We start from the raw sequence: 72,089 nt of genomic DNA, 5'->3' as shown, positions 1-72,089 counted from the left end.
CAAGCAACAAAGACATACACTGACACCAAGTAACAAAGACAGACACTGATACCCAGTAACACAGACACACACTTACACCAAGTAACACAGACATACACTGACAACAATTAACAAAGACATACACTGATACCCAGGAACACAGACACACACTAACACCAAGTAACACAGACACACACTTACACCAAGTAAAAAAAAACATACACTGACACCAAGTAGCACAGACATACACTGACACCAAGTAACAAAGACATGCAATTACACCAAGTAACAAAGACACACACTTACACCAAGTAACACAGATATACACTGACACCAAGTAACAAAGACATGCACTGACACCCAGTAACACAGACACACACGGACACCAGGTAACAAACACACACACTTACACCAAATAACACAGACACACACTGACACCAAGTTACACAGACATACACTGACACCAAGTAACAAAGACATACAATGATACCCAGGAACACAGGCACACACTTACACCAGGTAACAAAGACACACACTTACACCAAGTAACAAAGACATACACTTACACCAAGCAACACAGACATACTCTGACACCAAGTAACAAAGACATACAATTACACCAAGTAACAAAGACACACACTTACACCAAGTAACAAAGACAGACACTGATGCCAAGTCACAAAGACACACACTGACACCCAGTAACACAGACATACACTGACACCCAGTAACAAAGACATACACTGATAACAAGTCACACAGACATACACTGATACCAAGTCACAAAGACATACACTGATACCCAGTAACACAGACACACACTGACACCCAGTAACAAAGACATACACCGATACCAAGTCACAAAGACATACACTGATACCCAGTAACACAGACACACACTGACACCAAGTAACAAAGAAATACACAGACACCAAGTAACAAAGACATACACTTACACCAAGTAACAAAGACACACACTTACACCAAGTAACAAAGACATACACTGACACCAAGTAACAAAGACATACACTGACACCAAGTTACAAAGACATACACTTACACCAAGTAACAAAGACAGACAATTACACAAAGTAACACAGACACACACTTACACCAAGTAACAAAGACAGACACTGACACCAAGTCACAAAGACACACACTTACACCAAGTAATACTGACACACACTGACACACAGTAACACAGACACACACTTACACCAAGCAACAAAGACATACACTGACACCAAGTAACAAAGACAGACACTGATATCCAGCAACACAGACACACACTTACACCAAGTAACACAGACATACACTGACAACAATTAACAAAGACATACACTGATACCCAGGAACACAGACACACACTTACACCAAGTAACACAGACACACACTTACACCAAGTAAAAAAAAACATACACTGACACCAAGTAGCACAGACATACACTGACACCAAGTAACAAAGACATGCAATTACACCAAGTAACAAAGACACACACTTACACCAAGTAACACAGATATACACTGACACCAAGTAACAAAGACATGCACTGACACCCAGTAACACAGACACACACGGACACCAGGTAACAAAGACACACACTTACACCAAATAACACAGACACACACTGACACCCAGTAACACAGACACACACTTACAGCAAGTAACACAGACATAGACTGACACCAAGTAACAAAGACATACACTGATACCCAGTAACACAGACACACACTTACACCAAGTAACACAGACATCCACTGTCACCAAGTAACAAAGACATACAATGATACCCAGGAACACAGACACACACTTACACCAGGTAACGCAGACACACACTTACACCAAGTAACACAGACATACACTGACACCAAGTAACAAAGACATACAATTACACAAAGTAACAAAGACAAACACTTACACCAAGTCACAAAGACAGTCACTGATACCAGGTCACAAAGACACACACAGACACCCAGTAACACAGACACACACTGACACCCAGTAACAAAGACATACACTGTTACCAAGTCACAAAGACATACACTGATACCCAGTAACAAAGACACACACTGACACCCAGTAAAAAGTCATACATAGACACCAAGTAACAAAGACATGCACTTACACAAAGTAACAAAAACGCCCACTGACACCAAGTAACAAAGACATACACTGACACCAAGTAACAAAGACATGCACTGACACCAAGTTACAAAGACATACACTTACACCAAGTAACAAAGACAGACAATTACACAAAGTAACACAGACACACACTTACACCAAGTATCAAAGACATACACTGACACCAAGTCACAAAGACACACACTGACACCCAGGAACAAAGACATACACTGACTCCAAGTCACAAAGACATACACTGATACCCAGTAACACAGACACACACTTACACCAAGTAACACAGACATACACTGACACCAGGCAACAAAGACATACCCTGATACCCAGTAACACAGACACACACTTACACCAAGTAACAAACACTGACACTGATACCCAGTAACACAGACACACACTTACAACAATTAACAAAGACTTACACTGACACCCAGTAACAAAGGCATACACTGACACCCAGTAACACAGACACACACGGACACCAAGTAACAAAGACACACACTTACACCAAGTAACACAGACACACACTGACACCCATTAACACAGACACACACTTACACCAAGCAACACAGACATACACTGACACTCAGTAACAAAGACATACACTGATACCCAGTAACACAGACACACACTTACACCAAGTAACACAGACATACACTGACACCAAGTAACAAAGACATACACTGATACCCAGGAACACAGACACACACTTACACCAAGTAACACAGACACACTCTTACACCAAGTAACAAAAACATACACTGACACCAATTAACACAGACATACACTGACACCAAGCAACAAAGACATACAATTACACCAAGTAACAACGACACACACTTACACCAAGTAACACAGATATACACTTACACCAAGTAACAAAGACATTCACTGACACCCAGTAACACAGACACACACGGACACCGAGTAACAAGGACACACACTTACACCAAGTAACACAGACACACACTGACACCCAGTAACACAGACAAACACTTACACCAAGTAACACAGACATACACTGACACCAAGTAACAAAGACATACACTGATACCCAGTAACACAGACAAACTCTTACACCAACTAACACAGACATACACTGACAAAAAGTAACAAAGACATACATTGATACCCAGGAACACAGACACACATTTACACCAAGTAACATAGAATCACACTTACACCAAGTAACAAAGACATACACTTACACCAAGTAACACAGACATACACTGACACCAAGAAACAAAGACATACAATTACACCAAGTAAGAAAGACACGCACTTACACAAAGTAACAAAGACAGACACTGATACCCAGTAACACAGACACACACTTACATCAAGTAACAAAGAAATACATTGACACCAAGTCACAAAGACACACACTGACACCCAGGAACAAAGACATACACTGATACCAAGTCACAAAGACATACACTGATACCCAGTAACACAGACACACACTTACACCAAGTAACACAGACTAACACTGCCACCAGGAAACAAAGACATACACTGATACCCAGTAACAAAGACACACACTTACACCAAGTAACACAGACACACACTGACACCAAGTAACATAGACACACACTTACACCAAGCAACACAGACATACACTGACACCAAGTAACAAAGACATACACTGATACCCAGTAACACAGACACACACTGACACCAAGTAACACAGACACACTCTGACACCCAGTAACACAGACACACACTTACACCAAGTAACACAGACATACAGTGACACCAAGTAACAAAGACATACACTGATACCCAGTAACACAGACACACACTTACACCAAGTAACACAGACATACACTGACACCAAGTAACAAAGACATACACTGATACCCAGGAACACAGACACACACTAACACCAGGTAACACAGACACACCCTTACACCAAGTAACACAGACATACACTGACACCAAGTAACAAAGACATACAATTAAACCAAGTAACAAAGACACACACTTACACCAAGTAACACAGATATACACTGACACCCAGTAACACAGACACACACGGACACCAGGTAACAAAGACACACACTTACACCAAGTGACACAGACACACACTTACACCAAGCAACACAGACATACACTGACACCAAGTAACAAAGACATACACTGATACCCAGTAACACAGACACACAGTTACACCAAGTAACAAAGACATAAACTTACACCAAGTAACACAGACATACACTGACACCAAGTAACAAAGACATAGAATTACACCAAGTAACAAAGACACACACTTACACCAAGTAACACAGATATACACTGACACCAAGTAACAAAGACATGCACTGACACCCAGTAACACAGACACACACGGACACCAAGTAACAAAGACGCACACTTACACCAAGTATCACAGACACACACTGACACCCAGTAAAACAGACACACACTAACACCAAGTAACACAGACATACACTGATACCCAGTAACACAGACACACACTTACACCAAGTAACATAGACATACACTGACACCAAGTAACAAAGACATACACTGATACCCATTAACACAGACACACACTTACACCAAGGAACAAAGACAGACACTGATACCCAGTAACACAGACATACACTTACACCAAGTAACAAAGGCATACACTGACACCCAGTAACAAAGACATACAATGACATCCAGTAACACAGACACACACTGACACCAAGTTACAAAGACACACACTTACACCAAGTAACACAGACACACACTGACACCCAGTAACACAGACACACACTTACACCAAGTAACACAGACAGACACTGACACCAAGTAACAAAGACATGCACTGATACCCAGTAACACAGACACACACTTACACCATGTAACACAGAAATAAACTGACACCAAGTAACAAAGACATACACTGATACCCAGGAACACAGACACACACTTACACCAAGTAACACAAACACACACTTACACCAAGTAACAAAGACATCCACATACACCAAGTAACACAGACATACACTGACAGCAAGTAACAAAGACATACAATTACACCAAGTTACAAAGACACACACTTACACCAAGTAACAGAGATATACACTGACACCAAGTAACTAAGACATGCACTGACACCCAGTAACACAGACACACACGGACACCAGGTAACAAAGACACACTCTTACACCAAGTAACACAAACACACACTTACACCAAGTAACAAAGACATACACTTACACCAAGTAACACAGACATACACCGCACCAAGTAACAAAGACATACAATTACACCAAGTAACAAAGACACACACTTACACCAAGTAACACAGTTATACACTGACACCAAGTAACAAAGACATACCATTACACCAAGTAACAAAGACACACACTGACACCCAGTAACAAAGACATACACTGACACCAAGTAACAAAGACATACACTGACACCAAGTAACACAGACATACACTGATACCCATTAACACAGACACACACTGACACCAAGTAACATAGACATACACTGACACCAAGGAACAAAGACAGACACTGATACCCAGTAACACAGACATACACTTACACCAAGTAACAAAGGCATACACTGACACCCAGTAACAAAGACATACAATGACTTCCAGTAACACAGACACACACTGACACCAAGTTACAAAGACACACACTTACACCAAGTAACACAGACACACACTGACACCCAGTAACACAGACAGACACTTACACCAAGTAACACAGACAGACACTGACACCAAGTAACAAAGACATGCACTGATACCCAGTAACACAGACACACACTTACACCATGTAACACAGAAATAAACTGACACCAAGTAACAAAGACATACACTGATACCCCGGAACACAGACACACACTTACACCAAGTAACACAAACACACACTTACACCAAGTAACAAAGACATCCACATACACCAAGTAACACAGACATACACTGACACCAAGTAACAAAGACATACAATTACACCAAGTTACAAAGACACACACTTGCACCAAGTAACACAGATATACACTGACACCAAGTAACTAAGACATGCACTGACACCCAGTAACACAGACACACACGGACACCAGGTAACAAAGACACACTCTTACACCAAGTAACACAAACACACACTTACACCAAGTAACAAAGACATACACTTACACCAAGTAACACAGACATACACTGACACCAAGTAACAAAGACATACAATTACTCCAAGTAACAAAGACACACACTTACGCCAAGTAACACAGATATACACTGACACCAAGTAACAAAGACATACCATTACACCAAGTAACAAAGACACACACTGACACCCAGTAACAAAGACATATACTGACACCAAGTAACAAAGACATACACTGACACCAAGTAACAAAGACATACCATTCCACCAGGTAACAAAGACACACACTGACACCCAGTAACAAAGACATACACTGACACCAAGTGACAAGTACATACACTGACAGCGAGTAACACAGGCACACACTGGGGGCGGTGGGGGGGGGGGGGGGGGTGGCACATTGGCGCAGTGGTTAGCACCGCCGCCTCACAGCTCGAGTGACCCAGGTTCGATTCTGGGTACTGCCTGTGCGGAGTTTGCAAGTTCTCCCGATGTCTGCGTGGGTTTCCTCCGGGTGCTCTGGTTTCCTCTACATGCCAAAGACTTGCAGGTTGATAGGTTAATTGGCCATCATAAATTGCCACTAGTATTGGTAGTTGGTAGGGAAATATATAGGGACAGGTGGGGATGTGATAGGAATACGGGATTAGTGTAGGATTAGTATATATGGGTGGATGATGGTCGGCACAGACTCCGTGGACCGAAGGTCCTGTCAAAGTGCTGTATCTCGAAACAAAACTAAATACTGACACCTAGTGTCACAGATACACACTGACACCCAGTAACACAAACAAAAACACACTGACACCCAGCAACAAAGAGAAACACTAATAAACAGTAACAAAGACAGACACTGATACCCAGTAACACAGACACACACTGACACCCAGTAACAAAGACAGACACTGACACCAAGTCACAAACACATACACTGACACCAAGTAACAAAGACATACGCTTACACCAAGTAACAAAGACATACCATTACACCAAGTAACAAAGACACACACTGACACCCAGTAACAAAGACATATACTGACACCAAGTAACAAAGACATACACTGACACCAAGTAACAAAGACATACCATTCCACCAGGTAACAAAGACACACACTGACACCCAGTAACAAAGACATACACTGACACCAAGTAACAAGTACAGACACTGACAGCGAGTAACACAGGCACACACTGGGGGCGGTGGGGGGGGGGGGGTGGCACATTGGCGCAGTGGTTAGCACCGCCGCCTCACAGCTCGAGTGACCCAGGTTCGATTCTGGGTACTGCCTGTGCGGAGTTTGCAAGTTCTCCCGATGTCTGCGTGGGTTTCCTCCGGGTGCTCTGGTTTCCTCTACATGCCAAAGACTTGCAGGTTGATAGGTTAATTGGCCATCATAAATTGCCACTAGTATTGGTAGTTGGTAGGGAAATATATAGGGACAGGTGGGGATGTGATAGGAATACGGGATTAGTGTAGGATTAGTATATATGGGTGGATGATGGTCGGCACAGACTCCGTGGACCGAAGGTCCTGTCAAAGTGCTGTATCTCGAAACAAAACTAAATACTGACACCTAGTGTCACAGATACACACTGACACCCAGTAACACAAACAAAAACACACTGACACCCAGCAACAAAGAGAAACACTAATAAACAGTAACAAAGACAGACACTGATACCGAGTAACACAGACACACACTGACACCCAGTAACAAAGACAGACACTGACACCAAGTCACAAACACATACACTGACACCAAGTAACAAAGACATACGCTTACACCAAGTAACAAAGACATACACTGATACCCAGTAACACAGACACACACTGACACACAGTTAGAAACACACACTGACCCCCAGTAACACAGACACACACTGACCCCCAGTAACACAGACATACATTGACACCAAGTCACAAAGACATACACTGATACACAGACACACACTGACACCAAGTATCACAGACATACACTGACACCCAGTCACAAAGACATACACTGATACCCAGGAACACAGACACACACTGACACCCAGTGACAAAGACATACACTGATACCAAGTCACAAAGACATCCAGTGATACCCAGTAACACAGACACACACTGACACCCAGTAACAAAGACATACACTGATACCAAGTCACAAAGACATATACTGATACCCAGTAACACAGACACACACTGACACCCAGTAACAAAGACATACACTGATACCAAGTCACAAAGACATACACTGATACCCAGTAACACAGACACACACTGACACCAAGTAACAAAGACATGCACTGACACCAACTAACAAAGACATACACTTACACCAAGTAACAAAGACGCACACTTACACCAAGTAACACAGACATACACTGACACAAAGTAACAAAGACATACACTGACACCAAGTAACATAGACAGACACTTACACCAAGTAACAAAGACATACACTTACACCAAGTATTTTGACATACACTGACACCAAGCAACAAAGACATACACTGATACCCAGTAACACAGACACACACTTACACCATGAAACAAAGACATACACTGACACCAAGTCACAAAGGCACACACTGACACCCAGTAACAAAGACATACACTAACACCAAGTCACAAAGACATACACTGATACCCAGTAACACAGACACACACTTACACCAAGTAACACAGACATACACTGACACCAAGTAACAAAGACACACACTTACACCAAGTATCACAGACACACACTGACACCCAGTAAAACAGACACACACTTACACCAAGTAACACAGAAATACACTAACACCAAGTAACAAAGACATACACTGATACCCAGTAACACAGACACACACCTACACCAAGTAACATAGACATACAGTGACACCAAGTAACAAAGACATACACTGATACCCAGTAACACAGACACACACTTACACCAAGTAACAAAGACAGACACTGATACCCAGTAACACAGACATACACTTGCACCAAGTAACAAAGGCATACACTGACACCCAGTAACAAAGACATACACTGACACCCAGTAACACTTACACACACGGACACCAAGTAACAAAGACACACACTTACACCAAGTAACACAGTCACACACTGAAACCCAGTAACACAGACACACTCTTACACCAAGTAACACAGACAGACACTGATACCAAGTAACAAAGACATACACTGTGACCCAGTAACACAGACACACACTTTCACCATGTAACACAAACATAAACTGACACCAAGTAACAAAGACATACACTGATACCCAGGAACACAGACACACACTTACACCAAGTAACACAAACACACACTTACACCAAGTAACAAAGACACACACTTAAACCAGGTAACAAAGACACACACTTACACCAAGTAACAAAGACATACCATTACACCAAGTAACAAAGACACACACTGACACCCAGTAACAAAGACATACACTGACACCAAGCAACAAAGACAGACACTGATACCCAGGAACACAGACACACACTTGCACCAAGTAACAAAGACATACACTGACACCCAGTAACAAAGACATACACTGACACCCAGTAACACAGACACACACGGACACCAAGTAACAAAGACACACACTTACACCAAGTAACACAGACACACTCTGACACCCAGTAACACAGACACACACTTACACCAAGTAACAAAGACATAGACTGACACCAAGTAACAAAGACATACACTGATACCCAGTAACACAGACACACACTTACACCAAGTAACACAGACAGACACTGACACCAAGTAACAAAGACATACACTGATACCCAGTAACACAGACGCACACTTTCACCATGTAACACAAACATAAACTGACACCAAGTAACAAAGACATACACTGATACCCAGGAACACAGACACACACTTACACCAAGTAACACAAACACACACTTACATCAAGTAACAAAGACACACACTTACACCAAGTAACACAGATATACACTGACACCAAGTAGCAAAGACATACACTGATGCCCAGTAACACAGACACACACTTACACCATGTAACACAGACATAAACTGACACCAAGTAACAAGGACATACACTGATACCCAGGAACACAGACACACACTTACACCAAGTAACACAAACACACACTTACACCAAGTAACAAAGACACACACTTAAACCAGGTAACAAAGACACACACTTACACCAAGTAACAAAGACATACCATTACACCAAGTAACAAAGACACACACTGACACCCAGTAACAAAGACATACACTGACACCAAGTGACAAAGACATACACTGATACCCAGTAACACAGACACACACTTACACCAAGCAACAAAGACAGACACTGATACCCAGGAACACAGACACACACTTGCACCAAGTAACAAAGACATACACTGACACCCAGTAACAAAGACGTACACTGACACCCAGTAACACAGACACACACGGACACCAAGTAACAAAGACACACACTTACACCAAGTAACACAGACACACTCTGACACCCAGTAACACAGACACACACTTACACCAAGTAACACAGACATAGACTGACACCAAGTAACAAAGACATACACTGATACCCAGGAACACAGACACACACTTACACCAAGTAACACAGACATACACTGACACCAAGTAACAAAGACATACACTGATACCCAGGAACACAGACACACACTAACACCAGGTGACACAGACACACACTTACACCAAGAAACACAGACGTACAATGACACCAAGTAAGAAAGACATACAATTACACCAAGTAACAAAGACACACACTTACACCAAGTAACACAGATATACACTGACACCCAGTAACACAGACACACACGGACACCAGGTAACAAAGACACACACTTACACCAAGTAACACAGACACACACTGATACCCAGTAACACAGACACACACTGACACCAAGTAACACAGACATACACTGACACCAAGTAACAAAGACATACAATGATACCCAGGAACACAGACACACACTTACACCAGGTAACACAGACACACACTTACACCAAGTAACAAAGACAGACACTTACACCAAGTAACACAGACATACACTGACACCAAGTATCAAAGACATACAATTACACCAAGTAACAAAGACACACACTTACAACAAGTAACAAAGACATACACTGATACCAAGTCACAAAGACACACACTGACACCCAGTAACACAGACACACATTGACACCCAGTAACAAAGACATACACTGATTCCAAGTCACAAAGACATACACTTACACCAAGTAACAAAGACACACACTTACACCAAGTAACATAGACATACACTTACACCAAGTAACAAAGACATACACTTACATCAAGTATTTTGACATACACTGACACCAAGTAAGAAAGACATACACTGATACCCAGTAACACAGACACACACTTACACCATGTAACAAAGACAAACACTGACACCCAGTAACAAAGACATACACTAACACCAAGTCACAAAGACATACACTGATACCCAGTAACACAGACACACACTTACACCAAGTAACAAAGACATACACTGACACCAAGTAACAAAGACATGCACTGATGCCCAGTAACACAGACACACACTTACACCAAGCAACAAAGACAGACACTGATACCCAGGAACACAGACACACACTTGCACCAAGTAACAAAGACATACACTGACACCCAGTAACAAAGACATACACTGACACCCAGTAACACAGACACACACGGACACCAAGTAACAAAGACACACATTTACACCAAGTAACACAGACACACTCTGACACCCAGTAACACAGACACACAGTTACACCAAGTAACACAGACATACACTGACACCAAGTAACAAAGACATACACTGATACCCAGTAACACAGACACACACTTACACCAAGTAACACAGACATACACTGACACCAAGTAAAAAAGACATACACTGATACCAAGGAACACAGACACACACTAACACCAGGTAACACAGACACACACTTACAGCAAGTAACACAGACATACACTGACACCAAGTAACAAAGACATACAATTAAACCAAGTAACACAGATACACACACACCAAGTAACACAGATATACACTGACACCCAGTAACACAGACACACACAGACACCAGGTAACAAAGACACACACTTACACCAAGTAATACAGACACACACTGACACCCAGTAACACAGACACACACTTACACCAAGTAACACAGACATACACTGACACCAAGTAACAAAGACATACACTGATACCCAGTAACACAGACACACACTGACACCAAGGAACACAGACATACACTGACACCAAGTAACAAAGACATACAATGATACCCAGGAACACAGACACACACTTACACCAGGTAACACAGACACACACTTACACCAAGTAACAAAGACATACACTTACACCAAGTAACACAGACAGACACTGACACCAAGTAACAAAGACATACAATTACACCAAGTAACAAAGACACACACTTACACCAAGTAACAAAGACATGCACTGATACCAAGTCACAAAGACATACACTGATACCAAGTCACAAAGACATACACTGATACCCAGTAACACAGACACAGACTGACACCCAGTAACAAAGACATACACTGATACCAAGTCACAAAGACAAACACTGATACCCAGTAACAAAGACATACACTGACACCAAGTAACAAAGACGCACACTTACACCAAGTAACACAGACATACACTGACACAAAGTAACAAAGACATACACTGACACCATGTAACATAGACAGACACTTACACCAAGTAACAAAGACTTACACTTACACCAAGTATTTTGACATACACTGACACCAAGTAACAAAGACATACACTGATACCCAGTAACACAGACACACACTTACACCATGAAACAAAGACATACACTGACACCAAGTCACAAAGGCACACACTGACACCCAGTAACAAAGACATACACTAACACCAAGTCACAAAGACATACACTGATACCCAGTAACACAGACACACACTTACACCAAGTAACACAGACATACACTGACACCAAGTAACAAAGACACACACTTACACCAAGTATCACAGACACACACTGACACCCAGTAAAACAGACACACACTTACACCAAGTAACACAGAAATACACTAACACCAAGTAACAAAGACATACACTGATACCCAGTAACACAGACACACACCTACACCAAGTAACATAGACATACAGTGACACCAAGTAACAAAGACATACACTGATACCCAGTAACACAGACATACACTTGCACCAAGTAACAAAGGCATACACTGACACCCAGTAACAAAGACATACACTGACACCCAGTAACACTTACACACACGGACACCAAGTAACAAAAACACACACTTACACCAAGTAAAACAGACACACACTGAAACCCAGTAACACAGACACACTCTTACACCAAGTAACACAGACAGACACTGATACCAAGTAACAAAGACATACAATGTGACCCAGTAACACAGACACACACTTTCACCATGTAACACAAACATAAACTGACACCAAGTAACAAAGACATACACTGATACCCAGGAACACAGACACACACTTACACCAAGTAACACAAACACACACTTACACCAAGTAACAAAGACACACACTTAAACCAGGTAACAAAGACACACACTTACACCAAGTAACAAAGACATACCATTACACCAAGTAACAAAGACACACACTGACACCCAGTAACAAAGACATACACTGACACCAAGTGACAAAGACATACACTGATACCCAGTAACACAGACACACACTTACACCAAGCAACAAAGACAGACACTGATACCCAGGAACACAGACACACACTTGCACCAAGTAACAAAGACATACACTGACACCCAGTAACAAAGACATACACTGACACCCAGTAACACAGACACACACGGACACCAAGTAACAAAGACACACACTTACACCAAGTAACACAGACACACTCTGACACCCAGTAACACAGACACACACTTACACCAAGTAACAAAGACATAGACTGACACCAAGTAACAAAGACATACACTGATACCCAGTAACACAGACACACACTTACACCAAGTAACACAGACAGACACTGACACCAAGTAACAAAGACATACACTGATACCCAGTAACACAGACACACACTTTCACCATGTAACACAAACATAAACTGACACCAAGTAACAAAGACATACACTGATACCCAGGAACACAGACACACACTTACACCAAGTAACACAAACACACACTTACATCAAGTAACAAAGACACACACTTACACCAAGTATCACAGATATACACTGACACCAAGTAGCAAAGACATACACTGATGCCCAGTAACACAGACACACACTTACACCATGTAACACAGACATAAACTGACACCAAGTAACAAGGACATACACTGATACCCAGGAACACAGACACACACTTACACCAAGTAACACAAACACACACTTACACCAAGTAACAAAGACACGCACTTAAACCAGGTAACAAAGACACACACTTACACCAAGTAACAAAGACATACCATTACACCAAGTAACAAAGACACACACTGACACCCAGTAACAAAGACATACACTGACACCAAGTGACAAAGACATACACTGATACCCAGTAACACAGACACACACTTACACCAAGCAACAAAGACAGACACTGATACCCAGGAACACAGACACACACTTGCACCAAGTAACAAAGACATACACTGACACCCAGTAACAAAGACGTACACTGACACCCAGTAACACAGACACACACGGACACCAAGTAACAAAGACACACACTTACACCAAGTAACACAGACACACTCTGACACCCAGTAACACAGACACACACTTACACCAAGTAACACAGACATAGACTGACACCAAGTAACAAAGACATACACTGATACCCAGGAACACAGACACACACTTACACCAAGTAACACAGACATACACTGACACCAAGTAACAAAGACATACACTGATACCCAGGAACACAGACACACACTAACACCAGGTGACACAGACACACACTTACACCAAGAAACACAGACATACAATGACACCAAGTAAGAAAGACATACAATTACACCAAGTAACAAAGACACACACTTACACCAAGTAACACAGATATACACTGACACCCAGTAACACAGACACACACGGACACCAGGTAACAAAGACACACACTTACACCAAGTAACACAGACACACACTGATACCCAGTAACACAGACACACACTGACACCAAGTAACACAGACATACACTGACACCAAGTAACAAAGACATACAATGATACCCAGGAACACAGACACACACTTACACCAGGTAACACAGACACACACTTACACCAAGTAACAAAGACAGACACTTACACCAAGTAACACAGACATACACTGACACCAAGTATCAAAGACATACAATTACACCAAGTAACAAAGACACACACTTACAACAAGTAACAAAGACATACACTGATACCAAGTCACAAAGACACACACTGACACCCAGTAACACAGACACACATGGACACCCAGTAACAAAGACATACACTGATTCCAAGTCACAAAGACATACACTTACACCAAGTAACAAAGACACACACTTACACCAAGAAACATAGACATACACTTACACCAAGTAACAAAGACATACACTTACATCAAGTATTTTGACATACACTGACACCAAGTAAGAAAGACATACACTGATACCCAGTAACACAGACACACACTTACACCATGTAACAAAGACATACACTGACACCCAGTAACACAGACACACACTTACACCAAGTCACAAAGACATACACTGACACCAAGTAACAAAGACATGCACTGATGCCCAGTAACACAGACACACACTTACACCAAGCAACAAAGACAGACACTGATACCCAGGAACACAGACACACACTTGCACCAAGTAACAAAGACATACACTGACACCCAGTAACAAAGACATACACTGACACCCAGTAACACAGACACACACGGACACCAAGTAACAAAGACACACATTTTCAACCAAGTAACACAGACACACTCTGACACCCAGTAACACAGACACACAGTTACACCAAGTAACACAGACATACACTGACACCAAGTAACAAAGACATACACTGATACCCAGTCACACAGACACACACTTACACCAAGTAACACAGACATACACTGACACCAAGTAACAAAGACATACACTGATACCCAGGAACACAGACACACACTAACACCAGGTAACACACACACACACTTACAGCAAGTAACACAGACATACACTGACACCAAGTAAAAAAGACATACAATTAAACCAAGTAACACAGATACACACACACCAAGTAACACAGATATACACTGACACCCAGTAACACAGACACACACAGACACCAGGTAACAAAGACACACACTTACACCAAGTAATACAGACACACACTGACACCCAGTAACACAGACACACACTTACACCAAGTAACACAGACATACACTGACACCAAGTAACAAAGACATACACTGATACCCAGTAACACAGACACACACTGACACCAAGGAACACAGACATACACTGACACCAAGTAACAAAGACATACAATGATAGCCAGGAACACAGACACACACTTACACCAGGTAACACAGACACACACTTACACCAAGTAACAAAGACATACACTTACACCAAGTAACACAGACAGACACTGACACCAAGTAACAAAGACATACAATTACACCAAGTAACAAAGACACACACTTACACCAAGTAACAAAGACATGCACTGATACCAAGTCACAAAGACATACACTGATACCAAGTCACAAAGACATACACTGATACCCAGTAACACAGACACAGACTGACACCCAGTAACAAAGACATACACTGATACCAAGTCACAAAGACAAACACTGATACCCAGTAACACAGACACACACTGACACCAAGTAACAAAGACATACACAGACACCAAGTAACAAAGACACACACTTACACCAAGTAACAAAGACATACACTGACACCAAGTAACAAAGACATACACTGACACCAAGTTACAAAGACATACACTTACACCAAGTAACACAGACATACACTGACACCAAGTAACAAAGACATAAACTGATACCCTGTAACACAGACACACACTTACACCAAGTAACACAGACATACACTGACACCAAGTAACAAAGACATACACTGATACCCAGGAACACAGACACACACTTACACCAGGTAACAAAGACACACACTTACACCAAGTAACAAAGACATACACTTACACCAAGCAACACAGACATACTCTGACACCAAGTAACAAAGACATACAATTACACCAAGTAACAAAGACACACACTTACACCAAGTAACAAAGACATACACTGATACCCAGTAACACAGACACACACTGACACCAAGTAACACAGACATACACTGACACCAAGTAACAAAGACATACAATGATACCCAGGAACACAGACACACACTTACACCAGGTAACAAAGACACACACTTACACCAAGTAACAAAGACATACACTTACACCAAGCAACACAGACATACTCTGACACCAAGTAACAAAGACATACAATTACACCAAGTAACAAAGACGCACACTTACACCAAGTAACAAAGACAGACACTGATGCCAAGTCACAAAGACACACACTGACACCCAGTAACACAGACATACACTGACACCCAGTAACAAAGAAATACACTGATAACAAGTCACACAGACATACACTGATACCAAGTCACAAAGACATACACTGATACCCAGTAACACAGACACACACTGACACCCAGTAACAAAGACATACACCGATACCAAGTCACAAAGACATACACTGATACCCAGTAACACAGACACACACTGACACCAAGTAACAAAGAAATACACAGACACCAAGTAACAAAGACATACACTTACACCAAGTAACAAAGACAAACACTTACACCAAGTAACAAAGACATACACTGACACCAAGTAACAAAGACATACACTGACACCAAGTTACAAAGACATACACTTACACCAAGTAACAAAGACAGACAATTACACAAAGTAACACAGACACACACTTACACCAAGTAACAAGGACAGACACTGACACCATGTCACAAAGACACACACTGACACCTAGGAACAAAGACATACACTGATACCAAGTCACAAAGACATACACTGACACCCAGTAACACAGACACACACGGACACCAAGTAACAAAGACACACACTTACACCAAGTAATACTGACACACACTGACACCCAGTAACACAGACACACACTTACACCAAGCAACAAAGACATACACTGACACCAAGTAACAAAGACAGACACTGATACCCAGTAACACAGACACACGCTTACACCAAGTAACACAGACATACACTGACAACAATTAACAAAGACATACACTGATACCCAGGAACACAGACACACACTTACACCAAGTAACACAGACACACACTTACACCAAGTAACACAGACACACACTTACACCAAGTAAAAAAAAACATACACTGACACCAAGTAGCACGGACATACACTGACACCAAGTAACAAAGACATGCAATTACACCAATTAACAAAGACACACACTTACACCAAGTAACACAGATATACACTGACACCAAGTAACAAAGACATGCACTGACACCCAGTAACACAGACACACACGGACACCAGGTAACAAAGACACACACTTACACCAAATAACACAGACACACACTGACACCCAGTAACACAGACACACACTTACAGCAAGTAACACAGACATACACTGACACCAAGTAACAAAGACATACACTGATACCCAGTAACACAGACACACACTTACACCAAGTAACACAGACATCCACTGACACCAAGTAACAAAGACATACAATGATACCCAGGAACACAGACACACACTTACACCAGGTAACACAGACACACACTTACACCAAGTAACAAAGACATACACTTACACCAAGTAACACAGACATACACTGACACCAAGTAACAAAGACATACAATTACACCAAGTAACAAAGACAAACACTTACACCAAGTCACAAAGACAGTCACTGATACCAGGTCACAAAGACACACACAGACACCCAGTAACACAGACACACACTGACACCCAGTAACAAAGACATACACTGTTACCAAGTCACAAAGACATACACTGATACCCAGTGACAAAGACACACACTGACACCCAGTAAAAAGTCATACATAGACACCAAGTTACAAAGACATGCACTTACACAAAGTAACAAAAACGCCCACTGACACCAAGTAACAAAGACATACACTGACACCAAGTAACAAAGACATGCACTGACACCAAGTTACAAAGACATACACTTACACCAAGTAACAAAGACAGACAATTACACAAAGTAACACAGACACACACTTACACCAAGTATCAAAGACATACACTGACACCAAGTCACAAAGACACACACTGACACCCAGGAACAAAGACATACAATGACTCCAAGTCACAAAGACATACACTGATACCCAGTAACACAGACACACACTTACACCAAGTAACACAGACATACACTGACACCAGGCAACAAAGACATACCCTGATACCCAGTAACACAGACACACACTTACACCAAGTAACAAACACTGACACTGATACCCAGTAACACAGACACACACTTACAACAATTAACAAAGACTTACACTGACACCCAGTAACAAAGGCATACACTGACACCCAGTAACACAGACACACACGGACACCAAGTAACAAAGACACACACTTACACCAAGTAACACAGACACACACTGACACCCATTAACACAGACACACACTTACACCAAGCAACACAGACATACACTGACACTCAGTAACAAAGACATACACTGATACCCAGTAACACAGACACACACTTACACCAAGTAACACAGACATACTCTGACACCAAGTAACAAAGACATACACTGATACCCAGGAACACAGACACACACTTACACCAAGTAACACAGACACACTCTTACACCAAGTAACAAAAACATACACTGACACCAATTAACACAGACATACACTGACACCAAGCAACAAAGACATACAATTACACCAAGTAACACAGACACACACTGACACCCAGTAACACAGACACACACTTACACCAAGTAACACAGACATACACTGACACCAAGTAACAAAGACATACACTGATACCCAGTAACACAGACAAACTCTTACACCAAGTAACACAGACATACACTGACAAAAAGTAACAAAGACATACATTGATACCCAGGAACACAGACACTCATTTACACCAAGTAACAAAGAATCACACTTACACCAATTAACAAAGACATACACTTACACCAAGTAACACAGACATACACTGACACCAAGAAACAAAGACATACAATTACACCAAGTAAGAAAGACACGCAATTACACCAAGTAACAAAGACAGACACTGATACACAGTAACACTGACACACACTTACACTAAGTAACAAAGAAATACATTGACACCAAGTCACAAAGACACACACTGACACCCAGGAACAAAGACATACACTGATACCAAGTCACAAAGACATACACTGATACCCAGTAACACAGACACACACTTACACCAAATAACACAGACTAACACTGCCACCAGGAAACAAAGACATACACTGATACCCAGTAACACAGACACACACTTACACCAAGTAACAAAGACAGTCACTGATACCCAGTAACACAGACACACACTTACACCAAGTAACAAAGACTTACACTGACACACAGTAACAAAGACATACACTGACACCCAGTAACACAGACAGACACGGACACCAAGTAACAAAGACACACACTTACACCAAGTAACACAGACACACACTGACACCAAGTAACATAGACACACATTTACACCAAGCAACACAGACATACACTGACACCAAGTAACAAAGACATACAGTGATACCCAGTAACACAGACACACACTGACACCAAGTAACACAGACACACTCTGACACCCAGTAACACAGACACACACTTACACCAAGTAACACAGACATACAGTGACACCAAGTAACAAAGACATACACTGATACCCAGTAACACAGACACACACTTACACCATGTAACACAGACATACACTGACACCAAGTAACAAAGACATACACTGATACCCAGGAAAACAGACACACACTAACACCAGGTAACACAGACACACCCTTACACCAAGTAACACAGACATACACTGACACCAAGTAACAAAGACATACAATTAAACCAAGTAACAAAGACACACACTTACACCAAGTAACACAGATATACACTGACACCCAGTAACACAGACACACACGGACACCAGGTAACAAAGACACACACTTACACCAAGTAACACAGACACACACTTACACCAAGCAACACAGACATACACTGACACCAAGTAACAAAGACATACACTGATACCCAGTAACACAGACACACACTTACACCAAGTAACACAGACATACACTGACACCAAGTAACAAAGACATACACTGATACCCAGTAACACAGACACACACTGACACCAAGGAACACAGACATACACTGACACCAAGTAACAAAGACATACAATGATACCCAGGAACACAGACACACACTTTCACCAGGTAACACAGACACACACTTACACCAAGTAACAAAGACATACACTTGCACCAAGTAACACAGACATACACTGATAACAAGTCACAAAGACACACAATGGCACCCAGTAACACAGACACACATTGACACCCAGTAACAAAGACATACACTGATACCAAGTCACAAAGACATACACTGATACCAAGTCACAAAGACATACACTGATACCCAGTAACACAGACACAGACTGACACCCAGTAACAAAGACATACACTGATACCAAGTCACAAAGACATACACTGATACCCACTAACACAGACACACACTGACACCAAGTAACAAAGACATACACTGACACCAAGTAACGAAGACATACACTGACACCAAGTTACAAAGACAAACACTTACAACAAGTAACACAGACACACACTTACACCAGGTAACACAGACACACACTTACACCAAGCAACACAGACATACACTGACACCAAGAAACAAAGGCATACAATTACACCAAGTAACAAAGACACACACTTACACCAAGTAACAAAGACATACACTGATACCCAGTAACACAGACACACACTTACACCAAGTAACACAGACATACACTGACACCAAGTAACAAAGACATACACTGATACCCAGTAACACAGACACACACTGACACCAAGGAACACAGACATACACTGACACCAAGTAACAAAGACATACAATGATACCCAGGAACACAGACACACACTTACACCAGGTAACACAGACATACACTTGCACCAAGTAACACAGACATACACTGCTAACAAGTCACAAAGACACACAATGACACCCAGTAACACAGACACACATTGACACCCAGTAACAAAGACATACACTGATACCAAGTCACAAAGACATACACTGATACCAAGTCACAAAGACATACACTGATACCCAGTAACACAGACACAGACTGACACCCAGTAACAAAGACATACACTGATACCAAGTCACAAAGACATACACTGATACCCAGTAACACAGACACACACTGACACCAAGTAACAAAGACATACACAGACACCAAGTAACAAAGACACACACTTACACCAAGTAACAAAGACATGCACTGACACCAAGTAACGAAGACATGCACTGACACCAAGTTACAAAGACAAACGCTTACACCAAGTAACACAGACATACACTGACACCCTGGAACAAAGACAGACACTGATACCCTGTAACACAGACACACACTTACACCAAGTAACACAGACATACACTGACACCAAGTAACAAAGACATACACTGATACCCAGGAACACAGACACACACTTACACCAGGTAACACAGACACACACTTACACCAAGCAACACAGACATACACTGACACCAAGAAGCAAAGGCATACAATTACTCCAAGTAACAAAGACACACACTTACACCAAGTAACAAAGACATACAATGATACGCAGTAACACAGACACACACTGACACCAAGTAACACAGACATACACTGACACCTAGTAACAAAGACATACAATGATACCCAGGAACACAGACACACACTTACACCAGGTAACAAAGACACACACTTACACCAAGTAACAAAGACATACACTTACACCAAGGAACACAGACATACTCTGACACCAAGTAACAAAGACATACAATTACACCAAGTAACAAAGACACACACTTACACCAAGTAACAAAGACAGACACTGATGCCAAGTCACAAAGACACACACTGACACCCAGTAACACAGACACACACTGACACCCAGTAACAAAGACATACACTGATACCAAGTCACACAGACATACACTGATACCAAGTCACAAAGACATACACTGATACCCAGTAACACAGACACACACTGACACCAAGTAACAAAGAAATACACAGACACCAAGTGACAAAGACATACACGTACACCAAGTAACAAAGACACACACTTACACCAAGTAACAAAGACATACACTGACACCAAGTAACAAAGACATACACTGACACCAAGTTACAAAGACATACACATACACCAAGTAACAAAGACAGACAATTACACAAAGTAACACAGACACACACTTACACCAAGCAACAAAGACAGACACTGACACCAAGTCACAAAGACACACACTGACACCCAGGAACAAAGACATACAAATACCAAGTCACAAAGACATACACTGATACCCAGTAACACAGACACACACTTACACCAAGTAACACAGACACACACGTACACTATGTAACAAAGACAGACACTGATACCCAGTAACACAGACACACACTTACACCAAGTAACAAAGACATACACTGACACCCAGTAACAAAGACATACACTGACACCCAGTAACACAGACACACACGGACACCAAGTAACAAAGAAACACACTTTCACCAAGTAACACAGACACACACTGACACCAAGCAACAAAGACATACACTGACACCAAGTAACAAAGACAGACACTGATACCCAGTAACACAGACACACACTTACACCAAGTAACACAGACATACACTGACAACAAGTAACAAAGACATACACTGATACCCAGGAACTGAGACACACACTTACACCAAGTAACACAGACACACACTTACAACAAGTAAAAAAAAGCATACACTGACACCAAGTAACACAGACATACACTGACACCAAGTAACAAAGACATGCAATTACACCAAGTAACAAAGACACACACTTACACCAACTAACACAGATATACACTGACACCAAGTAACAAAGACATGCACTGACACCCAGTAACACAGACACACACGGACACCAGGTAACAAAGACACACACTGACACCAAGTAACAAAGACATACACAGACACCAAGTAACAAAGACACACACTTACACCAAGTAACAAAGACATACACTGACACCAAGTAACGAAGACATGCACTGACACCAAGTTACAAAGACAAACGCTTACACCAAGTAACACAGACATACACTGACACCCAGGAACAAAGACAGACACTGATACCCTGTAACACAGACACACACTTACACCAAGTAACACAGACATACACTGACACCAAGTAACAAAGACATACACTGATACCCAGGAACACAGACACACACTTACACCAGGTAACGCAGACACACACTTACACCAAGCAACACAGACATACACTGACACCAAGAAACAAAGGCATACAATTACACCAAGTAACAAAGACACACACTTACACCAAGTAACAAAGACCTACACTGATACCCAGTAACACAGACACACACTGACACCAAGTAACACAGACATACACTGACACCTAGTAACAAAGACATACAATGATACCCAGGAACACAGACACACACTTACACCAGGTAACAAAGACACACACTTACACCAAGTAACAAAGACATACACTGATACCCAGTAACACAGACACACACTGACACCAAGTAACACAGACATACTCTGACACCAAGTATCAAAGACATACAATTACACCAAGTAACAAAGACACACACTTACACCAAGTAACAAAGACAGACACTGATGCCAAGTCACAAAGACACACACTGACATCCAGTAACACAGACACACACTGACACCCAGTAACAAAGACATACACTGATACCAAGTCACAAAGACATACACTGATACCCAGTAACACAGACACACACTGACACCAAGTAACAAAGAAATACACAGACACCAAGTAACAAAGACATACACGTACACCAAGTAACAAAGACACACACTTACACCAAGTAACAAAGACATACACTGACACCAAGTAACAAAGACATACACTGACACCAAGTTACAAAGACATACACATACACCAAGTAACAAAGACAGACAATTACACAAAGTAACACAGACACACACTTACACCAAGCAACAAAGACAGACACTGACACCAAGTCACAAAGACACACAATGACACCCAGGAACAAAGACATACACTGATACCAAGTCACAAAGACATACACTGATACCCAGTAACACAGACACACACTTACACCAAGTAACACAGACACACACGTACACTAAGTAACAAAGACAGACACTGATACCCAGTAACACAGACACACACTTACACCAAGTAACAAAGACATACACTGACACCCAGTAACAAAGACATACACTGACACCCAGTAACACAGACACACACGGACACCAAGTAACAAAGACACACACTTACACCAAGTAACACAGACACACACTGACACCAAGCAACAAAGACATACACTGACACCAAGTAACAAAGACAGACACTGATACCCAGTAACACAGACACACACTTACACCAAGTAACACAGACATACACTGACAACAAGTAACAAAGACATACACTGATACCCAGGAACACAGACAAACACTTACACCAAGTAACATAGACACACACTTACAACAAGTAAAAAAAGCATACACTGAAACCAAGTAACACAGACATACACTGACACCAAGTAACAAAGACATGCAATTACACCAAGTAACAAAGATACACACTTACACCAACTAACACAGATATACACTGACACCAAGTAACAAAGACATGCACTGACACCCAGTAACACAGACACACACGGACACCAGGTAACAAAGACACACACTTACACCAATTAACACAGACACACACTGACACCCAGTAGCACAGACACACAATTACAGCAAGTAACACAGACATAGACTGACACCAAGTAACAAAGACACACACTTACACCAAGTAACAAAGACAGACACTGATGCCAAGTCACAAAGACACACACTGACACCCAGTAACACAGACACACACTGACACCCAGTAACAAAGACATACACTGATACCAAGTCACACAGACATACACTGATACCAAGTCACAAAGACATACACTGATACCCAGTAACACAGACACACACTGACACCAAGTAACAAAGAAATACACAGACACCAAGTAACAAAGACATACACGTACACCTAGTAACAAAGACACACACTTACACCAAGTAACAAAGACATACACTGACACCAAGTAACAAAGACATACACTGACACCAAGTTACAAAGACATACACATACACCAAGTAACAAAGACAGACAATTACACAAAGTAACACAGACACACACTTACACCAAGCAACAAAGACAGACACTGACACCAAGTCACAAAGACACACACTTACACCCAGGAACAAAGACATACACTGATACCAAGTCACAAAGACATACACTGATACCCAGTAACACAGACACACACTTACACCAAGTAACACAGACACACACGTACACTAAGTAACAAAGACAGACACTGATACCCAGTAACACAGACACACACTTACACCAAGTAACAAAGACATACACTGACACCCAGTAACAAAGACATACACTGACACCCAGTAACACAGACACACACGGACACCAAGTAACAAAGACACACACTTACACCAAGTAACACAGACACACACTGACACCAAGCAACAAAGACACACACGTACACTAAGTAACAAAGACAGACACTGATACCCAGTAACACAGACACACACTTACACCAAGTAACACAGACATACACTGACAACAAGTAACAAAGACATACACTGATACCCAGGAACACAGACACACACTTACACCAAGTAACACAGACACACACTTAAAACAAGTAAAAAAAAGCATACACTGTCACCAAGTAACACAGACATACACTGACACCAAGTAACAAAGACATGCAATTACACCAAGTAACAAAGACACACACTTACACCAACTAACACAGATATACACTGACACCAAGTAACAAAGACATGCACTGACACCCAGTAACACATACACACACGGACACCAGGTAACAAAGACACACACTTACACCAATTAGCACAGACACACACTGACACCCAGTAGCACAGACATACAATTACAGCAAGTAACACAGACATAGACTGACACCAAGTAACAAAGACATACACTGATACCCAGTAACACAGACACACACTTACACCAAGTAACACAGACATACACTGACACCAAGTAACAAAGACATACAATGATACCCAGGATTTTAGACACACACTTACACCAGGTAACACAGACACACACTTACACCAAGTAACAAAGACATACACTTACACCAAGTAACACAGACATACACTGACACCAAGTAACAAAGACATACAATTACACCAAGTAACAAAGACAAACACTTACACCAAGTCACAAAGACAGACACTGATACCCTGTAACACAGACACACACAGACACCAAGTAACACAGACATACACTGACACCAAGTAACAAAGACATACACTGATACCCAGGAACACAGACACACACTTACACCAGGTAACACAGACACACACTTACACCAAGCAACACAGACATACACTGACACCAAGAAACAAAGGCATACAATTACACCAAGTAACAAAGACACACACTTACACCAAGTAACAAAGACATACACTGATACCCAGTAACACAGACACACACTGACACCAAGTAACACAGACATACACTGACACCTAGTAACAAAGACATACAATGATACCCAGGAACACAGACACACACTTACACCAGGTAACAAAGACACACACTTACACCAAGTAACAAAGACATACACTGATACCCAGTAACACAGACACACACTGACACCAAGTAACACAGACATACTCTGACACCAAGTATCAAAGACATACAATTACACCAAGTAACAAAGACACACACTTACACCAAGTAACAAAGACAGACACTGATGCCAAGTCACAAAGACACACACTGACATCCAGTAACACAGACACACACTGACACCCAGTAACAAAGACATACACTGATACCAAGTCACAAAGACATACACTGATACCCAGTAACACAGACACACACTGACACCAAGTAACAAAGAAATACACAGACACCAAGTAACAAAGACATACACGTACACCAAGTAACAAAGACACACACTTACACCAAGTAACAAAGACATACACTGACACCAAGTAACAAAGACATACACTGACACCAAGTTACAAAGACATACACATACACCAAGTAACAAAGACAGACAATTACACAAAGTAACACAGACACACACTTACACCAAGCAACAAAGACAGACACTGACACCAAGTCACAAGGACACACACTGACACCCAGGAACAAAGACATACACTGATACCAAGTCACAAAGACATACACTGATACCCAGTAACACAGACACACACTTACACCAAGTAACACAGACACACACGTACACTAAGTAACAAAGACAGACACTGATACCCAGTAACACAGACACACACTTACACCAAGTAACAAAGACATACACTGACACCCAGTAACAAAGACATACACTGACACCCAGTAACACAGACACACACGGACACCAAGTAACAAAGACACACACTTACACCAAGTAACACAGACACATACTGACACCAAGCAACAAAGACATACACTGACACGAAGTAACAAAGACAGACACTGATACCCAGTAACACAGACACACACTTACACCAAGTAACACAGACATACACTGACAACAAGTAACAAAGACATACACTGATACCCAGGAACACAGACACACACTTACACCAAGTAACACAGACACACACTTACAACAAGTAAAAAAAGCATACACTGACACCAAGTAACACAGACATACACTGACACCAAGTAACAAAGACATGCAATTACACCAAGTAACAAAGACACACACTTACACCAACTAACACAGATATACACTGACACCAAGTAACAAAGACATGCACTGACACCCAGTAACACAGACACACACGGACACCAGGTAACAAAGACACACACTTGCACCAATTAACACAGACACACACTGACACCCAGTAGCACAGACACACAATTACAGCAAGTAACACAGACATAGACTGACACCAAGTAACAAAGACACACACTTACACCAAGTAACAAAGACAGACACTGATGCCAAGTCACAAAGACACACACTGACACCCAGTAACACAGACACACACTGACACCCAGTAACAAAGACATACACTGATACCAAGTCACACAGACATACACTGATACCAAGTCACAAAGACATACACTGATACCCAGTAACACAGACACACACTGACACCAAGTAACAAAGAAATACACAGACACCAAGTAACAAAGACATACACGTACACCTAGTAACAAAGACACACACTTACACCAAGTAACAAAGACATACACTGACACCAAGTAACAAAGACATACACTGACACCAAGTTACAAAGACATACACATACACCAAGTAACAAAGACAGACAATTACACAAAGTAACACAGACACACACTTACACCAAGCAACAAAGACAGACACTGACACCAAGTCACAAAGACACACACTGACACCCAGGAACAAAGACATACACTGATACCAAGTCACAAAGACATACACTGATACCCAGTAACACAGACACACACTTACACCAAGTAACACAGACACACACGTACACTAAGTAACAAAGACAGACACTGATACCCAGTAACACAGACACACACTTACACCAAGTAACAAAGACATACACTGACACCCAGTAACAAAGACATACACTGACACCCAGTAACACAGACACACACGGACACCAAGTAACAAAGACACACACTTACACCAAGTAACACAGACACACACTGACACCAAGCAACAAAGACATACACTGACACCAAGTAACAAAGACAGACACTGATACCCAGTAACACAGACACACACTTACTCCAAGTAACACAGACATACACTGACAACAAGTAACAAAGACATACACTGATACCCAGGAACACAGACACACACTTACACCAAGTAACACAGACACACACTTAAAACAAGTAAAAAAAAGCATACACTGTCACCAAGTAACACAGACATACACTGACACCAAGTAACAAAGACATGCAATTACACCAAGTAACAAAGACACACACTTACACCAACTAACACAGATATACACTGACACCAAGTAACAAAGACATGCACTGACACCCAGTAACACAGACACACACGGACACCAGGTAACAAAGACACACACTTACACCAATTAGCACAGACACACACTGACACCCAGTAGCACAGACACACAATTACAGCAAGTAACACAGACATAGACTGACACCATGTAACAAAGACATACACTGATACCCAGTAACACAGACACACACTTACACCAAGTAACACAGACATACACTGACACCAAGTAACAAAGACATACAATGATACCCAGGATTTTAGACACACACTTACACCAGGTAACACAGACACACTCTTACACCAAGTAACAAAGACATACACTTACACCAAGTAACACAGACATACACTGACACCAAGTAACAAAGACATACAATTACACCAAGTAACAAAGACAAACACTTACACCAAGTCACAAAGACAGACACTGATACCAGGTCACAAAGACACACACAGACACCCAGTAACACAGACACACACTGTCACCCAGTAACAAAGACATACACTGTTACCAAGTCACAAAGACATACACTGATACCCAGTAACAAAGACACACACTGACACCCAGTAACAAACACATACACTGATAGAAAGTCACAAAGACATACACTGATACCCAGGAACACAGACACTCACTGACACCAAGTAAAAAGACATACATAGACACTAAGTAACAAAGACATACACTTACACCAATTAACAAAGACGCACACTTACACCAAGTAACAAAGACAGACAATTACACCAAGTAACAAAGTCATGCACTGACACCAAGTAACAAAGTCATGCACTGACACCAAGTTACAAAGACATACACTTACTCCAAGTAACAAAGACAGACAATTACACAAAGTAACACAGACACACACGTACACCAATTAACAAAGACACACACTGACACCCAGGAACAAAGACATACACTGATACCAAGTCACAAAGACATACACTGATACCCAGTAACACAGACACACACTTACACCAAGTAACACAGACATACACTGACACCAGGCAACAAAGACATACCCTGATACCCAGTAACACAGACACACACTTACACCAAGTAACAAACACTGACACTGATACCCAGTAACACAGACACACACTTACAACAATTAACAAAGACATACACTGACACCCAGTAACAAAGACATACACTGACACCCAGTAACACAGACACACACGGACACCAAGTAACAAAGACACACACTTACACCAAGTAACACAGACACACACTGACACCCATTAACAGAGACACACACTTACACCAAGCAACACAGACATACACTGACACCAAGTAACAAAGACATACACTGATACCCAGTAACACTGACACACACTTACACCAAGTAACACAGACATACACTGACACCAAGTAACAAAGACATACACTGATACCCAGGAACACAGACACAGACTTACACCAAGTAACACAGACACACTCTTACACCAAGTAACAGAAACATACACTGACACCAATTAACACAGACATACACTGACACCAAGCAACAAAGTCATTCAATTACACCAAGTAACAAAGACACACACTTACACCAAGTAACACAGATAGACACTTACACCAAGTAACAAAGACATTCAATGACACCCAGTAACACAGACACACACGGACACCGAGTAACAAGGACACACACATACACCAAGTAACACAGACACACACTGACACCCAGTCACACAGACACACACTTACACCAAGTAACACAGACATACATTGACACCAAGTATCAAAGACATACACTGATACCCAGTAACACAGACAAACTCTTACACCAACTAACACAGACATACACTGACAAAAAGTAACAAAGACATACATTGATACCCAGGAACACAGACACACACTTACACCAAGTAACACAGAATCACACTTACACCAAGTAACAAAGACATACACTTACACCAAGTAACACAGACATACACTGACACCAAGTAACAAAGACATACAATTACACCAAGTAACAAAGACACGCACTTACACCAAGTAACAAAGACAGACACTGATACCCAGTAACACAGACACACACTTACACCAAATAACAAAGAAATACATTGACACCAAGTCACAAAGACACACACTGACACCCAGGAACAAAGACATACACTGATACCAAATCACAAAGACATACACTGATACCCAGTAACACAGACACACACTTACACCAAGTAACACAGACAAACACTGCCACCAGGAAACAAAGACATACACTGATACCCAGTAACACAGACACACACTTACACCAAGCAACACAGACATACACTGACACCAAGTAACGAAGACATACACTGATACCCAGTAACACAGACACACACTGACACCAAGTAACACAGACATACACTGACACCAAGTAACAAAAACATACACTGACACCAAGTAACACAGACCTACACTGACACCAAGTAACAAAGACATACAATTACACCAAGTAACAAAGACACACACTTACACCAAGTAACACAGATATACACTGACACCCAGTAACAAAGACATGCACTGACACCCAGTAACACAGACACACACGGACACCGAGTAACAAAGACACACACTTGCACCAAGTAACACAGACACACACTGACACCCAGTAACACAGACACGCTCTTCCACCAACGAACACAGACATACACTGACACCAAGTAACAAAGACATACACTTATACCCAGGAACACAGACACACACTTACACCAAGTAACACAGACACACATTTACACCAAGTAACAAAGACATACACTGACACCAAGTAACAAAGACATACACGGACACCAAGTAACAAAGACAGACTCTGATACCCAGTAACACAGACACATACTTACACCAAGTAACAAAGACATACACTGACACCCAGTAACACAAACACACACTTACACCAAGTAACAAAGACAGACACTGATACCCAGTAACACAGACACACACTTACACCAAGTAACAAAGACACACACTTACACCAAGTAACAAAGACAGACGCTGATACCCAGTAACACAGACACACACATACACCAAGTAACAAAGACATACACTGACACCCAGTAACACAAACAAACAAACACTGACACCCAGTAACACAGAGAAACACTAATAAACAGTAACACAGGCATACACTGACAACAAGTCACAAACAAACACACACTGACACCCAGTAACAAAGACATACACTGACACCAAGTCACAAAGACATACACTGATACCCAGTAACACAGACACACACAGACACCCAGTAACAAAGACATACACTGATAACAAGTCACAAAGACATACACTGATACCCAGTAACACAGACACACACTGAGACCCAGTAACAAAGACATACACTGATACCAAGTCACAAAGACATACACTGATACCAAGTAACACAGAAACACACTGACACCCGGTAACAAAGACATACACTGACACCAAGTAAAAAAGACATACACTTACACCAAGTAACAAAGACATACACTGACACCCTGTAACACAAACACACACTTACACCAAGTAGCAAAGACAGACACTGATACCCAGTAACACAGACACACACTTACACCAAGTAACAAAGACACACACTTACACCAAGTAACAAAGACAGACACTGATACCCAGTAACACAGACACACAGTTACACCAAGTAACAAAGACATACACTGACACCAAGTAACACAAACAAACAAACACTGACACCCAGTAACACAGAGAAACACTAATAAACAGTAACACAGGCATACACTGACAACAAGTCACAAAGAACGACACTGACACCCAGAAACAAAGACATGCACTGACACCAAGTCACAAAGACATACACTGATACCCAGTAACACAGACACACACAGACACCCAGTAACAAAGACATACACTGATAACAAGTCACAAAGAGATACACTGATACCCAGTAACACAGACACACACTGACACCCAGTAACAAAGACATACACTGATACCAAGTCACAAAGACATACACTGATACCCAGTAACACAGACACACACTGACACCCGGTAACAAAGACGTACACTGACACCAAGTAACAAAGACATACACTTACACCAAGTAACAAAGACACACACTTACACCCAGTAACACAGACACACACGGACACCGAGTAACAAAGACACACACTTACACCAAGTAACACAGACACACACTGACACACAGTAACACAGACACACACTTACACCAAGTAACGCAGACATACACTGACACCAAGAAAAAAAGACATACACTGATACCCAGTAACACAGAAAGGCTCTTACACCAACGAACACAGACATACACTGACACCAAGTAACAAAGACATACACTGACACCAAGTAACAAAGACAGACACTGATACCCAGTAACACAGACACACATTTACACCAAGTAACAAAGAGATACACTGACACCCTGTAACACAAACACACACTTACACCAAGTAGCAAAGACAGACACTGATACCCAGTAACACAGACACACACTTACACCAAGTAACAAAGACACACACTTACACCAAGTAACAAAGACAGACACTGATACCCATAACACAGGCACACACTTACACCAAGTAACAAAGACATACACTGACACCAAGTAACACAAACAAACAAACAGTGACACCCAGTAACACAGAGAAACACTAATAAACAGTAACACAGGCATACACTGACAACAAGTCACAAAGACACACACTGACACCCAGTAACAAAGACATACACTGACACCAAGTCACAAAGACATACACTGATACCCAGTAACACAGACACACACAGACACCCAGTAACAAAGACATACACTGATAACAAGTCACAAAGACATACACTGATACCCAGTAACACAGACACACACTGACACCCAGTAACAAAGACATACACTGATACCAAGTCACAAAGACATACACTGATACCAAGTAACACAGACACACACTGACACCCGGTAACAAAGACATACACTGACACCAAGTAACAAAGACATACACTTACACCAAGTAACAAAGACATACACTGACACCCTGTAACGCAAACACACACTTACACCAAGTAGCAAAGACAGACACTGATACCCAGTAACACAGACACACACTTACACCAAGTAACAAAGACACACACTTACACCAAGTAACAAAGACAGACACTGATACCCAGTAACACAGACACACAGTTACACCAAGTAACAAAGACATACACTGACACCAAGTAACACAAACAAACAAACACTGACACCCAGTAACACAGAGAAACACTAATAAACAGTAACACAGGCATACACTGACAACAAGTCACAAAGACACACACTGACACCCAGAAACAAAGACATGCACTGACACCAAGTCACAAAGACATACACTGATACCCAGTAACACAGACACACACAGACACCCAGTAACAAAGACATACACTGATAACAAGTCACAAAGTCATACACTGATACCCAGTAACACAGGCACACACTGACACCCAGTAACAAAGACATACACTGATACCAAGTCACAAAGACATACACTGATACCCAGTAACACAGACACACACTGACACCCGGTAACAAAGACGTACACTGACACCAAGTAACAAAGACATACACTTACACAAAGTAACAAAGACACACACTTACACCAAGTAACACAGACATACACGGACACAAAGTAACCAAGACATACACTGACACCAAGTGACAAAGACATACACTTACACCAAGTAACAAAGTCATACACTTACACCATGTTTTTTTGACACACACTGACACCAAGTAACAAAGACATGCACTGATACCCAGTAACACAGACACACACTTACACCAAGTAACACAGACACACACTTCCACTATTTAACAAAGACAGACACTGATACCCAGTAACACAGACACACACTTACACCAAGTAACAAAGACAGACACTGACACCCAGTAACAAAGACATACACTGACACCCAGTAACACAGACACACACGGACACCAAGTAACAAAGACACACACTTACACCAAGTAACACAGACACACACTGACACCAAGCAACAAAGACATACACTGACACCAAGTAACAAAGACAGACACTGATACCCAGTAACACAGACACACACTTACACCAAGTAACACAGACATACACTGACAACAAGTAACAAAGACATACACTGATACCCAGGAACACAGACACACACTTACACCAAGTAACACAGACACACACTTACACCAAGTAAAAAAAAACATACACTGACACCAAGTAACAAAGACAGACACTGACACCAAGTAACAAAGACACACACTTACACCAAGTAACAAAGACACACACTTACACCAAGTAACACAGACATACACTGACACCAAGTAACAAAGACATACGCTGATACGCAGTAACACAGACACAAACTGACACCCGGTAACAAAGACATACACTGATACCAAGTCACAAAGACATACACTGATACCCAGTAACACAGAGACACACTGACACCAAGTAACAAAGACACACACTGACACCAAGTAACAAAGACATACACTGATTCCCAGTAACACGGACACACACTTACACCAAGTAACACAGACATACACTGACACCAAGTCACAAGGCCACACACGGACTCACAGTAACAAAGACATACACTGATACCAAGTCACAAAGACATACACTGATACCCAGTAACACAGACACACTCTTACACCAAGTAACACAGACATACACTGTCACCAATTAACAAAGACATACACTGATACCCAGTAACACAGACACACACTAACACCAAGTAACAAAGACAGACACTGATACCCAGTAACACAGACACACACTTACACCAAGTAACAAAGACAGACACTGACACCCAGTAACAAAGACAGACACTTACACCAAGTAACACAGGCACACACTGACATCCAGTAACACAGACACACACTTACACCAAGCAACACGGACATACACTGACACCAAGTAACAAAGACATACACTGATACCCAGTAACACAGACACACACTTACACCAAGTAACACAGACATACACGGACACCAAGTAACAAAGACATACACTGATACCCAGGAACACAGACACACACTTACACCTAGTAACAAAGACACACACTTACACCAAGTAACATATACATACACTTACACCAAGTAACACAGACATACACTGACACGAAGTAACAAAGACATACAATTACACCAAGTAACAAAGACAGATAATTACACCAAGTAACAAAGACAAACACTTACACCAAGTATTTTGACATACACTGACACCAAGTAACAAAGACATACACTGATACCCAGTAACACAGCCACACAATTAGACCAAGTAACACAGACATACACTGACACCCAGTAACAAAGACATACTCTGACACCCAGTAAGACAGACACACACTGACACCCAGTAAGACAGACACACACTTACACCAAGCAACACAGACATACACTGACACCAAGTAACAAAGACATACTCTGACACCAAGTAACAAAGACATACACTTACACCAAGTAACAAAGACAGACAATTACACCAAGTAACAAAGACATACACTTACACCAAATATTTTGCCATACACTGACACCAAGTAACAAAGACATACACTGATACCCAGTAACACTGACAGACACTTACATCAAGTAACAAAGACATACACTGACACCAAGTCACAAAGACACACACTGACACACAGTAACAAAGACATACACTGATACCAAGTCACAAAGACATTCACTGAAACCCAGTAACACAGACACACACTGACACCCAGTAACAAAGACACACACTGACACCAAGTAACAAAGACATACACTGATTCCCAGTAACACAGACACACATTTACACCAAGCAGCACGGACATGCACTGACAACAAGTAACAAAGACATACACTGATACCCAGTAACACAGACACACACTTACACCAAGTAACACAGACATACAGTGACACCAAGTAACAAAGACGTACACTGATACCCAGGACACAGACACACACTTACAACAAGTAACACAGACACACACTTACACCAAGTAACAAGGACATACACTTACACCAAGTAACACAGACATACACTGACACGAAGTAACAAAGACATACACTGATACCAAGTAACAAAGACATACACTGATACCCAGTAACACAGACACACACTTACACCAAGTATCACAGACATGCACTGACACCAAGTAACAAAGACATACACTGATACCCAGGAACACAGACACACACTTACACCTAGTAACAAAGACACACACTTACACCAAGTAACAAAGACATACACTTACATCAAGTAACACAGACATCCACTGACACGAAGTAACAAAGACATACAATTACCCCAATTAACAAAGACAGACAATTACACCAAGTAACAAAGACAAACACTTACACCAAGTATTTTGACATACACTGACACCAAGTAACAAAGACATACACTGATACCCAGTAACAAAGCCACACTATTAGACCAAGTAACACAGACGTACACTGACACCCAGTAACAAAGACACACACTGACACCCAGTAAGACAGACACACACTTACACCAAGCAACCCAGACATACACTGACACCAAGTAACAAAGACATACACTGACACCAAGTAACAAAGACATACAATTACACCAGGTAACAAAGACAGACAATTACACCAAGTAACAAAGACATACACTTACACCAAGTATTTTGCCATACACTGACACCAAGTAACAAAGACATACAATGATACCCAGTAACACAGACAGACACTTACACCAAGTAACAAAGACATACACTGACACCAAGTCACAAAGACACACACTGACACCCAGTAACAAAGACATACACTGATACCAAGTCACAAAGACATACACTGAAACCCAGTAACACGGACACACACTTACACCAAGTAACAAAGACATACACTGACACCCAGTAACAAAGACACAAACTTACACCAAGTAACACAGACACACACTGACACCCAGTAACACAGACACACACTTACACCAAGCAGCACGGACATGCACTGACAACAAGTAACAAAGACATACACTGATACCCAGTAACACAGACACACATTTACACCAAGTAACACAGACATGCACTGACACCAAGTAACAAAGACGTACACTGATACCCAGGAACACAGACACACACTTACACCAAGTAACACAGACACACACTTACACCAAGAAACAAGTACATACACTGATACCAAGAGACAAAGACATACACTGATACCCAGTAACACAGACACACACTGACACCCGGTAACAAAGACATACACTGACACCAAGTAACAAAGACACACACTTACACCAAGTAACACAGACATACACTGACACCAAGTAACAAAGACATACAATTACACCAAGTAACAAAGACATGCACTGACACCCAGTAACACAGACACACACGGACACCCAGAAACAAAGACATACACTGGTACCAAGTCACAAAGACATACACTGATACACAGTAACACAGACACACACTGACACCCGGTAACAAAGACATACACTGATTGAAAGTCACAAATACATACACTGATACCCAGTAACACAGAGACACACTGACACCAAGTAACAAAGACAGACACTGACACCAAGTAACAAAGACATACACTTACACGAAGTAACAAAGACACACACTTACACCAAGTAACACAGACATACACTGACACCAAGTAACAAAGACATACGCTGATACCCAGTAACACAGACACAAACTGACACCCGGTAACAAAGACATACACTGATACCAAGTCACAAGGACATACACTGATACCCAGTAACACAGACACACACTGACACCAAGTAACAAGGACACACACTGACACCAAGTAACAAAGACATACACTGATTCCCAGGAACACAGACACACACTTACACCAAGTAACACAGACATACACTGACACCAAGTCACAAAGCCACACACGGACGCACAGTAACAAAGACATACACTGATACCAAGTCACAAAGACATACACTGATACCCAGTAACACAGACACACTCTTACACCAAGTAACACAGACATACACTGTCACCAATTAACAAAGACATACACTGATACCCAGTAACACAGACACACACTAACACCAAGTGACAAAGACAGACACTGATACCCAGTAACACAGACACAGACTTACACCAAGTAACAAAGACATACTCTGACACCCAGTAACAAAGACATACACTGACACCCTGTAACACAGACACACACTGACACCCAGTAACACAGACACACACTTACACCAAGCAACACAGACATACACTGACACCAAGTAACAAAGTCATACACTTACACCAGGTAACAAAGACATACACTGACACCAAGAAACAAAGAGATACAATTACTCCAAGTAACAAAGACACACACTTGCACCAAGTAACACAGATATACACTGATACCAAGGAACAAAGACATGCACTGACACCCAGTAACACAGACAAACACGGACACCAAGTAAGAAAGACACTCACTTATACCATGTAACACAGACACACGCTGACAACCAGTAACACAGACGCACACTTACACCAAGTTACACAGACATACACTGATACCCAGTAACACAGCCACACAATTAGACCAAGTAACAAAGACATACTCTGACACCCAGCAACACTGACACACACTGACACCCAGTAAGACAGACACACACTTACACCAAGCAACACAGACATACACTGACACCAAGTAACAAAGACATACACTGACACAAAGTAACAAAGACATACACTTACACCAAGTATTTTGCCATACACTGACACCAAGTAACAAAGACATACACTGATACCCAGTTAGACAGACAGACACTTGCACCAAGTAACAAAGACATACACTGACACCAAGTCACAAAGACACACACTGACACCCAGTAACAAAGACATACACTGATACCAAGTCACAAAGACATACACTGAAACACAGTAACACAGACACACACTTACACCAAGTAACAAAGACATACACTGACACCCAGTAACAAAGACACAAACTTACACCAAGTAACACAGACACACACTGACACCCAGTAACACAGACACACACTTACAACAAGCAGCACGGACATGCACTGACAACAAGTAACAAAGACATACGCTGATACCCAGTAACGCAGACACACACTTACACCAAGTAACAAAGACGTGCACTGATACCCAGGAACACAGCCACACACTTACACCAAGTAACACAGACACACACTTACACCAAGTAACAAGGACATACGCTTACACCAAGTAACACAGACATACACTGACACCAAGTAACAAAGACATACAATTACACCAAGTAACAAAGACACACAGTTTCACCAAGTAACACAGATATACACTGACACAAAGTAACAAAGGCATGCACTGACACCCAGTAACACAGACACACACGGACACCCAGTAACAAAGACATACACTGATACCAAGTCACAAAGACATACACTGATACCCAGTAACACAGACACACACTGACACCCGGTAACAAAGACATACACTGATAGAAAGTCACAAAGACATACACTGATACCCAGTAACACAGACACACACTGACACCAAGTAACAAAGACACACACTGACACCAAGTAACAAAGACATACACTTACACCAAGTAACAAAGACACACACTTACACCAAGTAACACAGACATACACTGACACCAAGTAACAAAGACATACACTGATACCCAGTAACACAGACACACACTGACACCCGGTAACAAAGGCATACACTGATACCAAGTCACAAAGACATACACTGATACCCAGTAACACAGACACACACTGACACCAAGTAACAAAGACATACACTGATACCCAGTAACGCAGACACACACTTACACCAAGTAACACAGACATACATTGACACCAAGTCACACAGCCACACACGGTCGCACAGTAAAAAAGTCATACACTGATACCAAGTCACAAAGACATACACTGATACCCAGTAACACAGACACACTCTTACACCAAGAAACACAGACATACACTGTCACCAAGTAACAAACACATACACTGATACCCAGTAACACAGACACACACTAGCACCAAGTAACAAAGACAGACACTGATACCCAGTAACACAGACACACACTTACACCAAGTAACAAAGAAATACTCTGACACCCAGTAACAAAGACATACACTGACACCCAGTAACACAGACACACACTGACACCCAGTAACACAGACACACACTTACACCAAGCAACACAGACATACACTGACACCAAGTAACAAAGACATACACTGACACCCAGTAACACAGACAAACACTTACACTAAGCAACACGGACATACACTGACACCAAGTAACAAAGACATACACTGATACCCAGTAACACAGAAACAAACTTACACCAAGTAACGCAGACACACACTAACACCAATTAACAAAGACAGACACTGATACCCAGTAACACAGACACACACTTACACCAAGTAACAAAGACATGCTCTGACACCCAGTAACAAAGACAGACACTGACACCCAGTAACACAGACACACACTGACACCCAGTAACACAGACACACACTTACACCAAGCAACACAGACATACACTGACACCAAGTAACAAAGACATACACAGACACCCAGTAACACAGACAAACACTGACACCAAGCAACACGGACATACACTGACACCAAGTAACAAAGACATCCACTGATACCCAGTAACACAGACACAAACTTACACCAAGTAACACAGACATACACTGACACCAAGTAACAAAGACATACACTGATACCCAGGAACACAGACACACACTTACAACAAGTAACAAAGACATAAACTTACACCAAGTAAAACAGACATACACTACACCAAGAAACAAAGAGATACAATTACTCCAAGTAACAAAGACACACTCTTGCACCAAGTAACACAGATATACACTGACACCAAGGAACAAAGACATGCACTGACACCCAGTAACGCAGACAAACACGGACACCAAGTAACAAAGACACTCACTTATACCATGTAACACAGACACACGCTGACATCCTGTAACACAGACGCACACTTACACCAAGTAACACAGACATACACTGACACCAAGTAACAAAGACATTCACTGATACCCAGTAACACAGACACACACTTACACCAAGTAACACAGACATGCACTGACACCAAGTCACAAAGACATACACTGATACCCAGGAACACAGACACAAACGTACACCAAGTAACACAGACATACACTTACACCAAGTAACAAAGACAGACACTAACACCAAGTAACACTGAAATACACTGACATCAAGTAACAAAGACATACAATTACACCAAGTAACAAAGACACACACTTACACCAAGTAACAAAGACGGACACTGATACACAGTAACACAGACACACACTTACACCAATTAACAAAGACATACACTGACACCCAGTAACACAAACAAACACAAACAGACACCCAGTAACACAGAGAAACACTAATAAACAGTAACAAAGACATACACTGACACCAAGTAACACAGTCACACACTGACACCCAGTAACAAAGAGATACACTGACACCAAGTAACAAAGACATACACTGATACCAAGTCACAAAGAAATACACTGATACCCAGTAACACAGACACACACTGACACCAAGTAACAAAGACATACACTGATACCCAGTAACACAGACACACACTTACACCAATTAACAAAAACATACACTGACACCAAGTCACAAAGACACACACTGACAACAAGTAACAAAGACATACACTGTCACCAAGTCACAAAGACATACACTGATACCCAGTAACACAGACACACACTTACACCAAGTAACACAGACATACACTAACACCCAGTAACACAGACACACACTTACACCAAGTAACAAAGAAATACACTGACAACCAGTAACACAGACACACACGGACACCAAGTAACAAAGACACAGACTTACACCAAGTAACAAAGACATACACTGACACCCAGTAACACAGACACACACGGACACCAAGTAACAAAGACACAGACTTACACCAAGTAACACAGACACACACTGGCACCCAGTAACACAGACACACACTTACACCAAGTGACACAGACATACACTGACACCAAGTAACAAAGACATACACTGATACCCAGGAACATAGACACACACTTACACCAAGTAACACAGACACACACTTACACCAAGTAACAAAGACATACACTTACACCAAGTAACACAGACATACACTGACACCAATTAACAAAGACATACAATTACACCAAGTAACAAAGACACACACTTACATCAAGTAACACAGATATACACTGACACCAAGTAACAAAGACACACACTTACACCAAGTAACACAGACACACACTGACACCCAGTAACACAGACACACACTTACACCAAGTAACACAGACATACACTGACACCAAGTAACAAAGACATACACTGATACCCAGTAACACAGACACACACTTACACCAAGTAACACAGACATACACTGACACCAAGTAACAAAGACATACACTGATACCCAGGAACACAGACACAAACTTACACCAAGTAACACAGACATACACTGACACCAAGTAACAAAGACATACACTGATACCCAAGAACACAGACACACACATACACCAAGTAACACAGACACACACTTACACCAAGTAACAAAGACATACACTTACACCAAGTAACACAGACATACACTGACACCAATTAACAAAGACATACAATTACACCAAGTAACAAAGACACACACTTACATCAAGTAACACAGATATACACTGACACCAAGTAACAAAGACACACACTTACACCAAGTAACACAGACACACACTGACACCCAGTAACACAGACACACACTTACACCAAGTAACACAGACATACACTGACACCAAGTAACAAAGACATACACTGATACCCAGTAACACAGACACACACTTACACCAAGTAACACAGACATACACTGACACCAAGTAACAAAGACATACACTGATACCCAGGAACACAAACACACACTTACACCAAGTAACAAAGACATACAATTACACCAATTAACAAAGACACACACTTACACCAAGTAACACAGATATACACTGACACCAAGTAACAAAGACATGCACTGACACCCAGTAACACAGACACACACTGACACCCGGTAACAAAGACATACACTGATAGAAAGTCACAAAGACATCCACTGATACCCAGTAACACAGACACACACTGACAGCAAGTAACAAAGACATACACTGACATCAAGTAACAAAGACATACACTTACACCAAGTAACAAAGACACACACTTACACCAAGTAACACAGACATACATTGACACCAAGTAACAAAGACATACGCTGATACCCAGTAACACAGACACACACTGACACCCGGTAACAAAGACATACACTGATACCAAGTCACAAAGACATACTCTGATACCCAGTAACACAGACACACACTGACACCAAGTAACAAAGACACACACTGACACCAAGTAACAAAGACATACACTGATACGCAGTAACACAGACACACACTTACTCCAAGTAACAAAGACATACACTGACACCAAGTCACAAAGCCACACACGGACGCACAGTAACAAAGACATACACTGATACCAAGTCACAAAGACATACACTGATACCCAGTAACACAGACACACTCTTACACCAAATAACAAAGACATACTCTGACACCCAGTAACAAAGACATACACTGACACCCAGTAACACAGACACACACTGACACCATGTAACACAGACACACACTTACACCAAGCAACACAGACATACACTGACACCAAGTAACAAAGACATACACTGGCACCAAGTAACAAAGACATACACATACACCAAGTAACAAAGACAGACAATTACACCAAGTAACAAAGACATACACTGACACCCAGTAACACAGACAAACACTTACACCAAGCAACACGGACATACACTGACACCAAGTAACAAAGACATACACTGATACCCAGTAACACAGACACAAACTTACACCAAGTAACACAGACATACACTGACACCAAGTAACAAAGACATACACTGATACCCAAGAACACAGACACACACATACACCAAGTAACACAGACACACACTTACACCAAATAACAAAGACATACACTTACACCAAGTAACACAGACATACACTGACACCAAGAAACAAAGAGATACAATTACTCCAAGTAACAAAGACTCACACTTACACCAAGTAACACAGATATACACTGACACCAAGGAACAAAGACACTCACTTATACCATGTAACACAGACACACACTGACACCCAGTAAAACAGACGCACACTTACACCAAGTAACACAGACATGCACTGACACCAAGTAACAAAGACATACACTGATACCCAGTAACACAGACACACACGTACACCAAGTAACACAGACATGCACTGACACCAAGTCACAAAGACAAACACTGATACCCAGGAACACAGACACAAACGTACACCAAGTAACACAGACATACACTAACACCAAGTAACACTGACATACAATGACATCAAGTAACAAAGACATACAATTACACCAAGTAACAAAGACACACACTTACACCAAATAACAAAGACGGACACTGATACCCAGTAACACAGACACACACTTACACCAATTAACACAGACATACACTGACACCCAATGAAACAAACAAACACAAACTGACACCCAGTAACACAGAGAAACACTAATAAACAGTAACAAAGACATACATTGACACCAAGTAACACAGTCACACACTGACACCCAGTAACAAAGAGATACACTGACACCAAGTAACAAAGACATACACTGATACCAAGTCACAAAGCATCCACTGATACCCAGTAACACAGACACACACTGAGACCAAGTAACAAAGATATACACTGACACCAAGTAACAAAGACATACACTTACACCAAGTAACAAAGACAGACAATTACACCAAGTAACAAAGACATACACTTACACCAAGTATTTTGACATACACTGACACCAAGTAACAAAGACACAGACTGATACCCAGTAACACAGACACAAACTTACACCAATTAACAAAGAAATACACTGACACCAAGTCACAAAGACACACACTGACACCAAGTAACAAAGACATACACTATCACCAAGTCACAAAGACATACATTGATACCCAGTAACACAGACACACACTTACACCAAGTAACTCAGACACACACTGGCACCCAGTAACACAGACACACACTTACACCAAGTAACACTGACATACACTGACACTAAGTAACAAAGACATAGACTGATACCCAGTAACACAGACACACACTTACACCAAGTGACACAGACATACACAGACACCAAGTAACAAAGACATACACTGATACCCAGTAACACAGACACACACTTACTCCAAGTAACAAAGACATACACTGACACCAAGTCACAAAGCCACACACGGACGCACAGTAACAAAGACATACACTGATACCAAGTCACAAAGACATACACTGATACCCAGTAACACAGACACACTCTTACACCAAGTAACAAAGACATACTCTGACACCCAGTAACAAAGACATACACTGACACCCAGTAACACAGACACACACTGACACCATGTAACACAGACACACACTTACACCAAGCAACACAGACATACACTGACACCAAGTAACAAAGACATACACTGGCACCAAGTAACAAAGACATACACATACACCAAGTAACAAAGACAGACAATTACACCAAGTAACAAAGACATACACTGACACCCAGTAACACAGACAAACACTTACACCAAGCAACACGGACATACACTGACACCAAGTAACAAAGACATACACTGATACCCAGTAACACAGACACAAACTTACACCAAGTAACACAGACATACACTGACACCAAGTAACAAAGACATACACTGATACCCAAGAACACAGACACACACATACACCAAGTAACACAGACACACACTTACACCAAATAACAAAGACATACACTTACACCAAGTAACACAGACATACACTGACACCAAGAAACAAAGAGATACAATTACTCCAAGTAACAAAGACTCACACTTACACCAAGTAACACAGATATACACTGACACCAAGGAACAAAGACACTCACTTATACCATGTAACACAGACACACACTGACACCCAGTAAAACAGACGCACACTTACACCAAGTAACACAGACATGCACTGACACCAAGTAACAAAGACATACACTGATACCCAGTAACACAGACACACACGTACACCAAGTAACACAGACATGCACTGACACCAAGTCACAAAGACAAACACTGATACCCAGGAACACAGACACAAACGTACACCAAGTAACACAGACATACACTAACACCAAGTAACACTGACATACAATGACATCAAGTAACAAAGACATACAATTACACCAAGTAACAAAGACACACACTTACACCAAATAACAAAGACGGACACTGATACCCAGTAACACAGACACACACTTACACCAATTAACACAGACATACACTGACACCCAATGAAACAAACAAACACAAACTGACACCCAGTAACACAGAGAAACACTAATAAACAGTAACAAAGACATACATTGACACCAAGTAACACAGTCACACACTGACACCCAGTAACAAAGAGATACACTGACACCAAGTAACAAAGACATACACTGATACCATGTCACAAAGCATCCACTGATACCCAGTAACACAGACACACACTGAGACCAAGTAACAAAGATATACACTGACACCAAGTAACAAAGACATACACTTACACCAAGTAACAAAGACAGACAATTACACCAAGTAACAAAGACATACACTTACACCAAGTATTTTGACATACACTGACACCAAGTAACAAAGACACAGACTGATACCCAGTAACACAGACACAAACTTACACCAATTAACAAAGAAATACACTGACACCAAGTCACAAAGACACACACTGACACCAAGTAACAAAGACATACACTATCACCAAGTCACAAAGACATACATTGATACCCAGTAACACAGACACACACTTACACCAAGTAACTCAGACACACACTGGCACCCAGTAACACAGACACACACTTACACCAAGTAACACTGACATACACTGACACTAAGTAACAAAGACATAGACTGATACCCAGTAACACAGACACACACTTACACCAAGTGACACAGACATACACAGACACCAAGTAACAAAGACATACACTGATAACCAGGAACATAGACACACACTTAAACGATGTAACACAGACACACACTTACACCAAGTAACAAAGACATACACTTACACCAAGTAACACAGACAAACACTGACACCAATTAACAAAGACATACAATTACACCATGTAACAAAGACACACACTTACATCAAGTAACACAGATATACACTGACACCAAGTAACAAAGACACACACTAACACCAAGTAACACAGACACACACTGACACCCAGTAACACAGACACACACTTACACCAAGTAACACAGACATACACTGACACCAAGTAACAAAGACATGCAATTACAGCAAGTAACAAAGACATACTATGACACCAAGTAACAAAGACATGCAATTGCACCAAGTAACAAAGACACACACTTACTCCAAGTAATAAAGACATACACTGATACCCAGTAACACAGACACACACTTACACCAAGTAACACAGACATACACTGACACCAAGTAACAAAGACATGCAATTACACCAAGTAACAAAGACACACACTTACACCAAGTATCAAAGACAGACACTGATACCCAGTAACACAGACACACACTTACACCAAGTAACAAAGAAATACACTGACACCCAGTAACACAAACAAACACACACTGACACCCAGTAACACAGCGAAACACGAATAAACAGTAACAAAGACATACACTGACACCAAGTAACAAAGACACACACTGACACCCAGTAACAAAGACATACTCTGACACCAAGTCACAAAGACATACACTGATACCAGGTCACAAAGACATACACTGATACCCAGTAACACAGACACACACTGACAGCAAGTAACAAAGACATACACTGACACCAAGTAACAAAGACATACACTTACACCAAGTCACAAAGACATACACTGATACCCAGTAACACAAACACACACTTACACCAAGTAACACAGACATACACTGACACCAAGTAACAAAGACATACACTGATACCCAGTAACACAGACACACACTTACACCAAGTGACACAGACATACACTGACACCAAGGAACAAAGACATACACTGATACCCAGTAACACAGACACACACTTACACCAAGTAACACAGACACACACTTACACCAAGTAACAAAGACATACACTTACACCAAGTAACACATACATACACTGACACCAATTAACAAAGACATACAATTAGACCAAGTCACAAAGACACACACTTACATCAAGTAACACAGATATACACTGACACCAAGTAACAAAGACACACACTTACACCAAGTAACATAGACACACACTGACACCCAGTAACACAGACACACACTCACACCAAGTAACACAGACATACAATGACACCAAGCAACAAAGACATACACTGATACCCAGTAACACAGACACACACTTACACCAAGTAACACAGACATACACTGACACCAAGTAACAAAGACGTACACTGATACCCAGGAACACAGACACACACTTACACCAAGTAACAAAGACATACAATTACACCAAGTAACAAAGACACACACTTACACCAAGTAACACAGATATACACTGACACCAAGTAACAAAGACATGCACTGACACCCGGTAACACAGACACACACGGACACCCAGTTACAAAGACATACACTGACACCAAGTCACAAAGACATACACTGATACCCAGTAACACAGACACACACTGACACCCTGTAACAAAGACATACACTGATAGAAAGTCACAAAGACATCCACTGATACCCAGTAGCACAGACACACACTTACACCAAGTAACAAAGACATACACTGACACCAAGTAACAAAGACATACACTTACACCAAGTAACAAAGACACACACTTACACCAAGTAACACAGACGTACACTGACTCCAAGTAACAAAGACATACGCTGATACCCAGTAACACAGACACACACTGACACCCGGTAACAAAGACATACACTGATACCAAGTCACAAAGACATACACTGATACCCAGTAACACAGACACACACTGACACCAAGTAACAAAGACACACACTGACACCAAGTAACAAAGACATACAATGATACCCAGTAACACAGACAAACACTTACACCAAGTAACACAGACATACACTGAAACCAAGTCACAAAGCCACACACGGACGCACAGTAACAAAGACATACACTGATCCCAAGTCACAGAGACATACACTGATACCCAGTAACACAGACACACTCTTACACCAAGTAACACAGACATACACTGTCACCAAGTAACAAAGACATACACTGATACCCAGTAACACAGACACACACTAACACCAAGTAACAAAGACAGACACTGATACCCAGTAACACAGACACACACTTACACCAAGTAACAAAGACATACACTGGCACCAAGTAACAATACATACACATACACCAAGTAACAAAGACAGACAATTACACCAAGTAACAAAGACATACACTGACACCCAGTAACACAGACAAACACTTACACCAAGCAACACGGACATACACTGACACCAAGTAACAAAGACATACACTGATACCCAGTAACACAGACACAAACTTACACCAAGTAACACAGACATACACTGACACCAAGTAACAAAGACATACACTGATACCCAAGAACACAGACACACACATACACCAAGTAACACAGACACACACTTACACCAAATAACAAAGACATACACTTACACCAAGTAACACAGACATACACTGACACCAAGAAACAAAGAGATACAATTACTCCAAGTAACAAAGACTCACACTTACACCAAGTAACACAGATATACACTGACACCAAGGAACAAAGACACTCACTTATACCATGTAACACAGACACACACTGACACCCAGTAAAACAGACGCACACTTACACCAAGTAACACAGACATGCACTGACACCAAGTAACAAAGACATACACTGATACCCAGTAACACAGACACACACGTACACCAAGTAACACAGACATGCACTGACACCAAGTCACAAAGACAAACACTGATACCCAGGAACACAGACACAAACGTACACCAAGTAACACAGACATACACTAACACCAAGTAACACTGACATACAATGACATCAAGTAACAAAGACATACAATTACACCAAGTAACAAAGACACACACTTACACCAAATAACAAAGACGGACACTGATACCCAGTAACACAGACACACACTTACACCAATTAACACAGACATACACTGACACCCAATGAAACAAACAAACACAAACTGACACCCAGTAACACAGAGAAACACTAATAAACAGTAACAAAGACATACATTGACACCAAGTAACACAGTCACACACTGACACCCAGTAACAAAGAGATACACTGACACCAAGTAACAAAGACATACACTGATACCAAGTCACAAAGCATCCACTGATACCCAGTAACACAGACACACACTGAGACCAAGTAACAAAGATATACACTGACACCAAGTAACAAAGACATACACTTACACCAAGTAACAAAGACAGACAATTACACCAAGTAACAAAGACATACACTTACACCAAGTATTTTGACATACACTGACACCAAGTAACAAAGACACAGACTGATACCCAGTAACACAGACACAAACTTACACCAATTAACAAAGAAATACACTGACACCAAGTCACAAAGACACACACTGACACCAAGTAACAAAGACATACACTATCACCAAGTCACAAAGACATACATTGATACCCAGTAACACAGACACACACTTACACCAAGTAACTCAGACACACACTGGCACCCAGTAACACAGACACACACTTACACCAAGTAACACTGACATACACTGACACTAAGTAACAAAGACATAGACTGATACCCAGTAACACAGACACACACTTACACCAAGTGACACAGACATACACAGACACCAAGTAACAAAGACATACACTGATACCCAGTAACACAGACACACACTTACTCCAAGTAACAAAGACATACACTGACACCAAGTCACAAAGCCACACACGGACGCACAGTAACAAAGACATACACTGATACCAAGTCACAAAGACATACACTGATACCCAGTAACACAGACACACTCTTACACCAAGTAACAAAGACATACTCTGACACCCAGTAACAAAGACATACACTGACACCCAGTAACACAGACACACACTGACACCATGTAACACAGACACACACTTACACCAAGCAACACAGACATACACTGACACCAAGTAACAAAGACATACACTGGCACCAAGTAACAAAGACATACACATACACCAAGTAACAAAGACAGACAATTACACCAAGTAACAAAGACATACACTGACACCCAGTAACACAGACAAACACTTACACCAAGCAACACGGACATACACTGACACCAAGTAACAAAGACATACACTGATACCCAGTAACACAGACACAAACTTACACCAAGTAACACAGACATACACTGACACCAAGTAACAAAGACATACACTGATACCCAAGAACACAGACACACACATACACCAAGTAACACAGACACACACTTACACCAAATAACAAAGACATACACTTACACCAAGTAACACAGACATACACTGACACCAAGAATAAAGAGATACAATTACTCCAAGTAACAAAGACTCACACTTACACCAAGTAACACAGATATACACTGACACCAAGGAACAAAGACACTCACTTATACCATGTAACACAGACACACACTGACACCCAGTAAAACAGACGCACACTTACACCAAGTAACACAGACATGCACTGACACCAAGTAACAAAGACATACACTGATACCCAGTAACACAGACACACACGTACACCAAGTAACACAGACATGCACTGACACCAAGTCACAAAGACAAACACTGATACCCAGGAACACAGACACAAACGTACACCAAGTAACACAGACATACACTAACACCAAGTAACACTGACATACAATGACATCAAGTAACAAAGACATACAATTACACCAAGTAACAAAGACACACACTTACACCAAATAACAAAGACGGACACTGATACCCAGTAACACAGACACACACTTACACCAATTAACACAGACATACACTGACACCCAATGAAACAAACAAACACAAACTGACACCCAGTAACACAGAGAAACACTAATAAACAGTAACAAAGACATACATTGACACCAAGTAACACAGTCACACACTGACACCCAGTAACAAAGAGATACACTGACACCAAGTAACAAAGACATACACTGATACCAAGTCACAAAGCATCCACTGATACCCAGTAACACAGACACACACTGAGACCAAGTAACAAAGATATACACTGACACCAAGTAACAAAGACATACACTTACACCAAGTAACAAAGACAGACAATTACACCAAGTAACAAAGACATACACTTACACCAAGTATTTTGACATACACTGACACCAAGTAACAAAGACACAGACTGATACCCAGTAACACAGACACAAACTTACACCAATTAACAAAGAAATACACTGACACCAAGTCACAAAGACACACACTGACACCAAGTAACAAAGACATACACTATCACCAAGTCACAAAGACATACATTGATACCCAGTAACACAGACACACACTTACACCAAGTAACTCAGACACACACTGGCACCCAGTAACACAGACACACACTTACACCAAGTAACACTGACATACACTGACACTAAGTAACAAAGACATAGACTGATACCCAGTAACACAGACACACACTTACACCAAGTGACACAGACATACACAGACACCAAGTAACAAAGACATACACTGATAACCAGGAACATAGACACACACTTAAACGATGTAACACAGACACACACTTACACCAAGTAACAAAGACATACACTTACACCAAGTAACACAGACAAACACTGACACCAATTAACAAAGACATACAATTACACCATGTAACAAAGACACACACTTACATCAAGTAACACAGATATACACTGACACCAAGTAACAAAGACACACACTAACACCAAGTAACACAGACACACACTGACACCCAGTAACACAGACACACACTTACACCAAGTAACACAGACATACACTGACACCAAGTAACACAGACATGCAATTACAGCAAGTAACAAAGACATACTATGACACCAAGTAACAAAGACATGCAATTGCACCAAGTAACAAAGACACACACTTACTCCAAGTAATAAAGACATACACTGATACCCAGTAACACAGACACACACTTACACCAAGTAACACAGACATACACTGACACCAAGTAACAAAGACATGCAATTACACCAAGTAACAAAGACACACACTTACACCAAGTATCAAAGACAGACACTGATACCCAGTAACACAGACACACACTTACACCAAGTAACAAAGAAATACACTGACACCCAGTAACACAAACAAACACACACTGACACCCAGTAACACAGCGAAACACGAATAAACAGTAACAAAGACATACACTGACACCAAGTAACAAAGACACACACTGACACCCAGTAACAAAGACATACTCTGACACCAAGTCACAAAGACATACACTGATACCAGGTCACAAAGACATACACTGATACCCAGTAACACAGACACACACTGACAGCAAGTAACAAAGACATACACTGACACCAAGTAACAAAGACATACACTTACACCAAGTCACAAAGACATACACTGATACCCAGTAACACAAACACACACTTACACCAAGTAACACAGACATACACTGACACCAAGTAACAAAGACATACACTGATACCCAGTAACACAGACACACACTTACACCAAGTAACACAGACACACACTTACACCAAGTAACAAAGACATACACTTACACCAAGTAACACATACATACACTGACACCAATTAACAAAGACATACAATTAGACCAAGTCACAAAGACACACACTTACATCAAGTAACACAGATATACACTGACACCAAGTAACAAAGACACACACTTACACCAAGTAACATAGACACACACTGACACCCAGTAACACAGACACACACTCACACCAAGTAACACAGACATACAATGACACCAAGCAACAAAGACATACACTGATACCCAGTAACACAGACACACACTTACACCAAGTAACACAGACATACACTGACACCAAGTAACAAAGACGTACACTGATACCCAGGAACACAGACACACACTTACACCAAGTAACAAAGACATACAATTACACCAAGTAACAAAGACACACACTTACACCAAGTAACACAGATATACACTGACACCAAGTAACAAAGACATGCACTGACACCCGGTAACACAGACACACACGGACACCCAGTTACAAAGACATACACTGACACCAAGTCACAAAGACATACACTGATACCCAGTAACACAGACACACACTGACACCCTGTAACAAAGACATACACTGATAGAAAGTCACAAAGACATCCACTGATACCCAGTAGCACAGACACACACTTACACCAAGTAACAAAGACATACACTGACACCAAGTAACAAAGACATACACTTACACCAAGTAACAAAGACACACACTTACACCAAGTAACACAGACGTACACTGACTCCAAGTAACAAAGACATACGCTGATACCCAGTAACACAGACACACACTGACACCCGGTAACAAAGACATACACTGATACCAAGTCACAAAGACATACACTGATACCCAGTAACACAGACACACACTGACACCAAGTAACAAAGACACACACTGACACCAAGTAACAAAGACATACAATGATACCCAGTAACACAGACAAACACTTACACCAAGTAACACAGACATACACTGAAACCAAGTCACAAAGCCACACACGGACGCACAGTAACAAAGACATACACTGATCCCAAGTCACAGAGACATACACTGATACCCAGTAACACAGACACACTCTTACACCAAGTAACACAGACATACACTGTCACCAAGTAACAAAGACATACACTGATACCCAGTAACACAGACACACACTAACACCAAGTAACAAAGACAGACACTGATACCCAGTAACACAGACACACACTTACACCAAGTAACAAAGACATACACTGGCACCAAGTAACAATACATACACATACACCAAGTAACAAAGACAGACAATTACACCAAGTAACAAAGACATACACTGACACCCAGTAACACAGACAAACACTTACACCAAGCAACACGGACATACACTGACACCATGCAACAAAGCCATACACTGATACCCAGTAACACAGACACAAACTTACACCAAGTAACACAGACATACACTGACACCAAGTAACAAAGACATACACTGATACCCAGGAACACAGACACACACATGCACCAAGTAACACAGACACACACTTACACCAAGTAACAAAGACATACACTTACACCAAGTAACACATACACTGACACCAAGGAACCAAGACATGCACTGGCACCCAGTAACACAGACAAACACGGACACCAAGTAACACAGACACTCACTTATACCATGTAACACAGACACACACTGACACCCAGTAACACAGACGCACACTAACACCAAGTAACACAGACATACACTGACACCAAGTAACAAAGACATACACTGATACCCAGGAACACAGACACAAACGTACACCAAGTAACACAGACATACACTTACACCACGTAACAAAGACATACACTAACACCAAGTAATACTGACATACACTGACATCAAGTAACAAAGACATACAATTACACCAAGTAACAAAGACACACACTTACACGAAATAACAAAGACGGACACTGATACCCAGTAACACAGACACACACTTACACCAATTAACAAAGACATACACTGACACCCAATAACACAAACAAACACAAACTGACACCCAGTAACACAGAGAAACACTAATAAACAGTAACAAAGACATACACTGACACCAAGTAACTCAGTCACACACTGACACCCAGTAACAAAGAGATACACTGACACCAAGTAACAAAGACACACACTGATACCAAGTCACAAAGACATACACTGACACCAAGTAACAAAGACATACACTTACACCAAGTAACAAAGACAGACAATTACACCAAGTAACAAAGACATACACTTACACCAAGTATTTTGACATACACTGACACCAAGTAACAAAGACACACACTGATACCCAGTAACACAGACACACACTTACACCAATTAACAAAGACATACACTGACACCAAGTCACAAAGACACACACTGACACCAAGTAACAAAGACATACACTATCACCAAGTCACAAAGACATACACTGATACCCAGTAACACAGACACACACTTACACCAAGTAACATAGACACACACTGGCACCCAGTAACACAGACACACACTTACACCAAGTAACACAGACATACACTGACACTTAGTAACAAAGACATACACTGATACCCAGTAACACAGACACACACTTACACCAAGTGACACAGACATACACAGACACCAAGTAACAAAGACAGACACTGATACCCAGGAACATAGACACACACTTACACCAAGTAACACAGACACACACTTACACCAAGTAACAAAGACATACACTTACACCAAGTAACACAGACATACACTGACACCAATTAACAAAGACATACAATTACACCAAGTAACAAAGTCACACACTTACATCAAGTAACACAGATATACACTGACACCAAGTAACAAAGACACACACTGACACCAAGTAACACAGACACACACTGACACCCAGTAACTCTGGCACACACTTAAACCAAGTAACACAGACATACACTGACACCAAGTAACAAAGACATGCAATTACAGCACTTAACACAGACATACACTGAAACCAAGTAACAAAGACATGCAATTACACCAAGTAACAAAGACACACACTTACACCAAGTTACAAAGACATACACTGATACCCAGTAACACAGACACACACTTACACCAAGTAACAAAGACATACACTGATACCCAGGAACGCAGACATACACTTACACCAAGTAACACAGACACACACTTACACCAAGTAACAAAGACATACACTTACACCAAGTAACACAGACATACACTGACACCAAGTAACAAAGACATGCAATTACACGAAGTAACAAAGACACACACTTACACCAAGTATCAAAGACAGACACTGATACCCAGTAACACAGAGGCACACTTACACCAAGTAACAAAGACATACACTGACACCCAGTAACACAAACAAACACACACTGACACCCAGTAACACAGAGAAACACTAATAAACAGTAACAAAGACATACACTGACACAAAGTAACAATGACACACACTGACACCCAGTAACAAAGACATACTCTGACACCAAGTCACAAAGACATACACTGATACCAGGTCACAAAGACATACACTGATACCCAGTAACACAGACACACACTGACAGCAAGTAACAAAGACATACACTGACACCAAGTAACAAAGACATACACTTACACCAAGTAATAAGACGGACAATTACACCAAGTAACACAGATATACATATACACCAAGTATTTTGACATACACTGACACCAAGTAACAAAGACATACACTGATACCCAGTAACACAGACACACATTTACACCAAGTAACAAAGACATACACTGACACCAAGTCACAAAGACACACACTGACACCCAGTAACAAAGACATACACTGACACCAAGTCACAAAGACATACACTGATACCCAGTAACACAAACACACACTTAAACCAAGTAACACAGACATACACTGACACCCAGTAACACAGACACACACGGACACCAAGTAACAAAGACACAGACTTACACCAAGTAACACAGACACACACTTGCACCCAGTAACACAGACACACACTTACCCCAAGTAACACAGACATACACTTACCCCAAGTAACACAGACATACACTGACACCAAGTAACAAAGACATACACTGATACCCAGTAACACAGGCACACACTTACACCAAGTAACAATGACATAAACTGACACCAAGTCACAAAGACACACACTGGCACCCAGTAACAAAGACACACACTTACACCAAGTAAGAAAGACAGACACTGATAACCAGTAACACAGACACACACTTACACCAAGTAACAAAGACATACACTGACACCCAGTAACACAGACACACACGGACACCAAGTAACAAAGACACACACTTACACCCAGTAACACAAACAAACACACACTGACACCCAGTACTACATAGAAACACTGATAAACAGTAACAAAGACATGCACTGACACCAAGTAACACAGACACACACTGACACCCAGTAACAAAGACATACACTGACACCAAGTAACAAAGACATACACTGATACCATGTCACAAAGACATACACTGATACCCAGTAACACAGACACGCACTGACACCAAGTAACAAAGACATACACTGACACCAAGTAACAAAGACATACACTTACACCAAGTAACAAAGACATACACTTACACCAAGTATTTTGAAATACACTGACACCAAGTCACAAAGACACACAATGACACCCGGTAACAAAGACATACACTGACACCAAGTAACACAGACATACATTGACACCCAGTAACACAGACACACACTTACACCAAGTAACAAAGACATACACTGATACCCAGTAACACAGACACACACTTACACCACGTAACACAGACACACACTGACACCCAGTAACACAGACACACACTTACACCAAGTAACAAAGAAATACACTGACACCAGTAACAAAGACATACACTGACACCCAGTAACGCAGACACACACGGACACCAAGTAACAAAGACATAGACTTACACCAAGTAACACAGACACACACTGACACCCAGTAACACAGGCACACACTTACACCAAGTAACACAGACATACACTGACACCAAGTAACAAAGACACACACTGATACCCAGTAACACAGACACACACTTACACCAAGTAGCACAGACAGACACTGACACCAAGTAACAAAGATATACACGAATACCCAGGAACATAGACACACACTTACACCAAGTAACAAAGACAGACACTGATACCCAGTAACACAGACACACACTTACACCAAGTAACAAAGAGATACACTGATACCAAGTAACAAAGACATACACTGATACCCAGTAACACAGACACACACTTACCCCAAGTAACACAGACATACACTGACACCAAATAACAAAGACATACACTGATACCCAGGAACACAGACACACACTTACACCAAGTAACACAGACACACACTTTTACCAAGTAGCAAAGACATACACTTACATCAAGTAACACAGACCTACACTGACACCAAGTAACAAAGTCATACAATTACAGCATGTAACAAAGACACACACTTACACCAAGTAACTAAGAAAGATACTGATACCCAGTAACACAGACACACACTTACACCAAGTAACACAGACATACACTGACACCCAGTAACACAAACAAACACACACTGACACCCAGTAACACAGAGAAACACTAATAAACAGTAACAAAGACATAAACTGACACGAAGTAACAAACACACACACTGACACCCAGTAACAAAGACATACACTGACACCAAGTCACAAAGACATACACTGATACCAAGTCACAAAGACATATACTGATACCCAGCAACACAGACACACACTGACACCAAGTAACGCAGACATACACTGACACCAAGTAACAAAGACATACACTGATACACAGGAACAGAGACACACACTTACACCAAGTAACAAAGACAGACACTGATACCCAGTAACACAGACACACACTTACACCAAGTAACGCAGACATGCACTGACACCCAGTAACAAAGACATACACTGATACCCAGGAACACAGACACAGACTTACACCAAGTAACACAGACACACACTTACACCAAGTAACAAAGACATACACTTACACCAAGTAACACAGACATACACTGACACCAAGTAACAAAGACATACAATTACACCAAGTAACAAAGACATACACTGACACCCAGTAACACAAACAAACACACACTGACACCCAGTAACACAGAGAAACACTAATAAACAGTAATAAAGACATACACTGACACCAAGTAACAAAGACACACACTGACACCCAGTAACAAATACATACACTGACACCAAGTCACAAAGACGGACACTGATACCAAGTCACAAATACATACACTGATACCCAGTAACACAGACACACACTGACACCAAGTAACAATGACATAAACTGACACAAAGTCACAAAGACACACACTCACACCCAGTAACAAAGACATTCACTGATACCAAGTCACAAATACATACACTGATACCCAGTAACACAGACATACAGTGACACCAAGTAACAAAGACATACACTTACACCAAGTAACAAAGACGGACAATTACACCAAGTAACAAAGACATACATATACAACAAGTATTTTGACATCCACTAACACCAAGTAACAAAGTCTTACACTGATACCCAGTAACAGAGACACACATTTACACCAAGTAACAAAGACATACACTGACACCCAGTAACAAAGACATACACTTACACCAAGTAACAAAGACATACACTGACACCCAGTAACACAGACACACACGGACACCAAGTAACAAAGACACAGACTTACACCAAGTAACACAGACACACACTTACACCCAGTAATACAGACACACACTTACACCAAGGAACACAGACACACACTGACACCAAGTAACATAGACATACACTGACACCCAGTAACACAGGCACACACTTACACCAAGAAACAATGACATAAACTGACACAAAGTCACAAAGACACACACTGACACCCAGTAACAAAGACATTCACTGACACCATGTCACAAAGACATACACTGATACCCAGTAACACAGACACACATTTGCACCAAGTAACAAAGACATAAACTTACAACAAGTAACACAGACATACACTGACACCAAGTAACAAAGTCATACAATTACAGCATGTAACAAAGACACACACTTACACCAAGTACCTAAGAAAGATACTGATAACCAGTAACACAGACACGCACTTACACCAAGAAACACAGACATACACTGACACCCAGTAACACAAACAAACACCCACTGACACCCAGTAACACTGAGAAACACTAATAAACAGTAACAAAGACATAAACTGACACCAAGTAACAAAGACACACACTGACACCCAGTAACAAAGACATACACTGACACCAAGTCACAAAGACATACACTGATACCAAGTCACAAAGACATACACTGATACCCAGCAACACAGACACACACTGACACCAAGTAACAAAGACATACACTGATACCAAGTAACAAAGACATACACTTATACCAAGTAACAAAGACGGACAATTACACCAAGTAAAAAGACATACATATACACCAAGTATTGTGACACACACTGACACCAAGTAACAAAGACATACACTGACACCAAGTCACAAAGACATACACTGATACCCAGTAACACAAACACACACTTGCACCAAGTAACAAAGACATACACTGACACCAAGTCACAAAGACACACACTGACACATAGTAACAAAGACACACACTGACACCATGTCACAAAGACATACACTGATGCCCAGTAACACAAACACACACTTACACCAAGTAACACAGACATACACTGACACCCAGTAACACAGGCACACACGGACACCAAGTAACTAAGACACAGACTTACACCAAGTAACACAGACACACACTTACACCCAGTAACACAGACACACACTGACACCAAGTAACAAAGACATACACTGATACCCAGTAACACAGACACACACTTACACCAAGTAACAAAGACATACACTGACACCCAGTAACACAGACACACACGGACACCAAGTAACTAAGACACAGACTTACACCAAGTAACACAGACACACACTTACACCCAGTAACACAGACACACACTTACACCAAGGAACAAGGACATAAACTGACACCAAGTCACAAAGACATACACTGATACCCAGTAACACAGACACACATTTACACCAAGTAACACAGACATACACTGACACCAAGTAACAAAGACATGCACTGACACCCAGTAACACAGACACACACTTACACCAAGTAACAAAGACAGACACTGATACCCAGTAACACAGACACACACTTACGCCAAATAACAAAGACAGACACTGACACCAAGTAACAAAGACATACACTGATACCCAGTAACACAGGCACACACTTACACCAAGGAACAATGACATAAACTGACACCAAGTCACAAAGACATACACTGATACCCAGTAACACAGACACACATTTACACCAAGTAACACAGACATACACTGACACCAAGTAACAAAGACATGCACTGACACCCAGTAACACAGACACACACTTACACCAACTAACAAAGACAGACACTGATACCCAGTAACACAGACACACACTTACGCCAAATAACAAAGACATACGCTTACATCAAGTAACAAAGACATACACTGACACCCAGTAACACAGACACACACGGACACCAAGTAACAAAGACACACACTTACACCCAGTAACACAAATAAACACACAGTGACACCCAGTAATACAGAGAAACACTGATAAACAGTAAGAAAGACATGCACTGACACCAAGTAACACAGACACACATTGACACCCAGTAACAAAGACATACACTGACACCAAGTAACAAAGACATGCACTGATACCAAGTCACAAGGACATACACTGATAACCAGTAACACAGACACACACTGACACCAAGTAACAAAGGCATACACTGACACCAAGTAACAAAGACATACACTTCCACCAAGTAACAAAGACAGACAATTACACCAAGTAACAAACACATACACTTACACCAAGTATTTTGACATACACTGACACAAAGTAACAAAGACATACACTGATACCCAGTAACACAGACACACACTTAAACCAAGTAACAAAGACATACACTGACACCAAGTCACAAAGACACACACTGACACCCAGTAACAAAGACATACACTGACACCAAGTCACAAAGACATACACTGATACCCAGTAACACAGACAGACACTTACACCAAGTAACACAGACAGACACTGACACCCAGTTACACAGACACACACTTACACCAAGTAACAAAGAAATACACTGACACCCAGTCACAAAGACATACACTGACACCCAGTAACACAGACACACACGGACAGCAAGTAACAAAGACATAGACTTACACCAAGTAACACAGACACACACTGACACCCAGTAACACAGACACACACTTACACCAAGTAACAAAGACATACACTGGTACCCAGGAACAGAGACACACACTTACACCAAGTAACAAAGACAGACACTGATACCCAGTTACACAGACACACACTTACACCAAGTAACAAAGACAGACACTGACACCAAGTAACAAAGACATACACTGATACCCAGTAACACAGACACACACTTACACCAAGTAACACAGAAATACACTGACACCCAGTAACACAGACATACACTGATACCCTGGAACACAGACACACACTTACACCAAGTAACACAGACACACACTTACACCAAGTAACAAAGACATACACTTACACCAAGTAACAAAGACATACACTGATACCCAGTAACACAGACACACACTTACACCAGGTAACACAGAAATACACTGACACCCAGTAACACAGACATACACTGATAACCAGTAACACAGACACACACTGACACCAAGTAACAAAGGCATACACTGACACCAAGTAACAAAGACATACACTTCCACCAAGTAACAAAGACAGACAATTACACCAAGTAACAAACACATACACTTACACCAAGTATTTTGACATACACTGACACAAAGTAACAAAGACATACACTGATACCCAGTAACACAGACACACACTTAAACCAAGTAACAAAGACATACACTGACACCAAGTCACAAAGATACTCAATGACACCCAGTAACAAAGACATACACTGACACCAAGTCACAAAGACATACACTGATACCCAGTAACACAGACAGACACTTACACCAAGTAACACAGACAGACACTGACACCCAGTAACACAGACACACACTTACACCAAGTAACAAAGAAATACACTGACACCCAGTCACAAAGACATACACTGACACCCAGTAACACAGACACACACGGACACCAAGTAACAAAGACATAGACTTACACCAAGTAACACAGACACACACTGACACCCAGTAACACAGACACACACTTACACCAAGTAACAAAGACATACACTGGTACCCAGGAACAGAGACACACACTTACACCAAGTAACAAAGACAGACACTGACACCAAGTAACAAAGACATACACTGATACCCAGTAACACAGACACACACTTACACCAAGTAACACAGAGATACACTGACACCCAGTAACACAGACATACACTGATACCCTGGAACACAGACACACACTTACACCAAGTAACACAGACACACACTTACACCAAGTAACAAAGACAGACACTGATACCCAGTAACACAGACACACACTTACACCAAGTAACACAGACATACACTGACAACAAGTAACAAAGACATACACTGATACCCAGGAACACAGACACACACTTACACCAAGTAACACAGACACACACTTACACCAAGTAAAAAAAAACTTACACTGACACCAAGTATCACAGACATACACTGACACCAAGTAACAAAGACATGCAATTACACCAAGTAACAAAGACACACACTTACACCAAGTAACACAGATATACACTGACACCAAGTAACAAAGACATGCACTGACACCCAGTAACACAGACACACACGGACACCAGGTAACAAAGGCACACACTTACACCAAGCAACAAAGACATACACTGACATCCAGTAACACAAACACACAATTACACCAAGTAACAAAGACAGACACTGATACCCAGTAACACAGCCACACAATTAGACCAAGTAACACAGACATACACTGACACCCAGTAACAAAGAGATACTCTGTCACCCAGTAAGACAGACACACTCTGACACCCAGTAAGACAGACACACACTTACACCAAGCAACACAGACATACACTGACACCAAGTAACAAAGACATACACTTACACCAAGTAACAAAGACAGACAATTACACCAAGTAACAAAGACATACACTTACACCAAGCATTTTGCCATACACTGACACCAAGTAACAAAGACATACACTGATACCCAGTAACACAGACAGACTCTTACAACAAGTAACAAAGACATACACTGACACCAAGTCACAAAGACACACACTGACACCCAGTAACAAAGACTTACACTGATACCAAGTCACAAAGACATACACTGAAACCCAGTAGCACAGACACACACTGACACCCAGTAACAGAGACACAAACTTACACCAAGTAACACAGACACACACTTACACCAAGTAACACAGATATACACTGACACCAAGTAACAAAGACATGCACTGACACCCAGTAACACAGACACACACGGACACCAGGTAACAAAGACACACACTTACACCAAGCAACAAAGACATACACTGACACCCAGGAACACAGACACTCACTGACACCAAGTAAAAAGACATACACAGACACCAAGTAACAAAGACATACACTTACACCAAGTAACAAAGACAGACAATTACACAAAGTAACACAGACACACACTTACACCAAGTAAAAAAGACATACACTGACACCAAGTCACAAAGACACACACTGACACCCAGGAACAAAGACATACAATGATACCAAGTCACAAAGACATACACTGATACCCAGTAACACAGACACACACTTACACCAAGTAACACAGATATACACTGACACCAGGCAACAAAGACATACCCTGATACCCAGTAACACAGACACACACTTACACCAAGTAACAAACACTGACACTGATACCCAGTAACACAGACACACACTTTCACCAAGTAACAAAGACATACACTGACACCCAGTAACAAAGACATACACTGACACCCAGTAACAAAGACACACACGGACACCAAGTAACAAAGACACACACTTACACCAAGTAACGCAGACACACACTGACACCCATTAACTCAGACACACACTTACACCAAGCAACACAGACATACACTGACACCAAGTAACAAAGACATACACTGATACCCAGTAACACAGACACACACTTACACCAAGTAACACAGACAGACACTGACACCAAGTAACAAAGACATACACTGATACCCAGGAACACAGACACACACTTACACCAAGTAACACAGAAACACTCTTACACCAAGTAACAAAAACATACACTGACACCAATTAACACAGACATACACTGACACCAAGCAACAAAGACATACAATTACACCAAGTAACAAAGACACACACTTACACCAAGTAACACAGATATACACTTACACCAAGTAACAAAGACATTCACTGACACACAGTAACACAGACACACACGGACACCGAGTAACAAGGACACACACTTACACCAAGTAACACAGACACACACTGACACCCAGAAACACAGACACACACTTACACCAAGTAACACAGACATACACTGACACCAAGTAACAAAGACATACACTGATACCCAGTAACACAGACATACACTGATACCCAGGAACGCAGACACACACTTACACCAAGTAACACAGAATCACACTTACACCAAGTAACAAAGACACGCACTTACTCCAAGTAACAAAGACAGACACTGATACCCAGTAACACAGACACACACTTGCACCAAGTAACAAAGACATACATTGACACCAAGTCACAAAGACACACACTGACACCCAGGAACAAAGTCATACACTGATACCAAGTCACAAAGACATACACTGATACCCAGTAACACAGACACACACTTACACCAAGTAACACAGACAAACACTGCCACCAGGAAACAAAGACATACACTGATACCCAGGAACACAGACACACACTTACACCAAGTAACAAAGACATACACTGACACCCAGTAACAAAGACATACACTGACACCCAGTAACACAGACACACACGGACACCTAGTAACAAAGACACACACTTACACCAAGTAACACAGACACACACTGACACCCAGTAACACAGACACACACTTACACCAAGCAACACAGACATACACTGACACCAAGTAACAAAGACATACACTGATACCCAGTAACACAGACACACACTGACACCAAGTAACACAGACATACACTGACACCAAGTAACAAAGACATACACTGATACCCAGGAACACAGACACACACTTACACCAAGTAACACAGACACACTCTGACACCAAGAAACAAAAACACACACTGACACCAAGTAACACAGACATACACTGACACCAAGTAACAAAGACATACAATTACACCAAGTAACAAAGACACACACTTACACCAAGTAACACAGATATACACTGACACCAAGTAACAAAGACATGCACTGACACCCAGTAACACAGACACACACGGACACCGAGTAACAAAGACACACACTTACACCAAGTAACACAGACACACACTGACACCGAGTAACACAGACACACACTTGCACCAAGTAACGCAGACATACACTGACACCAAGTAAAAAAGACATACACTGATACCCAGTAACACAGACACGCTCTGACACCAACGAACACAGACAAACACTGACACCAAGTAACAAAGACATACACTTATACCCAGGAACACAGACACACACTTACACCAAGTAACACAGACACACACTTACACCAAGTAGCAAAGACATACACTGACACCAAGTAACAAAGACATACACTGACACCAAGTAACAAAGACAGACACTGATACCTAATAACACAGACACACACTTACACCAAGTTACAAAGACATACACTGACACCCAGGAACACAAACACACACTTACACCAAGCAACAAAGACACACACTTACACCAAGTAACAAAGACAGACACTGATACCCAGTAACACAGACACACACTTACACCAAGTAACAAAGACAGACACTGACACCCAGAAACACAAACAAACAAACACTGACACCCAGTAACACAGAGAAACAAAAATAAAGAGTAACACAGGCATGCACTGACAACAAGTCACAAAGACACACACTGACACCCAGTAACAAAGACATACACTGACACCAAGTCACAAAGACATACACTGATACCCAGTAACACAGACACACACAGACACCCAGTAACAAAGACATACACTGATAACAAGTCACAAAGACATACACTGATACCCAGTAACACAGACACACACTGACAACCAGTAACAAAGACATACACTGATGCCAAGTCACAAAGACATACACTGATACCCAGTAACACAGACACCCACTGACACCCGGTAACAAAGACATACTCTGACACCAAGTAACAAAGACATACACTTACACCAAGTAACAAAGACACACACGTACACCATGTAACACAGACATACACGGACACCAATTAACAAAGACATACACTGACACCAAGTGACAAAGACACACACTGACACCAAGTCACAAAGACACACACTGATACCCAGTAACACAGACAGACTCTTACACCAAGTAACACAGACAAACACTGTCACCAAGTAACACAGACACACACGGACACCCAGTAACAAAGACATACTCTGATACCAAGTCACAAATACATACACTGATACCCAGTAACACAGACACACACTGACACCAAGTAACAAAGACATACACTTACACCAAGTAACAAAGACACACACTTACACCAAGTGACACAGACATACACTGACACCAAGTAACAAAGACATACACTGACACCAAGTGACAAAGACATGCACTTACACCAAGTAACAAAGACAGACAATTACACCAAGTCACAAAGACACACACTGACACCCAGTATCAAAGACATACACTGATAACAAGTCAGAAAGACATACACTGATACCCAGTTACACAGACACACTCTTACACCAAGTAACACAGACAAACACTGTCACCAAGTAACAAAGACATACACTGATACCCAGAAACACAGACACACACTTACACCAAGTAACAAAGACAGGCACTGATACCCAGTAACACAGACACACACTTACACCAAGTAACAAAGACATACTCTGACACCCAGTAACAAAGACATACACTTGCACCCAGTAACACAGACACACCCTGACACCCAGTAACACAGACACACACTTACACCAAGCAACACAGACATACACTGACACCAAGTAACAAAGACATACACTGACACCAAGTAACAAAGACATACACTGATACCCAGTAACACAGACACATACGTACACCAAGTAACAAAGACTGACACTGATACCCAGTAACACATACAAACACTTACACCAAGTAACAAAGACATACACTGACGCCCAGTAGCAAAGATACACAATTACACCAAGTAACACAGACACACATTGACACCCAGTAACACAGACACACACTTACACCAAGTAACACCGACATACACTGACACCCAGTAACAAAGACATACACTGACAACCAGTAACACAGACACACACTGACACCAAGC

The sequence above is a fragment of the Heterodontus francisci genome, chromosome 39 (genome assembly GCF_036365525.1).
Source record: "Heterodontus francisci isolate sHetFra1 chromosome 39, sHetFra1.hap1, whole genome shotgun sequence".
Classification (NCBI taxonomy): domain Eukaryota; kingdom Metazoa; phylum Chordata; class Chondrichthyes; order Heterodontiformes; family Heterodontidae; genus Heterodontus; species Heterodontus francisci.
The sequence above is the reverse complement of the archived record's forward strand: the minus strand, read 5'-3'. Positions refer to the sequence as shown.